The sequence below is a fragment of the Rutilus rutilus genome (assembly GCF_951802725.1).
Source record: "Rutilus rutilus genome assembly, chromosome: 1".
In the NCBI taxonomy this organism is placed as follows: domain Eukaryota; kingdom Metazoa; phylum Chordata; class Actinopteri; order Cypriniformes; family Leuciscidae; genus Rutilus; species Rutilus rutilus.
Genome location: NC_140209.1, coordinates 68035926 through 68108014, shown reverse-complemented (window position 1 = coordinate 68108014; position 72089 = coordinate 68035926). Strand labels below are relative to the sequence as shown.

Below are 72089 nucleotides of genomic sequence, written 5' to 3'. Positions count from 1 at the left end.
TGTCATTTTGACCCCAAACTTTTAAAGAGCGATTGCATAAGGAAAATATACATTTTTTAAATGGAAAACTATATATCATTTTTTTTATTTACTTCTCAACTATACATTTATGCTGTGTTTTTGTGGAAATTTTGAAGTTTTTTACCTATTTACTGCACAATTACATAACTAGGCCATAAATTGGCTCATGAAAAAAGATTTTTTAAAGAAAAAATCACTTAAATGATGATCTTAATTAAATTAAAAGTTGTATGGGTGTGTGGGGGTGTGGGTGGGGGCAAGCTTGTTCCATGTTGCATATGTGACATTTTTCAGATTTATGCCAGTTTAGTTGATTTTATTTGCCAATTTCTATAAAAATGCTCTCTGTTGCAGTGACATACGTGTGTGTTTGTGTGTGTTTGTGTGTGTGTGTATGAGATAAAAAGTTCGTTCCACTTTGGGTTTATGCTCTAGGACCAGACCTTTATTTAAATGTAATTTTTTTTAGATTTATGCCAGTTATGTTTATTTTATTTGCCAATTTCTGTAAAAATGCTCTCTGTTGCAGTCACATACATGTGTGTGTTTGTGTGTGTGTGTGAGTGTGTGTGTATGAGATAGAAAGTTCGTTCTACTTTTTATTTATGCTCTAGGACCAGACCTTGGTTTATTTGTAAAAAATTTCAGATTTATAATGGATTTACTTTTATTTTTTTGACAAACAAAATTTTAAAAAGTCATTTTTTTCATTTTCCCATTCATTTTCAATGTGGGGTCATTTTGACCCCAAACAGCTTAAATGGTACTTTTTTTTTTACACACCTTTAGAACAACCAAATCAAGCCCAGTTTTTTTGTGCATGTTTAGATAGATTATTTAGGAAAAGTCACAGAGTTTCATGTCCCTGAGATGAAGGTAACACTTTTAAAAAATGAAGGAAAAGTCCATTGGGGTCATTTTGACCCCAAACAGCGATTAAGGGCTAGGTTAACCATGTTCATTTGGTTGACCATGTCCCCCATTCACGTTAAAAACGACCAGTGTAAGCTTAGTGCTATGTTACTACTATGTTTTCACTAACTGCAATCAGTGGTGTAGTATAGTTTGTTTTTCCAGGTATGCTGAACATCCCATGTGAAAGGTGAAACACATAAGATAGGTATAGAAGTGTATGTAAATCTGCTAAGTCTAAGTAGGTATTAGGGATGCAACAATACAGTTAGCCCACGGTTCAATACACACCTCGGTTTTTTAACCACGGTTTTCGGTTCGGTTCGGTTCTGATGGCTTGACACATAAGAGTGTTTTTTTGCTATTCTGTGCTTAGGCAATAGGAACAGTAAGAAAAATAAAAATAAAATAAAAACGATTTATTGCAATACTCCTTTATTTTACTTAAAAGCTAAGCAAAGTCCACTAGTTCCTATAGTGTATTGTATAATATACAATTAACACTGACATCTCACAGCTGCTGGTAGCCCATTTTGAAAATAAACATAGGCCTAGCCTACATGTTAGTAAACATAAAGGGGGTCAGTCTAGGACAACTCGAGGTATCACACTGGACGCGCACTTTCTCAGTTTATGGCCAGCAATATTGTTATGTTTAAGGACATTATGAAATTAAGATAATGCCTGTACTATGTTATGATTGTACTGTACAATTTAAATACAATCGTTGCTAAGTCTGCAGTCTCAGCACTTTACCTCAGAGCATAATGAATTGACAATATCACCTGAAAATCCGATAACATCAGCCATTTTCATTCTAGCAGCTGATTCCTGTGAGTGAATGTAAAACTAAATGTATATTGCAGCACAGGGTGAAGTCAGTATATACATTAACGACGATTTGAGACAAATACATTTACATTTAATGTAAAACTATGTAGATGGCGCTCTGTGGCGCGGCAGGATTTTGAACACGGTCCCGAGCCGTTGCTGGGCGCCGCGGACAGACGCCGAAGGGCGCCGATGGTGTGTGTAGCCCCAGCCAACACAGCCATGTGGGGCCCAAATGGGTTTGACCTGGGCTATCTAACTGGGACCCAGTCAGTTTTGTCCTCGGTTTCCATGTAGGCCCCACATGGGTTTGCCCAGATGAAATGAACACTGCTTAGTGTGCACAGTACAGGCTGTTTAATGTAACACTGAATCAGTGTTGGAGGTAATGAGATAATTAAGTGATTGAATAATGATTGTGCATTAATGATGAACACCTGCTGTTAACAAGCATAATCACTGAAGGAAAGAAAAACACAAGAACTACTTCCAGCCACTGCCTTGGATGAAATCAACTGAAGATAAAATACATTAAATCTCTCAAGATCTGATTAAACAACTCCACAAACAGCATTACCAGCTTCACTTATTACTAACCAGACTGACTTTATTTATGTCAGACGTCTTCAGAAATTCTTATTGAGAATTAACAGAGGTTTAGATGTTGATTACTTATTTGAAAGTAATAGTTTGATTTGATGTTACCATTGTGGCGATCAGTGTGTGCTTTAGTCAGGCTCTTGACTTTTTAACATTAGTTTTTCTCTGGCAGCTGTGTCTGTTTGTTATGGCAAGAACAGCAAGAGAAAATGTAATCAGATGCTGTAAGCCGATTGATGATAAGAATATAGGCATTGTTATGTAGTGGTTTAACTCACTGATATTTTGTGTAAGGTTTGTACAGGTAGTATGTCATTCATTTTGTTTTATTGTTGTGATTCTACAGCAAGAGATCCAGCACAGTTTATTCAGAACATCAAATTATTTTTAAAACCCCATTTACACATGTTGGACTACTGAAAGTTGTATTCGCAAACAGACATCAAGAATCAGCATATGAATCTCAACAATGGTGACATGCTTCATGGTGCAATGCATTCTGGGTGCATCATACGAAACTTATCCATAGCTCCCAGAATGCATTGCACCATGAAGCATGTCACCATTGTTGAGATTCATATGCTGATTCTTGATGTCTGTGTGTGAGCAAGATTAGGAGGAGCCTAAAATATGTAAGTGGTGTTAAAAATCATTTGACGTTCTGATTAAATTCTATTATTCTCTTGCTGTAGAATCACAACAATAAAACAAAATGAATATCATACTACCCGTATGAACCTCACACATAATCAATGAGCTAAGCCACTACATGATGATTATATTCTTATCATCAATCAGCTTACAGCATCTGATTACATTTTCTCTTGCTGTTCTCACCATAACAAACAGACACAGCTGCCAGAGAAAAACTAATGTTAAAAAGTCAAGAGCCTGACTAAAGCACACACTGATCGCCACAATGGTAACATCAAATCAAACTATTACTTTCAAATAAGTAATCAACATCTAAACCTCTGTTAATTCTCAATAAGAATTTCTGAAGACGTCTGACATAAATAAAGTCAGTCTGCTTAGTAATAAGTGAAGCTGGTAATGCTGTTTGTGGAGTTGTTTAATCAGATCTTGAGAGATTTAATGTATTTTATCTTCAGTTGATTTCATCCAAGGCAGTGGCTGGAAGTAGTTCTTGTGTTTCTCTTTCCTTCAGTGATTATGCTTGTTAACAGCAGGTGTTCATCATTAATGCACTATCATTATTCAATCACTTAATTATCTCATTACCTCCAACACTGATTCAGTGTTACATTTAACAGCCTGTACTGTGCACACTAAGCAGTGTTCATTTCATCTGGGCAAACCCATGTGGGGCCTACATGGAAACCGAGGACAAAACTGGCTGGGTCCCAGTTAGATAGCCCAGGTCAAACCCATTTGGGCCCCACATGGCTGTGTTGGCTGGGGCGCTACGTACACTCATAGAGAATAATGTGTTCGAATTTAAAATACGTGGCGCTGCGCGTCCGGTGTGCAACCCCTTTAAATTGACCATTTCAAATAAACATATTTGTGCCTTCAGACAGTGATATTGCTGGGTGATGGCGCCGCAGATGTGCAGTCATGTTGGAAGTGTTTCCGTTTGAGTAGGCTACACGTGTAAAACAATGCTTGCACATAGTTATTTTTATTGTTTACCGTTTTTTCTTCCTCGGCACTATACTCAACGGCAAAACCGAAATGTCCCCACACCACGGATTTGAAAGACGCCGGCGCTTCCTCGTACTGTAGCCTCACTTCACCGCCGCTCGCCATGTTAAAGTGTGGAATGATGGTTAAGCGCCCCCTAAATTTAGAGCATAGTGATTGAATATTTACTCGCGGGGAATTTCCTTATCAGCTCGTAGACTTACAGGCACACACAAACAGTCAATTCGGAGAGAAATAAAACGCACATAAATTATTTAAACGTAAAACCGAAAATCGCAATTCACAAGCGCGTATAGAGCTCGGGCGTAGACGTTATGGAATGATGCATTGTGGGTGACGGCGGCCATTTTAGAGGCAACGCAGAAGCGTTCGGAATAAAGTAATAGCGTAGTCGACCGGTCTCCACCGGCACCGAGAAAGAAAGAGAAAAAGTTATGGGCCGTGACAAAAAAAGTTGCCTATACCGTATACTGACCAACTTAATAGGTATCTCACTATAGGCGAATCGAACCCTATGAATAAAGTCTGGAGTAGGCTAATACCAAGCCTCAGTTTCCCTGATATTTTCCTACCTGGTCTGTGGAGTGAGCGCTTACACCCGATCCAGAGCCGGATTTACAATTTCCTGTGCCCTCGGCAAACATTCACACACATTTTAATTGTTTAATAAACAAATGGGTTTTTTTTTTTGTCACAGTCAGCTGCAAAGATGAGGTTGACGATGCTGATTGGCGATCCTCGCTGTAAGTGAACGCGCCAGAGAGAAATGCAAATTGCATACGGATTAACTTACATAAGCAGAGCGCTGTCTGTTTTCTTTCGTTTTGAATTGTTTGTTTAAAAGTAGACACTTTTAGAAAAGTAGAAACTTGTCACTGGAGGCTCACTTGCAGTTCACAAATGGATGAGTGCAAGATCTGCAGATCTACAAAGTAAACGCGGAGAAAACAATCGTTCGCACCGTGAACCAAGCATCAGTGGTGACACACACACACACACACACTTGTCAGATTCTGTGAGCTACGAAGCTTATGCGGGTTTGTTACACTTCAGGAGAAATTTATCATACGTGCAATAATCCACTGTTTTCGTCTGGTTGACGACCAGCGGCGACCCAAGCCATTCGACGAAAATAGGGAAAACTAATATGATTTATGAGGCGTTTGCCCTGTCGATCATGAGATCGATTACAGCAGTTCACAATACAGCAATACTGAACCATTTTCCAAAAAATAACCTAAATTAATGACCAAATGAACAACGTTACCTACTGCCTACTATACGCTACTATACAGTACATCTACTTCCGTACCGTGATTCCCACAATGCATTGCGGCGTGACGCAACGATCCCGAGCTCTATTGAACCGTGGATGTGGTACCGAACGGTTCAATATTATATTGAGAATTGTGGCATCCCTAGTAGGTATACTGCAATCTTGGTACTTTTTAAGTGGGGATTCTGTGTACCTGCAAATCAAATAGACGTGCTCCACTGACCACATAAAAAGAAAAAGATTATTAATCCCTTTGCTAACAGTGTTTACAAGAAAAAAAGTTACGTTTTTACTAGCTATTTTAACTAACAGTGTACAAAATAAATAGTAGCTTACTTGAGTGGTCCATATACATATATGACAAATCAGTTATGCTACTCTTTTTTTTTATATATATTTTTTAACATCTTGTTACAGGTGGGGCTGAAGGACTCAATCCCTGTTGAGCTGGCCCATCACAGCTGTTCATGTGTAGCTGGATCAGTGCTCTGTAACCATTGTGTAGCTCTACTTTTCCAGTCTGCACATTATTCTCAGCTAGACACTCCAGTTGTTCCACCAGTGCTGAGCTGTACGGAGAGTGAACAACAGTGGCACAAGCCAAGAGCCCTGGCAAGTCTTGGAATAATGTAACAATAATTCCAATACTACATCTACACACACACATCACATACGCTCATCGCTGTTTATGGCCTATATTCACAGGGTGTTAAACCAGGTCCTGTCGAGAAGATCTGTGATGTCTGCCAAACCAAAGCAGAGGACCATGGCTGAGGGAGTAAGGTGAGAATTTGGCTAGTAGTTAGTAATCTATTAATTAATTTGTTAGACCTACTTTTCTCAATCAAATCAAGAAAACTGTAGTTTTGTTACTTGTAGTTATGAAGTGATGTATCTTACTGGTGTTTCTCAATTTGTTTCAAATAGGTCCACACTGTACAAAGCCATCAGTGGACAGTTGCTGGACCTGTCCATTCTCAGAGTGTCAGAGATCTACAAAGAGTTCACCCGTTTCTGCACCAACCATTTGTACAATGGGTATCACCTGTGAGGTGCCACTAGTGGACTCTGCACTCGGTTTGGTACAAGCAGGCAGTCCCCTGTCATACCAACAATCCAAGGCAAGAAGTCGCCCTTTTCCTCACCATGACGCTCCACCACGCCCAGATTTGCCATTGGCTGGCTGCAGACTGGAGACATCATGCAGTATGTTCGTTTTCACTGAGCATCAATAGCTGCACTTCAAGTCACTTGAGGTTACCTGGGAGATGGCTAACAAAATAGAGGATGCAACTAGGAGTCAAAGTACATCAGCAGACTGGCATAGACTGAGAAAACCCAGACTCACTTCCTCACATTTTGGGGAAATATGCCATGCTAAACCATGCACCTTAGATAAGATGGCAGACAGGCTGCTCAAAGGGGTCCGTCAGACAGCAGCAATGAAGAGGGGTCTCGAAATGGAAGCTGATGCCATCAAAGAGTACTGCAAGCTCAAGAGGGTGAACTACTACCCTTGTGGCTTCATTATACACCCTGACACTCCATGGCTAGGTACATCCCCAGATGGGGTTGTCTTTGACCCAACAGAAAGTACTGAATTCGGCCTTGTGGAAATAAAATGTCCAAACGTTAAGAGCTATGTGGATTATCCACATCTGATAATGAAAGACGGCAACCTGGAATTGAAGCAGGGTCATGGCTACTACTGGCAGGTGCAGGGTCAGCTGCTCCTAACAGGGATGGAGTGGTGCGATTTTTTGTGGTGTTTGCGGAGGAAGACACCCTGATTCAAAGAATATACCGGGACAGTGGTGTGATGCAAAAAATAAGAGAGAGAGCAGACTTCTTTTTTTTCTACATACCTACATAAATATCTGCTGTAATAAATTGAATTATCAGTAAAAACTTCTATGAACTGTCTTGTTCTTGTTGATATCTCATTATAGTGTGAGGCCTTCAAGTGGGTTGTTTTAAATTTAAGTTAATTTAAATTTGTCAAGTTACTAATCAGAAGATATGTGCTAAACAGAGTTGTAACACTTTTAGGATTGACCACTTGAATTAAAGTGTACACAGCAAAGGTGAACCCATACCAGTGTATTGCTAGATGTTAAACTAATAGTCAATGATTCAGGCACACTTGAGAGGAAATTAAACAACACAAAGGGAAACCAAGTTAATATAGATTTCAAATAAATCATTTATTAATTAAAAAAGTCAGTAAATGTAAGCCTAAACGAAATTGTGGTGTGAATCAGTATATTGTTTGTAAAAAAAAAAAAGGAAAATGAGGAAGAGGAGCAGCCAGCCATGAAGCAAACAGTCAGATTTCTACCTGGCTCTTATGTTCTCTCCAGTCTTTGACCAGAGGTCCATTTTGGTAGTTGCACAAGATACAAGCTACAGTGAAAAGTTGGCTAATGCTCCCTGAAATAGACAAAGGGATTACAGTGTCAAAAAGTTTGTTCTCCTTAACCCGCCTGATTAGCCTTTCAACATGAACTCGCAGCCGCGCGATTGACTGGTTCTCCAGGACGTCCTGTGCTGCCATTTGTTCCTTGTTGGAGCGGAAGGCAGGCCTGTGAAGTTTTCCTGGCACAAGGTTGTCCACCCTAAAGCCCTTGTCCACCATCACAGCCATGTCAGGGGACAGGAGAGGTATGATGCCCGACAATCTGAAGAGCTCACGGTCACTGATAGAGCCCCCATAGAGTGCAGAAACAAATGTCAGAGGACCATGTGGTGCCATGCCAATCATGGCCTTGAAGGTACAGTGTGATTTGTAGTGCGAGTACACCTCACTCTGTAGCACAAGTGAGGATGGAGTTTGACACCGCAGTTCTGTGCAGTCAACAATGACCTGAGTGTCTGCATATTCCTTGAACTCAGGAGGTAGGTTGGCTGTGATTTCTTCAGGTGTCATCCAGATACACACAGCTCCCAGTACACAGTAAAGAAAGTTGGCCCAGGTTGTGATGATCCTGTCGGCTGTTGTCCGATGGATGTTAAATCGGTGGCCAAGCTCTCTCTGTGTGCATCCGGTTGATAGATAATTTAGAAAAAGAAATAACTCATCTATGGGCAGCAACTTAGTTGATCTGTTCGATGTTGTCTTCTCTGCCACAGAGGCCGGTGCTTCTCTTGCCACACTTGTCACACGGATCGTCCTTGATGTTGCTGGTTCGATGAGCCTCCAGAATGCCATCAGGTGGTCATAAGAATGGAAGCTTTTAAACAAAATACACAAAAGTAACATTGTTGTTAGTCACGGTAGTCTAATTTAGTTACACATGATCAATTATCTTAATTTTTAACTTAACTTTAACTTACTACATTTGGTTTACATGAAGAAAAGGCCTTAAAAACAACAAACAGATTTTTTTTTTTTTTACATTTAAACCAAACCAACACTGCTTAACACAAATGTGTCTGAAATAAGGTCTCAAAATTTATTTATTAAATACATATATTTCAACTAGCATGCATGTAGATAAATGATTCTTAATCATTATACTTTACACAGGATGTGCTAACCATCCTCAGTCATGCTTTTATAAATGGTGCTAGCCAGATATAATTTATGGAGTATGCTAAAATTTATATAGAAATAAAGCTTGCATAATCTGTGACTGAATTAATTTTCATGTCAATAAATAAACAAATGAAAAAAAAAACAAAAAAAAAAATTAATTGTGCGGAGAAAAACTTAGAACTCATGGTAGTCTAATTTAGTTACACATGATCAGTTATCATAAATTACATTACTTTTACTTTTGATATTTGATGTACACTTCAATTTGTGAAGTTTTGTATACACAAAATACTCTACCTCTTTTAAGGTGGACTTTTAGTGGAGCAACATTTTACATGTGTAGTGGCCCATCTTTACTTTCACTAAAGTACATGACTTGCGTGATTTTTTGTCCATCGCTGTTAATATGGTTCAAGACATCAGCTTCCTGCAATTTAAAACACCTTAATTATGACTTACCTGGCATAAAATCAGTCCAAAACAACTCCGCAGCTGGAGATCCTGAATTTGTAGTTCGAGCTCCTTTACTTTCAGGCGAAGTGTATCGTTTTCCTCAGCGAACTGATCTGCGACCATTGCTGTTGTAGGAGTAATACAGTAATCGTGATCTGGTGCCAGGGTAGCCACCTCCATCTCTTCTTCTGAGTCGATGTCATGGACAGGAGGAGGGCTATCCGCTCTGGGTCTCCGCTCCCACACGCTCGCCCTCGTTGCCGGTATTTGAAAATTATTCCAAGAAAAAAGAGCAGGAATGGCCCCTTTCTTCAACCTTCTCAATTTCCCCGGGTTGTTAACAAAATCGTCCTTTTGGAAATGCCTGCTGCAAACACGACTCGTCTTGCTTGGGGTGAAGTCGTCCCGCCGTACTCTTACCATCCATTCGGCTCTCACCGACACATCCACTAGAAAGCTATGAAAGCTTATAGTACGGTTGTACCTGGACGAATTCGCACAAAGGGGAACACAACAGTGGAGTGCGGCCTTTTTCACGCGTTAATACACCAACCGCCTCTCTTTTACCTGAAATCCGCTCATATTGAAACTTTGTCTACTCAAAACTAGCGACTCCACAATCTCCACAACAACACGACCTACCGGAAGTTGTCGACCGCACACTCAATACACGGAAGTTAACCGGAAATGATATTGTGCACGACAGCAAAAGATCACACCGGTTTGATTTTACGTGTGAAATTCAGTGTTTCTTCTGCGTATTACTAGACGGAGCCTGCGTACCACACTTCGAGAACCACTGCTATAGAAGATCCTGCAGTGCTGTGATACTCAGATTTTATGAAGTCATTATACAGAAAATGTTTTGACAGGATCATATAGACTCACTCAGACATCAATAATCAGCGTATGAATCGCAACAATGGTGACAATGAAAAAAATTCTGAACTACTATAAAGTCACAAAAAAGCTTTGTTGGCTGTCACCATCGTTGAGATTCATATGTTGATTCTTGATGTCTCTATACAGTATAGAATTATACTGAAAAAAGTATAAAAAGTATACATTTTTAATTATATAGAAAAAAATTATAAAAGCACGTTCATGTTCATCTACTGAAGTGGTATTCTGGAACTGTGAATAAACTGAATAAAACAGCAAAATAACAACAAGAACAATAACAATAACATCTTCATTAAACAAAAAAGAGATTACCTTAGATAAAGTTTGATGTAGTAGGCTACCAGAAAAAAGTCTGGACCCATTACTATTTTTAATGTTTTTGAAAGAAGTTTATTATTATGCTCTACAAGCCTGCATTTATTTTATCAAAAATACAGAAAAAAAAAAAAACAGGAATATTCAGCGAGGATGTGTTAAATATATAAAAGTGATAGTGAAGACTTTTTTAAAACAACTTTTTAATAATCAAAAAATCCTGAAAAAAAGTATCACATGTTATAAAATAAATATTAAGCACCATTTCTAACATTTGATAATAAATCAGAATATTATAAAGTTTGTGACACTAAATTCAGCTTTGCATCACAGAAATATATTTTAAAGTATAGTAAAATAGGAAACCATTATTTTAAATTGTAATAATATTTCACTATATTATTTTTCTGTATTTTTGATCAAATAAATCCAGGCTTGATGAGCATAAGAGACTTCTTTCAAAAACATTAAAAATAGTAATTTGTCCAAACTTATGTACTGTGTAAGTAAAAATATACTAAATTTAAAATTAAATGTTGTATAAATAAAAAGGTTAGGAATCATATTTGTTTCAAGTGTTTTTTATTGGGGGTGGGGGGCCTCCAACATGAATTTTGCCTAGGGCCTCCAAATGTCTAGAACCGGCCCTGTCTATACTACTAAAAAAATGAACCAGTTCAAGTTTTTCTGTATAATATATATATTTTTTATTTATTTCAGATTGTTATAATACTGATGCCACAATATTTCAAGGGTCATGTAACAAATTATGACATTAATCATAGAATTTGTATAAAGCTAAACTCCATCTATATATTGTGTAACCTCAGCTAATATATTCATAGATTTGACTGTCATATCAGTGAATCAGATCATCATATGATGACTATAACATCACTAATGAATGACCAAGATCATCTGATATCTTCTCCTGCATTTATTGCTATAACAAATGTGTCTCAAATACACAGTTAAAGCAGCCAGAGAAACACAAGAGTTAAAAACTCAAGGGTCATGAGCCCAACTAAAGCAGACACTGATCTCAATCATGGTGACATCAAATTTATGTTAAAGTTTTTTACACTTTATTTAAATAAGCATATTTTACTTTAATTTTATGGTGTTTGTTTGGCAGCCGCAGCTGCCAGTCATTTGACCCTTTTTTTACACAATGAAGGTATTTGATCATGATTATTCAGGAAATACCTGTAAAATAACAGTCTTTTTCAGTTTATTTAATTTAGGATGTTTTACAGTTTTTGGGGGGGCTGACAGTCATTTGACCATTTTATCATTTAACTGTTCTGTTGTTACTGTTTAATTACAGATTATATTTGTATATATATACAGTGAGGAAAATAAGTATTTGAACACCCTGCTATTTTGCAAGTTCTCCCACTTGGAAATCATGGAGGGGTCTGAAATTGTCATAGTAGGTGCATGTCCACTGTGAGAGACATAATCTAAAAAAAAAAATCCAGAAATCACAATGTATGATTTTTAACTATTTATTTGTATGATACAGCTGCAAATAAGTATTTGAACACCTGAGAAAATCAATGTTAATATTTGGTACAGTAGCCTTTGTTTGCAATTTCAGAGGTCAAACGTTTCCTGTAGTTTTTCCCCAGGTTTGCACACACTGCAGGAGGGATTTTGGCCCACTCCTCCACACAGATCTTCTCTAGATCAGTCAGGTTTCTGGGCTGTCGCTGAGAAACACGGAGTTTGAGCTCCCTCCAAAGATTCTCTATTAGGTTTAGGTCTGGAGACTGGCTAGGCCACGCCAGAACCTTGATATGCTTCTTACAGAGCCACTCCTTGGTTATCCTGGCTGTGTGCTTCGGGTCATTGTCATGTTGGAAGACCCAGCCTCGACCCATCTTCAATGCTCTAACTGAGGGAAGGAGGTTGTTCCCCAAAATCTCGCAATACATGGCCCCGGTCATTCTCTCCTTAATACAGTGCAGTCGCCCTGTCCCATGTGCAGAAACCCCCCCCCCCCCCCCCAAAGCATGATGCTACCACCCCCATGCTTCACAGTAGGGATGGTGTTCTTGGGATGGTACTCATCATTCTTCTTCCTCCAAACACGTTTAGTGGAATTATGACCAAAAAGTTCTATTTTGGTCTCATCTGACCACATGACTTTCTCCCATGACTCCTCTGGATCATCCAAATGGTCATTGGCAAACTTAAGACGGGCCGTGACATGTGCTGGTTTAAGCAGGGGAACCTTCCGTGCCATGTATGATTTCAAACCATGACGTCTTAGTGTATTACCAACAGTAACCTTGGAAACGGTGGTCCCAGCTCTTTTCAGGTCATTGACCAGCTCCTCCCGTGTAGTTCTGGGCTGATTTCTCACCTTTCTTAGGATCATTGAGACCCCACGAGGTGAGATCTTGCATGGAGCCCCAGTCCGAGGGAGATTGACAGTCATGTTTAGCTTCTTCCATTGTCTAATGATTGCTCCAACAGTGGACCTTTTTTCACCAAGCTGCTTGGCAATTTCCCCGTAGCCCTTTCCAGCCTTGTGGAGGTGTACAATTTTGTCTCTAGTGTCTTTGGACAGCTCTTTGGTCTTGGCCATGTTAGTAGTTGGATTCTTACTGATTGTATGGGGTGGACAGGTGTCTTTATGCAGCTAATGACCTCAAACAGGTGCATCTAATTTAGGATAATAAATGGAGTGGAGGTGGACATTTTAAAGGCAGACTAACGGGTCTTTGAGGGTCAGAATTCTAGCTGATAGACAGGTGTTCAAATACTTATTTGCAGCTGTATCATACAAATAAATAGTTAAAAAATCATATATTGTGATTTCTGGATTTTTTTTTTTAGATTATGTCTCTCACAGTGGACATGCACCTACAATGACAATTTCAGACCCCTCCATGATTTCCAAGTGGGAGAACTTGCAAAATAGCAGGGTGTTCAAATACTTATTTTCCTCACTGTATATACAATATATGTATATTACATTTTACATACATTTTTATGTAATTTAAGAAAACAGAAAAAATACTGTATGAAAAATCTATTTTCTGTATAAAAAATGTGAATTACTGGAATTTGTCATTAATGTCACAATACCGAAAATAACAGCTGAATTTTTATTTTACAGATATTATTTGTAATTTTACAGTGTTTTGAGTACAATTTAAAATTAAAGAAAATGATGGTAAAAAAATCAGTTATTTTCTGTAAAATTAGGATATTTTTTTTACAGTGTGTATTTGTTTTTCTTCGCTTCCCATTGTGCGCAACGCCTTGTCTCTATTTTTTTTTTTTTTTTTTTTTTTTGGTCTATCATGGATTTCCCTGCTGTCATGCTGGAAGAGGATCACCTGGAAGAGTTTCTTGATCTTGTCCATCAGACGAGACATCGGCTCTCCACCCCGTCGACTACGACCCGCTCAGCCTCAGGCATTTTGACCCTGAAGAGGTACAAGCATTTTATTTATTTTATTAATCTATAGTTTTTATTACGAAGATGGAATTTTGTAGGTTTGTTAAGACTGTCAAAATCAGATTTTTTTTTTTAAACAAATGTAAGCAATATTAACCTTTAAAACTGTGGCTTTTGCGTTCGGGTCTGTATTGACCTGAAAGTGAACTGTAGCTTTACACATGAAATTATGCTGATGTTTTTCATCTATTGGTTAGATTTGTCTCAAATTAATTCTGTAAAATACATTTATCCTCTTTCCTACACTGTAAAAAAATATTTTTGCAATTTTGTTATTTTTTATCTTTTATTTGTTATCTTATTTTCAAGTCCCACATTTCCCACAAAAGTCCACATTTCACTTTGCTGCCACTATTGATGAACCATTGCAGCATGAAAAGATTCAAGCTGTTTATCATCTCATTTTTTCAAGTAAAAGTTTATTAATGAAATGTTTACAAACAAAATGTTCATTTTACTGAGAAATATTGATGTTGTTTTGTTGGGAAAAGAATATGTAGGTTTCATAAGTTTAGACTATTTTGAGCAGTCATGAGTTATAAACATCTGCTTCATTTCTCCACACACATCACTCTCATCTTCACTGTTATTGCACAGGGGAAAACAGCGCATTATTAACAATACACACTGATCTTGTAATGGGGCATGTTGACACACTAATCTGGGGAAATGAGAAACTCTTTCCATTGAAAACAACAACAACCGTTCATTTGATGCAACTTTGTACATGTGAAATAAAGCTAATAATTGACATTATGAATCGTAGTGATTGAACCAGTGAGTGTCTGTCAGTGTTACTCTGAAATCAGAATCAAGGACTGGAACTGAGCTTTATTAATATAGATATAATATATACTTGTATACTTTTACAATGCATTTGGATTTAAAACGCTTTTATGGCAAATGCCGCTTTAATGGACATTTCAACACAATAAATAAATATGAGAGAGAGAGAGAGAGAGAGAGATTCATCATATATTCATGTTGTTTCAATCCTGATGTAATAATGACTGTCGGAAAAAATAAACATGAGCAGATAAACAAAAAATAAACAAAAAATAACATGGAGACCATCCCGGAGGTGACTGCCGTTCCTGACGCACCGCCCAGCCGTCTTGCTCTGCCCGCGCCGCCCAGGCGTCTTGCTCTGCCCGCGCCGCCCAGGCGTCTTGCTCTGTCCGCACCGCCCAGGCGTCCTGCTCTGCCGGCCCCGCCCGAGCTGCTCGCCCTGCCGGCGCCACCCCAGCGATCCGTCATGTCTGCCGATCCAGAGACTGTTCACGTCACGTCTGCCGATCCAGAGACTGTTCACGTCACGTCTGCCGATCCAGAGACTGTTCAGGTCACATCTGACGATCCAGAGGCTGTTCAGGTCACGTCTGACGATCCAGTGTCTCCGGACCGCCACCGCCGAGCCTGTGTCCCCGGACAAGATGGTTGCTGCCGAGCCTGTGTCTCCGGACAAGATGGTCGCCGCTGAGCCTGTGTCCCCGAACAAGATGGTCGCCGCCGAGCCTGTGTCTCCGGACAAGATGGTTGCTGCCGAGCCTGTGTCCCCAGACAAGATGGTTGCCGCCGAGCCTGTGTCTCCGGACAAGATGGTCGCCGCCGAGCCTGTGTCTCCGGACAAGATGGTTGCCGCCGAGCCTGTGTCTCCGGACAAGATGGTCGCCGCCGAGCCTGTGTCCCCAAACAAGATGGTTGCCGCCGAGCCTGTGTCTCCGGACAAGATGGTCGCCGCCGAGCCTGTGTCTCCGGACAAGATGGCCGCCGCCGAGCCTGTTCCTGAGCCGGTGCCTGTGTCTGTTCCTGTGCCTGTGTCTGTTCCTGAGCCGGTGCCTGTGTCTGTTCCTGTTCCTGAGCCTGTTCCTGTTCCGTACCATGTTCCATGGCCGCCCGAGGGGTCGTCTCCACCATGGCCGCCTGAGGGGTCGTCTCCACCATGGCCGCCCGAAGTGTCGTCTCCGCCCTGGCCGCCCGATGGACTGTCTGCTCCTCCGCCCTGGCCGCCTGAGTCGAAGTCTCCGCCGTGGCCGCCCGAGGAGTCGTCTCCGCCCTGGCCGCCCGATGGACTGTCTGCTCCGCCCTGGCCGCCTGAAGGATTGTCTCCGCCCTGGCCGCCCGATGAGTCGTCTGTTTTGCCCTGGCCGTCGGCTAAGCCGTCAACCCTTGTCCTTGTTCCCCTTCATGGACCTGGCCCTCCATCCCTCCCCCTGATCCTTCACCATTCCACCTCCCGCCTGGACTCTTGTTTTGTCTGTTGTCACGTCTTGGAGCGTCTGGTAGCCGCTCCGTTGAGGGGGGGGTTATGTCACAGTGTCTGTTTGTGTATCACTGGTGTCCACTAGAGGTCCTCGTCTCCACGGTGTCATCCCATTCATGAACTGCATTCCCCACAATCCTTGTCAGTACCAATCACTGTTCATTGCACTCAGCTGTTCCCTGTCATCATTGTACCCAGCTGTTCCCTGTTATTCATTGTTAGTTCTTGTTATATATACCCTGCCTGTCTAGTGTTTGTCACGGATTCCTTGTCTTATATCACGCCACTTCCGTTCCCTGTATTTCCTGTTTGTGTTCTTGTTTCTTGGATTGATTATTTGGATTTTGACCTCTGCCTGGAAGACTACGATTTTGGATTACCCAAATAAATCTTTACTGCACTTGGATCTTTCCTTTTCCCGTTCCTTTGTTTGTGGATCATGACAAAACTCTCTTTTGATGAAGATTCATAAAGTGATTCAGTCAAAACTGGACATTAAAAAGCAAACGTGTAAAAACAGTGAAACTCTGGGTGACAAACGTTTATCATGAATGAAAATAACAGTCAAAGATCAACAACTGAAGAAACATGTTCAGACTGAAACAGGAACAAGCGTTTATTGACCATAAACTACAATAACATGATTAAACTGTAATAAAACATGTGAATTAACAGTAAAATACTGGAGGTGACAGTAGATTAATGTTCATTTTACAGTTATCTCTATGATTATATAGATGATGTGTTATTCATCTCACATTATTGATTATAATAATCCTTTCAGATCCAGCAGTTTTAATCAGATCATCTGAAGGATTTTAATAACACATTGTGCACAAATAAAGTGTGTGAATATCAATAACGGTGATAATGCAGTAACACACACAATCAGTTACACAACTGGAAAAATGGCATTTTAGTGTGTGTGTGAATATGTGTTTATGTAATTTCATACTTCTGATAAAAATGAGAAATTGTTACAGTGTGTGTGTGTGTGTCAGTCAGTGTGTGTTTGTTGTTTAATGTGACACAGAGACACTGAAGAGTTAACACTATAAACTCCAAATCCAGCACAGAGGGGTTCAGTGAATGTGTGTGTGAATGTGTGTAAGTGTGTGAGTGTGTGTGTGTCAGAGACGCTGTAGAAGGACAGAGTGCCGGCCGACACGTCCACAAACACTCCTGCTCTCTTACAGGATCCTGAACCAGCAGAAACATCAGTGGAGTTACGATTGTGACAGACAGTGAGTCCGTGATCAGTGCGGCTCAGACTCCAGGAGTTCTCATTACATCCAAACACACAGTCACTCGCTCCTTTCCTCTTGATTCCTTTATATGACACTGATATACCAGTATAATCTCCACTCCATTCAGCCTCCCAGTAACAGCGTCCAGTCAGACTCTCTCCACACAGAACCTGATAATAATGCTCAAATCTCTCTGGATGATCAGGATACGACTGACTCTCAGACACAAACGTCACCTTTCTGTTCTCCTCAGACAGAGCGAGATGAGTGTGTGCTGTGTTTGGATCCAGTGTGAGATCAACGGCATCTGAACACAAGAACACACACATTACAACAGCAACATTTACAACAACAACACACTAAACCTGTGTTTGAGGACTTACATCTGTGTAGTCTTGATGTCATCATGAACTCTCCACAGTGATCCACACTAGAAAACACACACACACACACACACACACACACACACACAAATAATGAAACAAAACATTAAAGTACACTTATGAGTCGTATTCAATATTAATAAATTTGAGATTTTCTTGTTTATCAAAGGAAAATAAACTAATTAAAATTCAAACACACACACTCTCCCTCTGTCTCTCACTCATACACTCTCTCTCTCTCTCTCACACACACACACACACACACTCTCTCTCACTCTCACACACTCTCTCTCTCTCACTCTCACACATACACTCTCTCTCTCTCACACACACACACACTCTCACTCTCGCTCTCTCTCTCACTCATACACACACACAAGGGCACACACACTCTCTCTCTCTCACACACACACTCTCTCTCTCTCTCACACACACTCTCTATCACTCTCACACATACACACACACACTCTCTCTCTCTCACACATACACACACACTCTCTCTCTCTCTCACACAAACTCCCTCACTCACTCTCTCTCTCTCTCTCACACACACACACACACACACACACTCCCTCTCCCTCTCCCTCTCCCACATTTCATTTTCATTTCAAATGAGCTTTATTGGCATGACTGTGTAAAATAGCACAATATTGCCAAAGCAATAGACATATACAAACATATACGTACAGGTTGATATATAAAAGTGAACAATAAAAAAAAGCTCCCCCTCTCTCTCTCTGTCTGTCTCAGTGCAGCTCGTCCTCTACGACTCCATCAGTGCAGTGTGAACACAGTCTGGGCTCTCTGGCTCTCTCTCTCTCTCTCTGTCTGTCTCAGTGCAGCTCGTCCTCTACGACTCCATCAGTGCAGTGTGAACACAGTCTGAGCTCTCCCTCTCTCTCTCTCTCTCTGTCTGTCTCAGTGCAGCTCGTCCTCTACGACTCCATCAGTGCAGTGTGAACACAGTCTGAGCTCTCCCTCTCTCTCTCTCTCTGTCTGTCTCAGTGCAGCTCGTCCTCTACGACTCCATCAGTGCAGTGTGAACACAGTCTGAGCTCTCCCTCTCTCTCTCTCTCTGTCTGTCTCAGTGCAGCTCGTCCTCTACGACTCCATCAGTGCAGTGTGAACACAGTCTGAGCTCTCTGGCTCTCTCTCTCTGTCTGTCTCAGTGCAGCTCGTCCTCTACGGCTCCATCAGTGCAGTGTGAACACAGTCTGAGCTCTCTGGCTCTCCGGCTCGGCTTGTGTCGGCCCGTCTCCACACACAGACTCTGGTCACTAATGCGAAACCTCGTCAGGAGCTTTCTCTGACCATACTTACTGATATCGGTCAGGTATGGTGCCAATTTATAATCAGACTTTATTTTGTGGAAGTTTTTTAATTTATTTACTTGTGTGACCTTTATCTGACAATATTGTATGTATTCTTCTTTGGTTATGTTCCCTATTTCTTTTACTTTTGCGTGTCTGAACTGAATTGCTGAATTAAGTTGATGTTTTTCCACTAAATGTGTCATGGGGTCGCTCTCAAGGTGTCCTGCCCTGTATCTGAGAGCGCAGTGATGGTAATTCTCTGTCTGCGCGTCTGATAGATGGAACCAGAACTTTGCGGTTCTCTTCTGGATCTCAGATAGGAGGGGGAATCGGCCTAATTCTGCCCGGCAACCCAGACTCGGAGCATTTCTGTGAGATCCCAGGATGTTTTTGCAGAACTCAAGGTGGAAAGTTTCCACAGGGGTTTTGTCCCAGGAATCGTAATTTAGTTTAAATTTGGGGCCCCAGATTTCACAGCCGTATACGAGCAGAGCCGGATTAACGCAAAGGCAAACTAGGCACGTGCCTAGGGCCCGATTGGCGGGATGGGGCCCAGACAGAGGGACAAAAAAAAAAAAATGTACAAATGTCCTATCTTTATTTCAAAATGTATTAATTAACTAAAAATAGTGACGATGTTTATCTTAACCATAGACTGTTACATTACATCACATTAACGCCAGCCCATGACTGTATATATAGAGGCGCCAGCCAGTTAAGTCCGAGGGGACGTCAGCGGCGGTCAGAGGCGGTCAACGAACGCATCCATCAGGTGCTACGAGTGCGAAGCAAAAGCCTTATAGGCACGCAAAGAAGCACAGCTCGAAATGCAGGTCATCGATTTTGGAGTGATTGCAATGTATTTTAAATATAAACGTGTGGGCTACTGTAGATCAGCGTATTTCTGGAAAAATCATTCACCGCTTTGTTTGTCTAGTCTACGAGTTTAAAAGAGCGCGAGCGTCTAACGTGCCCAGACGCGACGCTTTGAATTTGCGCGTACAACGAATAACATCGCGTTGGGAGCTGACTAGTAAAAAGCTACAAAAAAGTAAAAGACAAGACGTTTGTATTCAAAGTTAAAAAACCAACACACTGCAACATTTTTAAATGTTTCAAATAAAGGATCTCATATCTATGGGTCTATCTTCTATATTCTGATGCTGATGATTAGATAATACCCTGACATCATAGCCTATACGAATATTAGATTAGAATTTTTTTCCTGCTCAGTAGCGATCGTATCTTTCTCTTCCACTTGATTTGTGTATAGCATATTTAAGGTAGCAATGCAATACATAATATCATATTACTGATATATATGACAATATCTGCAGTCAATATTGATTAAATGGGAGGGAAAAATCCTGCCCATAACGCAGCTATGAAAACAATTATAAAAGCAGGTTCATGTTCATCTACTGAAGTGGGATTCTGGAACTGTGAATAAACTGAATAAAACAGCAAAATAACAACAAGAACAATAACATCTTCATTAAACAAAAAAGAGATTACCTTAGATAAAGTTTGATGTAGTAGCTACCATTAAAAAGTCTGGACCCATTACTATCTTTAATGTTTTTGAAAGAAGTTTCTTATTATGCTCTACAAGCCTGCATTTATTTGATCAAAATACAGAAAAAAACAGGAATATTCAGCGAAGATGTGTTAAATATATAAAAGTGATAGTGAAGACTTTTTTTAAACAACTTTTTAATAATCAAAAAATCCTGAAAAAAAGTATCACATGTTATAAAATAAATATTAAGCACCATTTCTAACATTTGATAATAAATCAGAATATTATAAAGTTTTCTAAAGGATCACGTGACACTAAATTCAGCTTTGAATCGCAGAAATATATTTTAAAGTAGGCCTATAGTAAAATAGAAAACCATTATTTTAAATTGTAATAATATTTCACTATATTATTTTTCTGTATTTTTGATCAAATAAATCCAGGCTTGATGAGCATAAGAGACTTCTTTCAAAAACATTAAAAATAGTAATTTGTCCAAACTTATGTACTGTGTAAGTAAAAATATACTAAATTTAAAATTAAATGTTGTATAAATAAAAAGGTTAGGAATCATATTTGTTTCAAGTGTTTTTTATTGGGGGTGGGGGGCCTCCAACATGAATTTTGCCTAGGGCCTCCAAATGTCTAGAACCGGCCCTGTATACGAGGATGGGTTTGATGATGCTGTCAAAGATTTTTAGCCACAGTTTAGTTCAGTTCAGTTTAGTAGAGTTCTCTGACTGAACTGTATTTGTGACAGTGAAGGAGGAAGTGCGTCTCTGTCTCGATCTCTCCTGTCCTACAGTGAACACACACCCTCTGCTCTCGGGGTAACCAGCTCTTCCTGTGTCTGCCCGTCTCGATGGCGAGACTGTGTTCACTCAGCCTGTACTTGCTCAGGATCCGTCTCTGCTTTGTGTCTCTCACACTCTGGAGATATTCTTCGAGTTCATCATTTGATTTCAGATTTCGATAGAATTGTAATTTACTTTGTGTTTTAGTTTCCTGATCCCAATGTTCCAGATATGTATTTTTAGAGTGTTTGATAATTTGGTTTATCCTGATGTGTGTGTGAGAAGCAGTGCTGGTCTGAGACTGGTCAGTGTTAGTAGGGTTAGTCCGGTTAGTGAGTCTCAGAGCCAGCTGACTGAGGAGACTCTTTTCGGGGTTCAGTTCTTGGGTTTGTAGTGCTTTAAAATGTAGCGATTCTGTGGAACTTGATTTTAGATGCATCCAGAATTTGAGGGATCTTTTTTGCATATTGATAATCAATGGGAATCGGCCTAATTCTGCCCTACATGCATTATTGGGTGTTTTCATTTGTAGTTTTAGGATCATTTTGCAGAATTCAGTGTGTAGGGCTTCTGTTGGATGCCTGTCCCATCTAGTGTAGCTCTGATCACTGAGTGGACCCCAAACCTCACTTCCATACAGCGCAATGGGCTGAATTACACTATCGAAGATTTTACACCAGATTGGAATCGGTAATTCAGTGTTTTGGAATTTTTTCTTAATTGCGTATAGAGCTCTTCGAGCTTTATCTTTGAGAGCATTCACTGCCATACTGAAACTCCCCGGTGCAGTGATGACCAGGCCGAGGTAACTGCATCGTGTGCTCTAGGGCGGTGCTGCCTAGACTGAACTGGTGTCTGTGTTCCTGACATCTGGGCTTCTTCTGAAAGACCATAATGTTGGTCTTGGTGAGGTTGACTGCCAGGGCCCAGTTCTGGCAGTAGTTCTCCAGCAGGTCCAGGTGCTGCTGTAGTCCCTGTGCAGTGGGTGACAGCAGCACCAGGTCGTCTGCGTACAGCAAGAGCTTGATGCTCCTGTCTTGTAGAGTGAGTCCAGGGCCTGTAGACTGCTCCAGCTGCACCGCTAGTTCATTAATGTAGATGTTGAACAGCGTTGGACTCAGACTACAGCCCTGCCGCACTCCTCTTTTCTGGGTGAAGTATTCTGTGTGTTTGTTGCCAATTCGTATTGCACATTTGTTGTTTGAATACATTGATTTTATAGTGTCATAAACTTTACCCCCTACACCACTTTGTAAAAGTTTATAATATAATCCGTTGTGCCAAATATAATCAAATGCTTTTTTGAAATCGACAAAGCATGCAAATATTTTTCCGTTTTTGGTCAGTTTTACGTGTTTATTGATTAGGGTGTGTAGGGTGTAAATGTGGTCAGTAGTTCTGTGATTTGGAACGAAGCCAATCTGACTCGAGCTCAGGACATTGTGTTCGTTAAGGAAGCTTACAATTCTATTGTTTAAAATACTGCTAAATAACTTCCCCAGATTACTGCTCACACAAATGCCTCTGAAATTATTAGGGTCCAATTTATCTCCACTCTTATGAATTGGGGTAATAGGTCCTTGGCTCCAGATGTCAGGAAAACAGCCTGAACTAAGTACAGTGTTGAACAGTTTGAGCACCACCGCCTGCAGCTCAGGTGTGCTGTGTTTCAGCATCTCTCCTAGAATGCTGTCAGGACCACAAGATTTCTTTCCTTTTTGGCTTTTGAGTTTGTTTGTCAATTCTTCATGTGTAATTGGGAAGTCAAGTGGATTTTGATTATTTTTAAGTGTCTCTTCAAGAGTTTGTAGATTTTGTTTGATCAGATTATAATTATCATTAAGTTGGTTTGATGGGATTTCTTTATATAAGTTTTCAAAATGATTTGTCCAAATTTCTCCATCTTGTATTGGCAGGTCTTGTGGTTTCGTTGTGCTCAGATTGTTCCACATATCCCAGAACTGATTCTGATTTATTGAATGCTCTAATTCTTCTATACTTTTGGTCAGATGGTGTTGCTTTTTCACTCTAATTGTGTCTTTATATATTTTTAGTTTAGAAAAGTATTCAGTTCTTATCTCAGTTTTGTTTGGTTCTTTGTTTCAGATATGATATGATGTTGTTTTCTTAATGTTTTGCATTCTGAGTCAAACCATTTTTCATCTTTTGGAGTAGTTTTAGTGTATTTTTTTGCCTTTCTTTTTCAATTCACTTTTATGTGCTGCTTTTTTAAATATTTAATTTATTTCGTTTGTAGCCGAATTAACACCATCTTTAGTTGTTTTGAATTTCTTATTAATAAATGTATTTATTCGACTTTTTAGTTCTTTAGAACTGAGGGCTTGCACAAATTTGTCTGCGCTGTCTGGAGCCCATCTGTATCTCTGCTGGACCAGATACATTTGGCAGGTTTCCGGCCTGTTTTGTTCTGGTGTGTGATGTGTTTTGATATGGATGTTAGTTTGGTTATGGTCAGAAAGCGGAGTTTGCTGTTTGACAGTGAATGCATTGAAGGAGGAAGGGTCCATGTCAGTGATGGCATAGTCAACTACACTAGCTCCAAGACCTGAACAACACGTGAACCTCCCTAAAGAGTCCCCTCTGATCCTGCCGTTCAGTATGTACAGGCCTGAGGCTCGGCAGAGCTGCACCAACTCTCTACCGCTTTTATTCACGGTTTGATCAAGGTTGTTTCTCGGTGGAAGTTTTCTTGTGAGACTCGGGGGATTTTGGCCAAACACATATTCATTGCCCTTTGGATCTATGACATCAGGTTCAGATCCAGTTCTGGCATTAAAGTCTCCACACAGCAGCACGTTTCCCTGGGCCTGGAAATGGCTGATTTCTGTGTGGATGTTGTTGAGGTATTCCTCATCATGGTAAGGGGACTCCGCTGGGGGAATGTAGATGGCACAGAGATATGTGTCTGTAGCTGAAATGCCAATTTGGTTTAATTTTAACCAGCAATGAAATTACCCAACTGTAATGGTGGAAATGTGTTTGGCCAGATCCTCCCTGTATCACACCAGGATTCCTCCCGAGTCTCGTCCACGATGGACTGTACTTATCTTGACAGGGCACATTTACTTCATAATAGCCTGAGGGACAGTAGGTGAGCGCATCATTTCGACACCAGGTTTCAGTGAGGATTTCAGTGATATCAACATCTTCTATATTTTTTAGAAATTCAGGGTCTGTGCTTTTAGAACCAAATGTTGAAGAGTGAAGACCCTGAATATTCCAGCAACTTATTTGAAATGAATGCATTTGTATTCTAAAAGAAAAACCTATTTGGTGAGACAGAGAGAAGATAAGGTGAAAACATACATGTGAAACATTTTACATTAGTGCAATTTTTCTTTTTTCTCAGTAGAGCACTGTGTGTGTTCTTATCTGTTCAGGAGCTGGTTGCACAGTGTGTGCAGCATCTCTCGGATCTGGCTCAGCTCGCGGGGGGCTCGGAGGGGGGGCCAGGCTAAAGCTTCAGCGTAGCTCTGTGCTCTCGGATGGAGGGGTTTATCCGGGTGTGGGGGGTTTCTTGGTTTCTTCTTGCTAATGGGGACTTGATGGCCAGCAGGTGGACGTGGGGTTGGTGACTGCAGGTTTACAGGTGTGTAGTGAGCCATAGGTGGGTGTGGATGTGGTGGATGATGTGAGAAGCTCGTCCGGCCGGCGTCTCTTCTCGCCGGGGTCGGGGGGTTGTGTCTCAGCATGAAGCGGTGAATGGGCCGGTAGTGTTCTGGCGTCGGAAGCAGATGTCTCGGTGATGATGGGGTGCGGACCAGGGCTGCATCTTTAAGGGTCCTTGCAAAAATGCGCACTGCATCTCTGTGCAGGTGGAGTCCGTCGTACAGGTGTTGGAGGCCGATGTGGTGGTGGTGGACCAGGTGCACATTTGGCAGTGCAGAGCATCTACGGGAGATTTCAGTGTTGATGTTGTGGATGATGTGTGGTGGTGTGTCATGTCGTGGGAGAAGTGTGGAGATAATGATCCGGGATTCTGGGAACTTTTTGCTGGTGATTTCTGCCATTTTTCTGACCGCATCAGAATAGAATAGAATAGAATAGAATAGAATAGAATAGAATAGAATAGAATAGAATGTGGCATTTATATAGAGCTTTCATATGTACTACTGTACACCCAAAGCGCTTTACAATCATATCAAGGGATCTCTCCTCAACCACCACCAGTGTGCAGCATCCACTTGGATGATGCGACGGCAGCAACAGTACAACGGCGCCAGTGCGCTCACCACACACCAGCTATAGGTGGAGAGAGGAGAGAGAGTGATAGAGCCAATTCAATGTAAGGGGATTATTAGGAGCCCATGATTGGTAAGGACCAATGGGTGGAATGTGGCCAGGACACCGGGGTTACACCCCTACTCTTTGCGAGAAATGCCATGGGATTTTTAATGACCACAGAGAGTCAGGACCTCGGTTTTATGTCTCATCCGAAGGACGGTGCTCTTTGACAATATAGTGTCCCCGTCACTACACTGGGGCGTTAGGACCCACACAGACCACAGGGTGAGCACCCCCTGCTGGCCTCACTAACACCTCTTCCAGCAGCAACCTGGTTTTCTCAGGAGGTCTCCCATCCAGGTACTAACCAGGCTCAGCCCTGCTTAGCTTCAGTGGGCAACCAGTCTTGGGCTACAGGGTGATATGGCAGCTGGCGATATCAGCAGTGTTGTTGCGCAGCGAGTGAAGGTCATTGGTCCCGGTGTGGATTATGACGCACGAGGGGTGTCCTGTGAAGCCTCTGATGATCTGCTGGGCGTGGCCAGTTGTGCTGCATCGTTTTGCAGAGACTTTCTGATGTGGGAAGAGTTTCTGTGGGTCCAAGAACTTCCCATTAGAGTCCATGAGGAGGAGAACATTTGGGTCAGGTTCTGAAGGGTGGGCGGGGGAGGGTTGTGTTTCTGCAGGTTTCTGTGTGTGTGTGGCAGGCTCGCTGTCTGTGTTTGTGTAGTCTGTAGTAGGAGCTGTACTGTGGTGAAGTGTGTTGTCTTCTGTGTTTTTCTGGAATTGCTCTCTCATCTCTTGCAGCTGTCTGGAGAAGTTCTCTTCTTTTCTCTTGTTGTCCTCCTCTAGCTTGCATATATGTGCACGGAGAGTTTGGTTTTCTCCTTGCAGTTCTCTGAGAGCTCTGTGGAGTTCAGTGATGGAGGAGTTGGTGTCTTTCTTCAGCCGCCTGAGCTCATCTTTGAGCTCTTGGATGGAGATGTTCGTGTTGCGTGTGTCTGAGAGTTTGACTTGAGTGTGTTCTCTGAACTCAGTGAAGTCCAGTTCCAGTAAAGCTAAACTGTCTCTCAGTCGACGGTCCGATGGTGAAGGTGAAAGAATCGCTGGGCCTTCCTCCTCAGAGTCTGTGCTGTTTGCGTGAGGCTCGTCTCTCTCCTCCTCTACTCTGGCCTTCAGCAGCAGTTCAGGCTTGCCTCATTGCCTTGCAGAAGGAAGGTGCCTTTGGTATAGTAGGTTATGGTGAGGATTGGGTTGTCTGTGTCCAGCATTTCATCTTTGCATATAGTTAATCTTCCACCTCGACCGATTCCTTCTTTAAAAATGTTCTTGAATTCCTCACAGATGGCTGATTTCCATGCATTTATCAAGGTGGTGTAGAAGATAAGGTTGTTCTTGATTCTTCTCCCATTGAGTTGAATGTAGTCAGCATACAGAAGATCAGGGTTGTCTCTGAGAGTTTTCTCTTTGTGTTTTTTTCTGGCCTGTACACTTCTGCACTTCTCTGGGTAAAGCACCTCCCTGCGCCGGGGTTGCCATGGTGATCGGGCTGGGGGCTGGGCACTGAGCCAAAGCTGCAGCCAACTTAGCTTTTAGCTTGTAATAATGAGAGATTTTACCAGAATAAAGTCAAGATATACAGTTTTTGTTCAAGATTTTTGCCAGATAAAGCTCATCTCTCTGTTTAGTAATTAAAGATCAAAAATTGTGTGAAGTTTTTCAGCTGTAGTTCCTTTAAAAAAGCCTTTCACGTTTTGGAGGGAAAACTCCAGTTAGCTGTTAGAGTGGTGATCCAGTAGCCAGATGCTAATCCACAGGTTCAAGTCTTCTTTCTTTTATTAAAATGTATTTTCTAGTAAAAAAATCTGTATTTACCAGAATCCAAGTTGTTCCTCTGTTGTTTGTTCTTGTTTGTTGTCGTTATCTCACTCTCTGTCTCAATTTTTGGCTCAATCTTTTATAATTTTTCAGGAGCTCATTTTTAGAGTGGCTGATCAGTGGCCTCACCCACACATATCTCCTCACACACTCTCTCTCTCTCACAGACACACACACTCTCTCTCTCTCTCTCTCTCTCTCTCTCTCACACACAGACACACACACTCTCTCTCTCTTACTCTCACACAGACACACTCACTCTCTCTCTCTCACGCAGATACACACACTCTCTCACACACAGTTTAGAGCTCACACACTCCCTCACTCACTCTCTCTCTCACACACACAACACACATACTCCCTCACTCACTCTCACACGCACACACACTCCCTCACTCTCTCTCTCTCACACACACTCTCTCTCTCTCTCTCTCATACACACACACACACACACACACACACAACACAAACTCACTCACTCTCTGTCTCTCTCAGACACACACACACACACTCTCTCTCTCACGCACACACTCTCTCTCTCACACACAGACACTCTCTCTCTCACGCAGACACACACTCTCTCACACACACAGTTTAGAGCTCACACACTCCCTCACTCACTCTCTCTCTCTCACACACACACACACACACACACACACACACACACACACACACACTCTCTCTCTCATGCACACACTCCCTCACTCTCGCTCACACTCTCTCTCTCTCTCTCTCTCTCACACATCGGATGTACACTCGAATTCAGAGAGGATTGTGGGTAAAAGTAGTGAACGAATGTAGGGAATGATGTCGTTCACTCAGAATTCGGACACCGCTACAAAATGGCTGACACCCTAAATAGTGCACTATATAGTGGATAGGGAGCGATTTCAGACACAGCTCAAGCATTTGTGGAAAGGAGAAAGCGGTACGAACTGCGAAATTGATACCGAGAAGCATGAATTTTCACTGGTATTGGTACCGAATACTGAAATTTTATAGTGAAAAAAACAAACATTTGATTGATATCATTATTTTTGTATCGTATATGTGTGTGCACTCTGTGGTAACTAAGATCTTTTTAAATATGAAAATTAAAATTAGAGATTAGAACATGTTCAACTAAATGTTCCTTATTTAATTCACTTCTCTTTCTCTCTCTTAGGAGTCAGTGATGATGTTGTCCATGAAGTTCTGTCTATGTGGTTCACGTCATGAACAATTGTGTTTTAGTGTGTGTTCAAGTTCAGTTGTTATATATTATTTTGTAAAATATACACAATCTTAAATCTACGCCCAGTCATCCTTGTCTTCCCTCTGTACTTGAAAATGTGGTCGATCTAGTGACTGAAAAGACTATAACATGATTCCTTGTTTTTTTACTTGAGTTATTTTATTATGCTAGCCTGACTTCGTCATACTCATATTCTAGTCAGAATGTGAGTCTGATACTGCTTCATAGGGCTTTGATTATGGGGCGTCTCTCAACCGAATCAGAAAACAAAACAAACTCTGCACTCAATTGGATAGACCTACAACCAATCAGAGCAACGGAGTAAATGACGCATGTTCTTCATTCATATTTTCAACCAACAAAATGTTGCGGCTCTCTGTTCCTCTTTTAAAAATGAATGCGCTGTGGATATCTTCTATAACAGACGCGATGGCGGAATCTACACATGATGTTTCATAAAGTTCGGGAGGAGCACGTACAAATAATCAATCCAATATCAACTTGTCATCAAACAATACCATGTCTAACGTTACCCTATCTATCAGCATGAGGAAGCATATTCACTCTGTGAACTTACCTAACACTCCTTGACAGTTTTTCAGCATCCCTCCACCACCCCGAATCCTCACTCTTGTCTTGGCTTGTTCTCTCACAACCAGGAATACGAGGGGAGTATGGCTACCGAGCCCACAGCCCTCTCCTTGGACAGCACGTCATATACGCATTTATTCTATCTGACTTATTTGTGTGAACTCGTTAAATCTCATATACGCATTTATTCTACCTGACTTATTTGTAAGTGTGAACTTGTGAAATTTCAATTCTCCAGCGGCAGTCATCTTTGTTGTAAACTAATTCAACCCAACCGCTCTTTGATGACGTGGGTGATTTCGTAACCGCAGATCATCTGTCCATCATCGATTAAATCCCGCCCTGGCAATTTGATTGGCTCGGCCTTCTGGGAGCCGAGCATAATTACTCCTCAATGGATCGAGTCCAGACCGAACTTCCCGACCAAAAAATGTTGTGGGCAGGGTTCGGACTGGCACCCAGGCTAATATTATGCTACTTAGACCCAATAATTTCTCAAAATTCCTAGGAACCAGGTTTAATTGCAATAAAGAAAGTAGTATTTGGGTGTAATAAAACTTTTTTCGGTCCTCCAAAACTAGGGTCCTGGAAATGCGGTCCTAGAATTGGGGTCCTGGGACTGCGGCCTCCGGGACTGCAAACAGATAATATTGGGCTCTGGCACTGACCACAGCTTACACTCACTCTGCCTCGCTCTTTCAGTGATAATTTAAAAACTATATAACTTTATACAGTTCATATATTTTCTTATTTTTTTGAAAAATGTAATGTATACATTTAATATACCTTGCGTTATTCTGCCCTGACATAAAATGTCTAAATAAATAAATAAAGTAACAGTAACTGGTGTTTCTAATAGCGCTGCCGAGGGAGTGACAGTAAATTTGACGTTCCCTTTCGAAGAAAACATTTAGGAAGTGTGTTTTCCCGTGCGAGAGGTGTCTTGCACCTGGTGATTCACACGACCTGTGTGTTTGGTGTCTGGGTGAAGAGCACGCGCGCTCTGCTCTCGAGGGGGCGGAGTGCGTTCATTGCGAGCGTCTTCCCTTGAGGACGCTTCGTTCTCGTCTGTCCCTCTTCTCGAGGGAAGAGTCTTCTTTGCCCCGCGGATCGGGTCCCTGGCAGCGCGCAAGGGAGGAAGCTGCTCCCTTGGCTCCCTTCCTCTCTGGCCACACCCCATCAATTCCTGGGAGCCTTCCATTCCTTCCTGACCTCCATTCTCAGGTTGTGAAGGCATGGAAGAAACCATACTCCTCGCGCATTCATCGCTTCCAGCGTTTGAGCTATGCAAACGTGGAGGCGATGCAGCAGCATGGTTACGCGTCGATGCCTCCCATTGAAGGTTCCTTCGCCAGCTATTTGGCGGGGGAGGGGGTGTCGACGCTGAGGACTCCCACCCTGCCATCCAAACCCCTTCAGACCACATCTCGGTTGAATGGCAGGGCATACGCGGCAGCAGGCCAGGCTGGTGGGGCACTGCACACGATGGCTGTGTTGCAGGTGTACCAGGCTGACCTGCTGAAGGACCTGGACCAGGGTCAGGGCTTATCACCTGATGCGGTGACCGAGCTGCGCCGCACCACAGACCTGGCTCTCCGGGCCACTAAGCAGACGGCGGCGGCCATCGGTCGTTCGATGGCTGCCATGGTGGTTACGGAGAGGCACCTGTGGGTGAACCTGGCTGGCATCGGGGAGAAAGAAAGGACTTTTCTCCTCGATGCCCCGGTTTCGCCCTCTGAGCTTTTCGGGACCTCCGTCGAGGCGGTGGTCGGAAAGTTCAGAGAGGCGAAGGCGCGCTCGGCAGCATATAGGTCGTGCATACCGCTCCGGTCCAGGTCCACACCCAGACGCCCCTGGGGTCCTGGTCCGTCTCGCTTCGAGGAGCGTAGGCAGGACCAGCGGGACTCGGTGGCCGCTCGTGCCCCTCCTCTTACCCGGAGCAAGGCTATGAGAAGGCGCGAGTCCAGGAGGAGAAGGCGGGGTGTAAGGAGAGAGGACTTCCGGACTAGGCGTGAGGAGGATCGGCCTGGAAGGGGTAGATAGTCCTTTTCCTCCTCCTGTACGCCCGCCTTCCCTCTTTCCCCGTTTTTAGAGTAACATCAGGCCCAGCTGACCTATGATGATGTTTTATTAATCTGACGGTCTGCAGCAGGCTTGGTGTATAGATGGATGAGTAGCTTTGTAAAAAAAAAAACAATAATAATGTTTTCTTAGCTTAGGTGCTTTTAATAAGCTAGCTTTTAACAGTTTATGTAGTAGGCTTCCTCTCCATATGAGAGTGGTACTGCTGAGGCCTCCATATACATATTGCATGTTTCAGGCTTCCTCTATTTTTAGAGTCATCCTGCTGAGGCCTTCATGCAAATAGCAAGCTAATTTTTTGTCAGTATATGTAGTAGGCTTCCTCTCCATATGAGAGTCGTACTGCTGAGGCCTCCATATACATATTGCATGTTTCAGGCTTCCTCTATTTTTAGAGTCATCCTGCTGAGGCCTGCATGCAAATAACAAGCTAGTTTTTTGTTAGTATATGTAGTAGGCTTCCTCTCCATTTGAGAGTCGTACTGCTGAGGCCTCCATGTACTTATTTTATTGCATATGTTTATTGTTGGTATATGTGTGAGGCTTCCTCTCCATTTGAGAGTCGTACTGCTGAGGCCTCCATATACTTACTGTATTGCGTATGTTTATTGCTAGATATATGTGTTAGGCTTCCTCTCCATGTGAGAGTCGTACTGCTGAGGCCTCCATATTTATTCTGCATGTTTCAGGCTTCCTCTACTGTCAGAGTCATCCTGCAGAGGCCTTCATGCAAATAGCAAGCTGGTTTTTTGTCAGTATATGTAGTAGGTTTCCTCTCCATATGAGGGTCGAACTGCTGAGGCCTCCATATACTTATTGCATGTTTCAGGCTTCCTCTACTTTCAGAGTCATCCTGCAGAGGCCTTCATGCAAATAGCGAGCTAGCTTTTATGTTAGTTTATATAGTAGGCTTCCTCTCCATATGAGAGTCGTACTGCTGAGGCCTCCATATACTTACTGTATTGCTTATGTTTATTGCTAGAGATATGTATTAGGCTTCCTCTCCATGTGAGAGTCGTACTGCTGAGGCCTCCATATTCATTCTGCATGTTTCAGGCTTCCTCTACTGTCAGAGTCATCCTGCAGAGGCCTTCATGCAAATAGCAAGCTGGTTTTTTGTCAAGTATATGTAGTAGGTTTCCTCTCCATATGAGAGTCGTACTGCTGAGGCCTCCATATACATATTGCATGTTTCAGGCTTTCTCTACTTTCAGAGTCTTCCTGCTGAGGCCTTCATGCAAGTAGCAAGCTAGCTTTTGTGTTAGTATATGTAGTAGGCTTCCTCTCCATACGAGGGTCGTATTGTTGAGGCCTCCGTATACTTATTGTATTGCTGATATATGTACTAGGCTTCCTCTCCATATGAGAGTCATACTGCTGAGGCCTCCATATACATATTGCATGGTTCAGGCTTCCTCTACTTTCAGAGTCATCTTGCAGAGGCCTTCATGCAAATAGAAAGCCAGTTTTTAGTGTAGTATATGTAGTAGGCTTCCTCTCAATATGAGGGTCGTATTGCTGAGGCTTCCATATACTTTTTGGTGTCCAGACCTTGAGCTAAGCTCGGTGTTGGCCTTAGTGCTACAGTTAGCCTGACGTGTAGGCTGTAGGGGTTGTTACCTGGATTTATTGTAGTGGTCAGGCATCCCCTTAGCATGGTGGCGTTGGTATAGCGTTCCCCATAACATCGAATGACGTATTGTCGAGGTTCCCTTCGAAAGGGAACGTCTCAGGTTACAAACGTAACCTTTGTTCCCTGAGAACAGGGAACGAGACAATACGTCTCCCTGCCTCTCTTAAATATATATATAAAATAACCTCTCTCACACACGCAACGTGGTTCACATACATGTTCGAGAAGGTTATCTGTTTGGGTGATCGGTGTAAGATGGAGGTCTCTTAAAGAGTATGTTGGGAAATGAAGGAGGGAGTTCCAGTTCTATGTCTTTGTGAGGTTTCTACAACTTCTATAGTATCAGAGTCTATATATTGTTTTCTCAACACATTCTCACTAACAACTCGTCTGGATGCTTTGTCAGGACTGCTTGGTGTCACTTTTTAACACACTGGGACTAGGCTTGGGCGGTATTCGAATTTTGAAACCGTCAAACCGCCTCCCTATACGGTATTACCGTGACTAATTAAAAATTATGACATAATGGGCTCAGACGGCGTCACCAAACTGTTGGCTTGTGCCTACACCATTCAGAAACTGAATGCCAGATCGGGCAAAAAAACAACAACAAAAAAAAAATCAAGCCCAACCCCTGCACGTTGTGTCTGAGTCAGGCCGACGGCATTAACTGTTATTATGAGCCGGAGCCCACCATTATTCAACATAATATCTGTGTGCGTGCAACAAGCAATAAGTGCCTTTGTAATCCGGTGACGCATGTCCATTGATTTTTATTAATAAAACTTTTCTGCAAAGATGGAAGTTGACGATCGCCATCTCTGTAGTGAACGAGAGAAATGCACATCATTACACAATCAGAGAGTGGCCTTTTTCTTTTCGTTTTGAATTGTTTAGTTTAAAGAAATTGACCATCGGCATCTGAACGCTATAGAGAGACATGCACATCATGGATTACAGAGAGTAGGCTAGTCTATTTATTTTCGTTTTGAATGGTTTCGTTTACTGAAATTGACGATCGCATCTCCATATGAACGCGCCTAGACAGAAATGCACATCGTGGATTACTTAGCCTAATCAGTGAGTAGCCTATTTCTTTCGTTTTGAATTGTTTCGTTTAAAGAAACTGACGATCGCCATCTCCGTATGAACGCGCCTAGAGAGAAATGCACACCATTGATTAATCAGACTATATTTCTTTTCGTTTTGAATGGTTTCGTTTACTGACATTGACGATCGCATCTCCGTATGAACGCGCCTAGAGAGAAATGCACATCGTGGATTACTTGGCCTAATCAGTGAGTAGCCTATTTCTTTCGTTTTGAATTGTTTCGTTTAAATTGACGATAGCCATCTCTGTAGTGAACGCTATAGAGAGAAATGCACATCATTGATTAATCAGACTATATTTCTTTTCGTTTTGAATTGTTTCGTTTAATGAAATTGACGATCGCATCTCTGTATGAACGAGAGAAATGCACATAATTTTATTACTTAGCCTAATCAGTGAGTTGCCTATTTCTTTCGTTTTTAATTGTTTCGTTTAACCCTCTAGCCGCCACAGTCGAGTTTACTCGACAAGATGCGGCACTGAATAAAACGGCCGATTTTGTCAAACAGGGTGTCAAATTTCATTCGACCTCCCCTCCACTAGTTAGCATACATGTCATACTTCATCCCCGACTCAAAAAATGTCATGTTTCTATACAAAATCTTCGAGCTAGAGCGCGTTGAATCAGTGCGAACAAAAGCGGAGCTAGTGATGCGAGTGAGCCATTTTATTAGATCAATATTGTCAACGTCAGCGAGTATTTGCATTAGATTATTATTATTATCATCATCTAATGGCATCAATAAAGCTTACCCGCAATGAAGTGTTGGGTGTTCTATTCGCGGACCCTGATTCTGAAGGGGAATAACGTTATCTGCCTTCAGAAAATGACGGTGATTCTGAAAGTGAAAGTATAGCCCTACACCAAGCACAAACGGTGAATCCTTTGCCCAATATATATGGTCCTTTGCCCAATGTCAGTGGTGGGAACAATGTTTCCCGGGGTCGGAGTGTTCATTGCGAAGTTAGCAGGCGTGTTAGTGTTGTGGGGAACGAGGCGGGAGATGTTTACCGCGCTCGCCATGGTGACCGTGTGCCTCTCCGCAATCGCGGCGACAGTATTGTAGTGGAGGCTTTGTCTAATGCCACTGGGTATGTTAGACGAGGTCGAAGTATTCATAGGACAGTTAGAAGGCAACGTGAAGGCAGGGTGGGGAGTCGCAATGACAAAGACAGTAGTCCGAGCTGTGCACACTCGGCGCGCGCGCGAGACAGATCTGGCCGCGCCCGCGCTGCTCGTAGCAGGAGCAGAGGCGGTGTGACACGGAGCAGAGGGGCTATTAGTCTATCGCAAGACCACACCATGAAACACTACAAGAAATGTCACCTGGATGGATAGGGAGTCATTATCTCTACAGCAAAAGCTCTGCAACATGATTCTTTTTTTTTTTTGTCTGCCATTTATTAGTAATGATTTACACTGTTGATTTACTATCTATTTCCCTGACCATTTTAGTGTACAATATGTGTTCTTTTTTGTGTGTTCATGTCCTTATGATGTGTGCGGCTATGTCAGCTAAAAAAACAACAACCAAAAAAAAAAAACACACACACACAAAAAAAACTAACATTGTCTCTCGTCTTGTCTCGTCATCTCACTCATGATCTGTGGCATTCCATGGCGAGTGAGCTTTTGAACTAAACAGGTCTTGTCTACTTGTGTTTGTGTGTCATATGAATAATATGTGCACCATACATGGAATCAGAGTGCCTACTGTATGTAGTAAATGGAAAATCTCTACAGCAAAAGGCCAATCGCTACATGCATTCAGTTTGTTTCTATTATTAGTAATGATTTACACAGTTTGTTCACTACTTACTATTTACCTGAGCATTCAGTATTGTGCAATATAGCATACAGAAGGTGAGGGACATTTTTGGGGGAAAGAAGTGCTGCATTTTATCTTTTAAACATGTGTCTTTTCATGAAAATTCTATAATCCAAGATGGCCGCCACTATATGACGTCATGATATGCAAATTAGATGGGAAAATGTAATTCCTACATAAACTTTGGGTCATCCTTAATATTTCTCTAATTTACAGAAAGTCTCTATCTTTTATCACTTTTAATATATAGCCTTTTGAAATTAAGATGTCAAAATCGAACGTTTTAGGAAAAAACCTCTGGCGCCTAAAGGGTTAAAGAAATTTCAAGCTTTATTTATTTGTCATGTCTGTGAGGCATAGCCTTTCTTATGAGATTTCAATGCAAGTGACAGCGGCATGCCATCATGTCATGATTATATTAAATCCAGGTTGATGAAAATTTTATAAAAATTTAGATACAATTTATACAAAACGAAATTCGTTTAAAGAGGCCTTTTACAAAACTACATTTATTGAAGTGGTCAAATCGTCTGACTCCCGATGCATCCCATCTTATTTGTGCTGTTCACTTTTCATAATCAACAAAGACGGAAAAAATAACATTATAATATTTTAACAAATAGGAAACTTAATGCGCTTATGTATCGTGGCAGCAGTGAGTGGGCGGTTGTTTCGGAGATGCGACGTTAGAGGTGTTTACATCTCTCGCGGTTAACTTTTTTTATTGCACAATTTACAATGCCTCGTCAGTATTTACCGCCTCTCCCTTCTCATTCGGTTGGAACCAGAAATATTGCCAAACTGCAACCACACATAAGCATTTTTTAGGCAATAAATAAATTATATATTATTATAGGCTATATAAGTGCCGGTAATGACGGTATTGAAACTGATACCGGTGCTATTTTAAGATCCCGCGGTATCCGATATTACCGTAATACCGCCCAACCCTAACTGGGACCCCTTCAGTGTTCAAAAACTATTAAAAACTCTCAGTCTGTCTCACATGCACACCAGCCAGGATGATTCTTACTGATCCACTTACTTGAGTTTGTCCAGTGTGCAGTCTGGATGCTTCATTGCATCAGAGAGCAGCTTCACTCCTGATTCTCCTGGGTGATTGTAGCTCAGATCCAGCTCTCTCAGGTGTGAAGGGTTTGAACTCAGAGCTGAAGCCAGAGCAGCACAACCTTCTTCTGTCACCATACAGTGAGATAATCTACAACAACAGTAAGTGTTCATGTCAGTGTGCTTCATTTTTAGAGAATATACACTACAATAAACAACACGGCTCTTCAACACATCAATTATCTTTACAAGGACCTCTGATTGATTGCAATTAGTGATGTTGAGATTACCCAATTTTAAAATTGACCGTGATTACAATGGTCACATTATTAAACAGTAAGAATTTGGAAGCTATGGTTAAAAAAAAGAAAACATTAAAATTAGTCTTTCAGACTTGTGTGTGGCGTGCCCTCTGTCTGGATACTCTGTGAGACCGTTACTATAGTAGCTGAGTTCACTAGGTGATTGTCTAGGTAAGGCATGCAAAGCATGAACTTTCAGCACATGTGAAACTCTCGAATTGAAATCATGGTGGAACAATGAAATCTCCTGGACTTGTACTTGCTGAAGAAGCAAATTAAATAAGCTATTGGGGCATTTTGGCATTCAGATGAAAAGTGTCAGCAAAAGCAGAGAACACATCTAATATGTACAGCACCTGTGGGATCATCACCATCCACACCCAGATGAAGGTAATCATTTTACAAACATAATAAATAGCCTGTTAATTACTCCTATCCAAGAATCGCAATAAGCTAAGTGCTTTGTTATTTTGATAAGAACAAGGTCTCAAATTCAAATTAAAACAATAAATACCATTTTGACACTCTTTAATGCATGTGACAGATGGATCGCTATAGCCACATATCTGTTTAAGCGGAAACATGGAGCGCACCTGAACTGATCATCTCTGTATCTGTGCATCTCTGCACCTGAACTGATGATCTCTGTATCTGTGCATCTCTGCACCTGAACTCATCATCTCTGCATCTCTGCACCTGAACTGATTATCTCTGCATCTGTGCATCTCTGCACCTGAACTGATGATCTCTGCATCTGTGCATCTCTGCACCTGAATTGATTTGATCATCTCTGTATCTGTGCATCTCTGCACCTGAACTGATCATCTCTGCATCTGTGCATCTCTGCACCTGAACTGATGATCTCTGCATCTGTGCATCTCTGCACCTGAACTGATCATCTGTGTATCTGTGCATCTCTGCACCTGAACTGATCATCTCTGCATCTGTGCATCTCTGCATCTGAACTGATCATCTCTGCACCTGAACTGATCATCTCTGCACCTGAACTGATCATCTCTGCACCTGAACTGATCATCTGTGTATCTGTGCATCTCTGCACCTGAACTGATCATCTCTGCATCTGTGCATCTCTGCACCTGAACTGATCATCTCTGTATTTGTGCATCTCTGCACCTGAACTGATCATCTCTGTATCTGTGCATCTCTGCACCTGAACTGATCATCTCTGCATCTGTGCATCTCTGCACCTGAACTGATCATCTCTGTATCTGTGCATCTCTGCACCTGAACTGATCATCTCTGTATCTGTGCATCTCTGCACCTGAACTGATCATCTCTGTATCTGTGCATCTCTGCACCTGAACTGATCATCTCTGTATCTGTGCATCTCTGCACCTGAACTGATCATCTCTGTATCTGTGCATCTCTGCACCTGAACTGATCACTGTACTACTAGTTTGTCATGAACACTTCCTCTGAAAATCCTCCTGTCTGCCACCGGAGGTCTCCCTCATCTGAGTATTAGCTGTTGGACTACAAATCTCAGAACTTGCATACCTGGACTGATTGCACAAACATTTGTTCTCTAATCCACTTTACCAAACAAAATTCCCCATGGATGACACTTGACCCATGCAGATAGGATGAACACATCTGTCCACAAAGGAGCAAGAATGCAGCATCAGAGAACATCTGTGTCTGTATTGTGGTCAAGCAGGACATCTAAGAGCTAACTACCCAACTCCACCAACACAACAGTATTCTCCGAATGGTGACTACCTCCATTCATCCTGGTCATCCTACTTCATGCATAGAAGTACCTATAAAGATAATGTTCTCTACTAGTACCATCATTACTACAGCACTACTTGACTCTGGTGCAGTAGGCAGTTTTATTGATGAGGATTTAGCTTGACAATATGAGATCCCACTCATCCCCTGTGAATCTCCCTTGGCAGTGGCAGCGCTAAGATGGACACCCTCTGGGAACAAATAATGTGGATCCTTAAACTTGTTAGATTTATGAACCGAACACACATGCATATGCATAGGTAAATATACATTAAGTATAAATTTAACAGATTGATCACACTTATAAACTAACAAACATTTGAATTAGGCGGAAATGTGTCACAATGGCATTAACAGGTTCACATAAGACGATTCCGAATATACATATTCAGTTTAAAACGCTTATGTTTACATGAATCTATGTATATAGATGCTTGTGTGGAGCCGCGGATCTTCCTCGCATCTGTTTATCTTACATATAAACAACTCAGCGACTAATCGTAATCAGCAGCAACTGCAATATAAACAAGATGAATAAACACTTGCTTTTAGTCATTGACGCACACAACTCTGGAAGGAATTAGGAAAAACAACACATGAACCATCTCTCTGTGATACAGCGAAAACTAAACTAAAAAGTTCTGCACCAATGCTGCGGTTTGATTGGCTGTCTGTTCGCGTGATTGGAGCATGATCACTACATTGGCTTGTTTTGTATATTTGTTGGATGTATAATACTGGTGTCCAGCAGATGGCGCTGCTGACCTCCTCTTCTACAATCATACTTGCACACAGCGAAATCTTCTAGACATCCCCCTTCTACAGCCACAATCCATTCCTCAACAACCTTGGTCACACATTGCTATTGATTTTGTCACTGATCTCCAGGCCTCCCAGGGTAACACCAATATACTAAAGTCAGGCCATCCTGTCACCCCCCTTTTTGAGAATGGACATTAAAATGCACTATTCAAGCTTAAATGGTTGTAATTCAAGAATGCTTTGGAGTATAGACCCAAGTTTGATCTTGTTTTAAAGGGAAAAAATAGCAGATTATTACTGAAGTGAAATCACTTCAAAAAATTAAAGTATGAAAAAGTTATGGAAGTTTAAATTTACATTAAATCAAATATAATTTATTTAATATTTTTCTTTTATATAAAATATATATTTTACAAAATATGTTTTACAAAAAAATTACTATAAAATCAAAGCCATATATCTAACCAAGTTGTGTTCCAAATTTGAAGTTGATATCACAAAAATTGAAGTTCCCATGAGATTTTGTTTAGGCGTATTACCAAAAATAGCCACCGGGTGCCATTGAATTCCATTGAATTTAACTGTATGCATTCTACCATAAAAAATTAATACATTTCTGTCCAAATATCACTTATGTCACAAAATATGGAACCTTGAGACTCAGACCTTTCTGACAATATGTGTTTTGTCAAGATTAGAAAATATTTAGATCATAAATTATGAAACATGACGACGCCCAAAAGGGGAGGAGCCTGATAAAATAATTTAGAGTACCGTTTCTATGGTAACACAATGTCCAATTTCAAAACAGTTTTCACAGGATGAATTCTGAGATCATAAGCTTTCAAATGATACCTAATTTATGATAACTACTAAAATATGTGATGTAATAAAAAAGGAAATAAAAAAGATAATATTATATTTTAGAGGATAATATGTATATTATACTTTTTAGAGGATAATATTATTTTATATATTTTTTTTAGTGACAAATACTAGATTAAATGTTTTATTATGAACTTTTAGCATGAAAACCAAAGTTTCAATTATTAAAAGTGTGTGCGTTGACTTTTTGTGACAAACGCCAGAAACGCCAGAAACGTTATGATGTAGATTTTTTGAGGTGCGCTCTTGTCATAAATTCATCTATTTCTGTTCCTGCATAAATTGTAACAAAAAACAGTGCTGAAATATCTATTAAGGAGTCTTAGACCTTTCCAACAATATATAGTTTGTCATGATTAAATTAGGATTTAATTGTAATATAGTGAAGTAAATTTAGGTTGCCCGTATACGGGCAGGTGACAGTTAAGGGGTTAAACATATTTTTGTTTGCCGTAACCCGACCAACCCTGTCAATTTAGGATGGACCCAATTCATTTTTTTTTTTTTTTTAGTCCGACCGCCTTGCCGGTTGTAAACTCGCGTTAAGACCTACCGATTTTTTTTTTTACTCTTCAAACAACTAATACAAATGCAATAAAATGATATTAATTATATTTTAGTAAGTAGGCTATTGTGAATATAAATTGCCCATACTCCTACATACAAACGTAGGCTATACGCTCTTTCTTTTAAATAAAAACCCGTGGTGTCATCTATGATTATAAGGGCTGTAGGCTATATGCGAAATGAAACCGAAATCTCGACCCTCAGGGCCACGAACCTGTGTCGCGGTGCGCCCGCGCGTTTTGCTCGTTTTTTTTTTTTAGCAATGAAAATAAACACTAAATGCTCTGTTAATTTTGATCTTTCATTTTCGTGTAATACATCAATCGATCCTGTTCAGTTTCTATTTTTTTTCTGTATACTCACAATAAAAAAAAGTGTTTTACTTTTTGACAAATAAAGAAAAATTAACATGATGCGATTTCTGCCTTCTCTCTGTCAGTAAACTCCCATTTGAAACGCGTTCGAAAATGATCTATAACTCCGCGAAAATTCAGAATCGCATCTTTTAAATGAAGTAATTTATATATATATAAAAAAAAAAATATTCTCAGCTTCTATAATCTGTATAAAAAGAGAGCGACTCCAGTCGAGCTCATTACGAGCCATTCAAAAGTAATTTGACCACTCCCCGGAGAGCGCGTGCTATTCAAATGCAAATTCTGAGAACCATTTCAGTCTGTGAAACGCCCCCACATCAGCTGTAAACAAAGCACGTCGCAATCGAGTGAGGCATAATAGCCTACCTTATGGAGAAAAGTTTCCTCAGAACAGTGCTGATATAAGGGGCAATATCTCCTGATATGAGGAGCAGATCCCGCTGAGGAGTGAGGTAGGCTGTTTTCTTTTCTCAAGTGTTGATGTGGAATAACGTTATGGAATAACGTTAGTGTAGGCCTATGCAAACTGCAAAAAGATGAATCGCATTTCTATAATATGACTCGCCTTTCTGTGAGATGAATGAAGGGTACATATTTGTAAAGACTGTTTAGCCTAAATATGAATCGCGCATCTGTGTGTGAAAGAATAAACTGCTTTGCTATAGCCTACTGAGATGAGTAAAAATCAACTGAAATATGTTGAAATAAAATTAGCATTTATATGCCCTAATATTTCATAAAAACAACGTTACAGTCAGTCACTTGTTGACTAGATTTGGGTACAGTTTTTAGGCTACTGTAGAATATACTGCCACATCAAATAAGCTTTTTAAATGAATAAGCTGTTTAGCAATTTCTACTCATATCTAACGTTATATATATATATATATATATATATATATATATATATATATATATATATATATATATATATATAAATATAAAACTATATTATTTATATATATTATATATATATTTGCTATATTCAAACTAATGAATACATATGATAAAATGTAGGCCTATAATCTTTTTTCTTTTTTACACTTGAAATATTGTTGAAATTGTAATTATTGTTGTAATTGTAACATTTTTAATAAAATAGCAAAACATATTTACAAGATAGATGTAAGCGAAATCTTAAATGGTCAAGTCTTCTTCTAAATACATCTTTTGTCCTTGCATTGTGGCTCAGTCAGTGTCATACCTGAATGAATGGCTAATTATGCAGAGTCATTATGCAGAGTGGGTGGGACATTGTAATCTAAGGTGTAAACTACTCCTCCCCCTCGCATATTGGCTTTCCAAGCAAAACCTGTTTTACACCATTTAAATCAATGTATTTTTTTTTTGTGAACGATAAAGCAAGACTATTTTCACATAATTTTAAAGCTAGAACTCAAAGGGACAACATCAATTAGTCAAAAGTCTTGTGGACACATATTTAATATGTGTTTTGTGGTCTTAATTCAGCAACTTTCATTTAAATTTTTTCCAATAACCACGCATAAACATTATTCTCTTAAAAATACAAACATCTACATACACGTTGCTCGCATATTATGGTAGCCCTGTTTGTGCTATATAGAGTGAATTTACACCTTTGCCATTAACATGTTTATAAATAACTGAAAAAAGCACAAATGTCAAGGCATGTCAGAACATCTCAAGGACCCCAAAAACAGCTTGGTCCCCAGAGGGTTAATAATCATTACTTTTCCTAGTTCTTTGTGACAGCTTTTAGGTGCATCATTGGCAGCGCCCTTACACATGAACGCGTCCCCACCGCTCAATAGTAAATATTATTCTTTGGTGTTCAGTTTAAACAGGTTTTCTAATTGTCATTTAATATATAAATGTATTTTTTTTTTCATCAAAATGTCTCTTTTTTTTCGCTCGACACCTCTTTAACTTGGCACGAAATTCTGTCAGTGAAGTCCCAATATGCAAATGTGTTTAAATTCGTACCTACGTAATCACCATGACCAAAATTGTACTTTTTTTTTTTTTTTTTTACATTGAATCTTGAAAAAATAAATATAGTCCGACCTACCGATCCTTTTTTTTTTTTTTGGCTGTTACGGCAAACCAAATTATTTTTAAGGATGGCCTCATTGAATGTTTTTCTAAGGCATGTTGATTAACACCTAAACAGTAGAACATTTCATCCACTACATGTATCGCTATCATGTACTACCTGAAGACATTGTCTTAGACCAGGGATCACAGTTCACATCTCGGGTCTGGACGGCCTTCAATTTAATTTAAATATAAGCCTCACCTCGGGATATCACTCACAATCGAACGGTCAGAGCGAAAGCCTAAACCCAAAAACTCACAAGGTTTCTTATAATGTACTGTCAGCAAAATCAGTCGGACTGGAGCAGCTTCTCACGCTGGGCTGAATATGCTCAAAACTCCCTTCAGAAACCCTCCACTGGCATTACCCCTTTCCAATGTGTCCTGGGATTTCAAACACCTCTATTTCCCTGGTCAAGGGAACCCTCTGAGGTTCTGGCCATTATTGACTGGCTCCGATGGAGCAAGACAGTGTGGAACCAAACATGTCCAGCTTCAACATGCAGCAAATAGAAGAAACAAGCTTATCATCACCGTCGTTCCAACCCCAATTATGCACCAGGACAATGGGTCTGGCTTTCTACTATGGATCTTTGTGTATGTCTGCCCTGCAAGAAGCTCAGCTCCAGGTATGTGGGTCCTTGCAGAATCTCAAGACAAATAACTCCCATAACATATTGTCTCCAACTGACTAATAATTATGGCATTTCTCAAGGTTCATGAGTTTGTCACGTTTTTTAAAATAATCTTTATTTCTCACATATCTGCTTTTTTGGGCGAGTCGGAGTGAACGGCTGCACTAATCGAGTCTAATGAATATAGTCATACTTTTGTTATGTAACAAAATAAATGTTGGTTTGTTTTTCACCAAATACTGTCATATACCCCCCAGAACACTTGGAATATATGACACGTGTCGTGTGGGACCATTCTGTGATACTTTTGCCTATTTTTTTAGCTTGATGCTGTTTGCTATTCACTCCCACTGTAAAAAAAAAAATCTCCTTCTATGGTTCAAAAAAAGAAGGGCATACTTCATTAGAACAACAGCAGGATGAGTAAATGATCAATTCGTTTTTGGATGAAATAATCTTTTAAGTCAGTTGCATAGAATATTAGAATATAACACATTAACAAATATATATACATACATGACAGCTTACTGTTATTTTGCACAGACAAGTTGAAATCCCCTTAAAGGGTTAGTTCACCCAAAAATGAAAATTCTGTCAGTAATTACTCACCCTCATGTTGTTCAAACCGCGTAAGACCTTCGTTCATCTTCGGAACACAAATTAAGATATTTTTGATGAAATCTGAGTGCTGGATCACTTCTCCATAGGCTGCTAGGTGGCCGAAACTTGCTGGCCCAGAAAAGTTATTAAAGAGATCGTTAATATAGTCCAAGTGACTACAGTGGCTCAATCTTAAGTATATCAAGCGACGAGAATACTTTTTGTGCGCAAAAACAAACAAAAATAACGACTTTATTCCACTATTCATTTCCTTCTCTCTGGACCTCTAGTTGGTTCACGTAGTGTTTTTGCGCTGCGTGTCTGTGTTATACGTCATCACGCATCACACACATGACCAGCGTCAGCCAATAGTGAGCCTACGTGGTGACGTGTAACACAGACGCGCTGCGCAAAAACACTAATTGAACCAACTAGAGGTCCAGAGAGAAGGAAATGAATAGTGGAATAAAGTCGTTATTTTTGTTTGTTTTTGTACACAAAAAGTATTCTCGTCGCTTGATATACTTAAGATTGAGCCACTGTAGTCACTTGGACTATATTAACGATCTCTTTAATAACTTTTCTGAGCCAGCAAGTTTCGGCCACCTAGCAGCCTATGGAGAAGTGATCCAGCACTCAGATTTCATCAAAAATATCTTAATTTGTGTTCCGAAGATGAACGAAGGTCTTATGCGGTTGGAACAACATGAGGGTGAGTAATTACTGACAGAATTTTCATTTTTGGGTGACTGACCCTTTAAATACCTCAATTTGATGAGTTGACAGTTTGGACTCTTAAGTCCAATAGAGAGTAGCTTCACTCCTGAATCCTGCAGGTCATTGTTACTCATGTCCAGCTCTCTCAGGGAGGAGTTTGATGATTGTAGAACTGAAGCCACAACTTCACAGTGCTGATCACTGAGATTACAGTCTGTTAATCTGAAAAAAGAGAGGACACTGATTAAAAGACATGCTGGTGTTCCCACCAGATTGCACAACTTCCATGGTTAACTAACTTCAACATAAAAGATCATGCTGATTGACATTCTGGTCTTTTTTTAAGGAAGATTCACCAATTTAAATCGACATGACTTCATATTTCATGAAGATTATGTGTATAATGTTTTATTTCTTTGTTTATATAATACTTTATAGTGAAAAAAAGTCTTGTTAGCTGAATAGTGTCATTAGAAAGGTTTTTATTTTATTTATTTTTTACTTTTTGCCTTATTTATTGATAGTACTGTGACACAAACATGGGAGAGAAAGGAACAGGAATAAAGAAGTGTGAAGTCCGCACACTGACGTTAACTGCTTCCAAATGGATTTATTTAACTTTAACAAGGCAACGTTTCGACCCTCAGGTCTTCATCAGGCACAATATCAATGTGAAGTAAAAACAACCTTAAATAGACACAGGTGATCACCCTAATTGGGCACACACACACAAAAACATGTAACAAGTACAGATCATGTGACAAGTACAGATCATGTGACAAGTACAGATCATGTTAAAGAAAAAAAAAAAAAAAAAAAAAAAAAATTAGGGGTGTGCAAAGCAGCCGGTATTTGTATCTGTATTTGTATTTGTTGAGAGGGGAAAAGTATTTGTATTTGTATTTGTATTCGAGTAAATTTCAAAATAGGTGTAAAAATCCATTTTTTTTGCTTTACACTTCTAATTTACGTTATAGTGTAAGTATTCTTTAATTATATCCATTATAATAATTATGGATATGCAATATTGGTTGATGTTTTTCCATAAATCCAGCAATGAACATGTAACAAGGAACGTCATTGAAAAGAAAATAACATAACAGCCATTACCTACGTTAATGTTACTCTGTCAACAGCCTATTGTCTAAATTACCAAGCTAACAGAGCTACTAGTGTTGTCACGGTGCCAAAATTTCAGTATTCGGTACCAATACCTGTGAAAATCCACGGTTCTCGGTAACAATTTCGGTAAAGCTTAATTTAGATTAAATTTACATATATTAAAGTTTATATCACGGTTACAAAGATGGAAACTGTAGTATTAAAAACACTACATTAATATTACATTTGTTAGATAACAATAGATAAAATGACCTAACAATAAACAATAGTTAGGCTATATACTGTCGCAATTATTCTCCTTGGGGTTCATTTAAAAATACATTTTTAAAATCAAAAGTTAACATTATTTATGTTAACATTATTTAATGCACAATGAATGAAGTGAACAAACATGACCAATCAAGTGTTTGTATTAAATAACATTCACAAACATTAATTAATGTTGTAAAAATATATTGTTCACTCAATGTGTTGATGTTAGATGCGCATTAAGTAATGTTAATGAATGGTATCTTATTGTAGTGTTACCAAACAGGAGATAAAACATGTTTTATTTGACTTGACTGTACTTATATTTAATCCAAAACTGCATTCATATTTAATTTTAAAAGAGCTTTTTAAACCTGCTAAGAGTTATCCAGCCAAGAATAAGCCTAGAACTGCTTTTCTGACGGACTGATATTAATGACAAAATGACGGTTTTTTTATTTCATTTCTCATCTCCATAAATATATCTAAAGCTAATGCAAGGGCTAGAAATCAATTAATTCTTTGCTGATACTTCGTAATCATGAAGAGCGCAATTCGCACGCTTTCTCCTTTCCACAAGCGCTTGCCCTCCCGTGGCGTCTGTCGTTGCTATGCAGCGCGCCGCTCGCTTCTATTATAAGCGCGCTTGCCGCGCGCCTACATTTGAATTCTGCACGCGCAAAAAACACGCTATGTGAACTACCCCTTATGACAACGTGACATTAGCCTAATCCAAAATATTTCAGCCACCACATCAGCAGCACCGCCGGTCGCCATGTCTCATGAGGAAACGCAGCTTTTTGATATAAAGTTTTTCTTGTTCCCGAATACAAATATTTTTAAAAGTATTTGTTCGAAATAAGTATTCGTAAAAAACACATTATTTGTGCTTTCCGAATACCGTATTCGGGTTCGGCTCCACCCCTAATATATATATATATATATATATATATATATATATATATATATATATATAATAAAATATAATAATAATTAAGTCTATTCACTAAAGAAATAGTAAGAAAAAAAAAAATATATATATATAAAAAAAAAAATAATAATAATAATAATAATAATAATAATTAATAATAAACTATAATAATAATTAAGTCTATTCACTAAAGAAATAGTGAAAAAAAAAACAAAAAAAACAAGGGGGAAAATTAGTGTCAACAGATAAAATAAGTCACTATAAAAAAGGCTTAATATCAAAATCCTCATTCAATCCTGAAGGTGACAAAGTATTTAAGGTGTAGATCCAAAAACATTCCCTTTGTAATAATTTCTTCTCATAATCTCCTCCTCTTGAGGGTTTTATGACCTTTTCGATACCGATATATTGCAAGACGCTGACATTATGACCTACTTGTCTAAAATGAGATGCTATAGGACTACGCATATCTCCAGTCCTAATGTTGCTACGATGTTCACTAATGCGAGTACGCAATTGTCTGGACGTTTTACCCACGTATGCAAGACCACAAGGACAACGGATTAAATAAATCACATGAGTGGAAGCACAGGTAATAGTACCCCGTATCGGAATATTACGACCAGTGCGTGGATGACTAAAAGATTTACATTTGTGTGTAAAAGCACACTGGGCGCAATTACCACACCTGTAATTACCTGGAGGAAGAGTAGGAATGCATTGTTTTATACGTGAAGGATATTCAGATTTTACAAGCAAGTCACGAAGATTGTTTTGACGTTTAAAAACTAGTTTCGGACCATTTTTAAAGACACCTGATAATTTAGGATCACTTGAAAGGAACAGGATCAGGAAGGGACCTTGAATCAGCCTGAATCTCTGTTATTTATTTTTCAATTTTATTTTTATTCCAATTTTCATAATACACATTGCTGCAATTAACCTCTGATTATAGTGGTTCTAAACCCTGCTTTTAACCCTGGGTAAAGGAACGTTTCACATTTGTAAGTTAGAAGTGGGATTAGCACCACTTCTTACACAGAGTAGTGAAACCCTGGTCCGGAGTAGGATTAGAGTCGCTTTTGTGCTGTTAATCCCGCATTGCGGTGCCAAACTTGCACAGTAAGAAACGATACAGTGTTAGAGTTTTGCGGCTAGATGCTTAGCAACGGACAGCCAATCAAGTGCCTCATGTTAACATGCGTTGGACAGTCACAGAAATTGTATAAACAGTTGTTTCAGCGTTTGATGGGAAACATTTCAAACGGCAACAGAAAACTCACCAATTGGCAGAGGTGGGACAAAGTCATTGTTATGCAAGTCACAAGTAAGTCTCAAGTCTTTGCCCTCGAGTCCCGAGTCAAGTCGAGTCAAAGATGAGGCAAGTCCCGAGTCGAGTCAAAAGTCAAAGCCAACAAGTCTCAAGTCGAGTCCAAAGTCCTACCATTTTAGTTTTGAGTCATTTCAAGTCCTCTTACCACAGAAATAAAATTTATACAAATCATGTACGTCTGTAAGATTTGTATTTATTTAAACCTCTTTTTATACTTTGATTTATAATCAAATACAGTAAAAAACAGAAAATTTAATTTTCACAAAAAATGCTTGTATTTCAACAGCATATTGCACTAGAACAATGCACAGCATGCAGCTTCAGTCCTGTATTGTATTAACCTCATATTGCAAAACAGTTTAACTTTCAAATAGACATGGGTCGTTTTAGCCTAAACCTTTTTAAACATGTCATCAATAAAATCCTCACTCCTCAAAATGATCACTTCTGAAAAACTGGACCAACCTGATAATTAGTGGTGTCAACAATAATCGATTCGGCGATGCGAATTTTATGCGGGGCATGCACGATTCAGCATCGATGCGGCAAAGTGCCATAATCGATTATGTCACTGTTTTAGGGGTGTAACGGTATGAGTATTCTTACTAAACCGTTCGGTACAAGGCACGCATTTTCAAACCGAACGGTTATTTCAAATGTAAGCGCGTCGCGAGCGCGCTCATAATGTAGACGCTGGCGCGACCACAACATCAAATGGCAAACGCAAAGTAAGCGGAACGAAACTGAGCTACTCGTGACGGACTGTTTATCAGTTTGGACCAACGCAGCGCGAGCCGATCTTGTACTACACAACGCTAAGAGATCCAGTAAAGAAAGCATTTGAACTCGCCACTAAAGTAATAACATCGCTGCGAGATCTAGTTAGAAACATTCACATTTCTCCGTTATTAACGGATCAAACAGCGCTGACGTGGAAACCAGGAAGAAACATTGTGACATGAATGAACTATCCAGTGTCCACCAGATCTGCAATATTCACCATGGATTTACTGTAGTAACACTAACTGCAACTTTGGAAGTTTGGCAGGAATAGTAGGCTATAATGCTTTCAAGTAACGTTATGTCGGATTTATTTCGACATTATGAATAACATTGCTGCCCTCAAATGTTAATCTGAACTAAAATAAACATTTGTTTATAAGCACAAAATATTACATTTAATTTTTTCCAAGGAGCTGTTTTGTTTTATATGCTCATAAGAAGAGTCAATTATAGCTCCATCATTGCTCAAAGAAAAAAAAAAAGTCATACTTTATGATGTTAGTTCTAATAAAAAAAGAATTAAAAAAAAGAATAATCAAGGAAATTTCTCTGGCATTTCTTTCTTTTTGCTGTATCGAAAACGTACCGAACCGTGACACAAGTGTATCGTATTGAACCGAACCATGAATTTTGTGAACCGTTACACCCTACACTGTTTATTTTCTGGCCTTGAGTTGGACAATAAAGTTGAAATTTAATTTCAAATGGTTCTCAAGCAGAGAGAAGAGAAGCATTTCTCATTCAAAGCACTGAAAGCAGTGATTTATGCTTTCTTTTTCAGGTTTGAAAATGCCATATCCAATGTAGGATTTACCATTCAATTTTATTTTATTTAATGACATTTATGTCAAAGATACAGGAGAGTGATAATATACACATAGCAGCCAATAAAATCTGTTGTTCAATATCTGACTGCTTGTATTGCCTCATGACTGATGAAAATTTTGCCTTGTTGTGTGCAGTAGAATTTTGATGCATCGCAATGCATCGTAGAATCGAATTGAATCGAATCATTACCTGGTGAATCGTAATCGAATCGAATCGTGAGGGCAGTGCCAATGCACACCCCTACTGATAATATAATTGGAATGCGTGTTGCAGTGCGTATGCGGTGCAAGACCAGCACGCGCAATAGTGCTTTCACATATGCTGCGTTTGCAGTGCGTGATCCGCGGCTGTACCACAAATACATACTCACTATTTGTATTTCAAATCCAGAAGTTATTAGCATCTTTTATTTAAAAAAAAAAAATTTGTCAGCATTGCGATTCTCTTTGTACAAATGTATGCACTCTTTAATAGACGTATTCACATTTAAATACAATTTAAACAACGTATTATTTAATGCATTACTCTTATATAATTATATATTAAGTTGCTCAAACAAGTGGTAAAATATTTAACCATGTAGGCTACTTATATTAAAATCGCATAGCCTACATTTTAAATTAAAACTTAAAATTGACAAAAACAGCAGATTCATACTCTTTCTTTTGCATAATTTAAATCTTTATACAATAAATCTCGCATGTCACAAAGAACTTGTTTTTCCACCTCCACGAATGAGACGAGTGTTATGTTGCCTTGTTAAAATATGTATTTTCCCTTGATTTAGGCTACCCCGGTCTTACGTCTCAGCATTGCGATTCTCTTTGTACACATATACACTCTTTAATAGACGTATGCACGTTTAAACACAATTTAAACAACGTAGGCCTATTATTCAATGCATTACTTCTACTTATATTAAGTTCCTAAAGCAATTGGTCAAATATTTAACCATGTAGCCTAGGCTACTTATATAAAAAAACAGCCGACTCTCATGCCTTTTATTTTATATTTAAACTAATACAATAAATCTTGCATGTCACAAGGAACATGTTTTTCCACCTCCACGAATGAGACGAGATTTGTTCATTATGTCGCCTTGTTGAGGTAAATTGTAGTTTTCCTTGCTTTACCCTGGTCTTAAAGTGAAAATAGTATTTAATTAAATACATTTATGGTGAGATTACTACATTTTATTTAATTAATCGCATTTATGGTGAAATTACTAAATTTTTAGGTCAATCTGTGTTCATGTTGACCACGAAACATGCGCTGTCACTTTAATTCAGCGCGTGCAGCACATGTGCAGCACAGCAGAAATAGACTCGGTGCGGAAACGATCGCGGCACTGCTGTATACGCACCGCACCTGGAACGGATCGACGGACTGCAACCGCGTGCAGTGTGAAAGCTCTAACCTGTTAACATGGGTACGGAAAAAAATACGCACCCGCTGGCGCATACGCACTGCAAACGTGAAATGGGTAGATGCTGTCGAATCAAAACAACGTGGGACTACAGTGATTGGATGTCGTGCAGGCAGCGCGCGCGCTCGCTTCATGCATACAGGTGGTGCACATTTTTTTCACAGATGCAGATAAACAGAGCGGCGCGGCCATGTGGACATTTTTTCCCCCAGTTTTCATGGGAAGTAGCAAGTCTTCTCGAGTCAAAAGGCGCAAGTCCAAGTGAAGTCACGAGTCATTGATGTTAAAGTCCAAGTCGAGTTGCAAGTCTTTGTACATTTTGTCGAGTCGAGTCTGAAGTCATCAAATTCATGACTCGAGTCTGACTCGAGTCCAAGTCACATGACTCGAGTCCACACCTCTGCCAATTGGAGTGAAGAAGAGACGTTTTCATTCTTACCTTTACAGTCCAAAAAGACCATATAAAAAAACCTACATAAGACAGCCACAACCCATTCCTCAACAACCTTGATTACACATTGCTATTGATTTTGTCACTGATCTCCTGGCCTCCCAGAGGAACACCAATATACTACAGTCATTGAATGTTTTTCTAAGGCTTTCTAAGGAATTGCTATAGTGTGATTATTATAATTCCTTTCTATGTAAATCTTTTGAATAACTATTTGAATTTTCCTTGCTTTTATTTTGTGATTATTTATATTCCACTGTATGTAAAGCAGTTTGAATTGCCAAAGTGTATGAAATGTGCTATATAAATAAACTTGCCTTGCCTTGCCTTGCCATCACATCACTTATCACTCACAATCGAACGGTCAAAGCGAAAGCCTAAACCCAGAACTCACAAGGTTTCTTAGATTGTACTGTCAGCAGAATCAGTCGGAATGGAGCAGCTTCTTACGCTGGGCTGAATATGCTCAAAATTCCCTTCAGAAACCCTCCACTGGCATTACCCCTTTCCAATGTGTCCTGGGATTTCAAACACCTCTTTTTCCCTGGTCAAGGGAACCCTCTGAGGTACTGGCCATTAATGACTGGCTCTGACAGAGCAAGACAGTGTGGAACCAAACACACGTCCAGCTTCAACGTGCAGCAAATAGAAGAAACAAGCTTATCATCACTGTCGTTCCAACCCCAATTATGTTTTTTTATTTTTTTATAATCTTGATTTCTCACTTGTCTGCTTTTTTGGGCAAGTCGGAGTGAACGGCAGCACTAATTGAGTCTCATGAATGCAGTCACACTTTTGTTAAGTAACAAATTAAATTTTGGGTTGTTTTTCACCAAATACTGTCATATACCCCCAAGAACACTTTAAATATATGACACGTGTTGCATGGGAACATTCTGTGATACTTGTGTCTCTTTTTTTTTTTTGCTTTATGCTGGTCGCTATTCACTCCCTTAAAGGGATACTCCACTTTAAAATGAAAATTCTGTCATCATATACTCACCCTCATGTTGTTTCAAACCTGTATGAATTTCTTTCTTCTGCTGAACAGGAAGGAAGATATTTAGAAGATTGTCAGTAACCAGACAGTTTTTGGTACCATTGACTACCATTTCCTCGAAGGAAAAAAAAATATACTATGGATGTCAATGGTACCAAAAAGTGTCTGGTTATTGACATTCTTCTAAATATCTTCCTCTTTGTTCAGCAGAAGAAAGAAATTCATACAGGTTTGAAACAACATGAGGGTGAGTAAATGATGACAGAATTTTAATTTTAAAGTGTAGTATCCTTTTAATGTGAATGGGTGTGTGCACATTTTTTAATTTTTTTATTCTCCTTCTATGGTCATTAGTGCATTTACCAGAAGAAAATCTATAATTATGGGGGTATTATGTTCATATTTCAAATCAGTTGATATGTTCATATTTTCACACTCACAGAGCTTTTCTGCAGTTCCTCAGAGCAGGTAACAGTCTGCTTCGACCCTCTTGTGATGATATGATCTTGTACTTTTTAAGGTCAAACTTATCCATCACCTCCTCTGACATCAGGATCATGTTTGCCAAAGTTGAACATTGTGCAAGAGAAAGACGTTTGTCATGTGTTCCAGATTTTAAAAAAACCTGCATTTCTTCAACAATAGAATTATTCTTCATCTCAATCAAGCAATGCGACAGATTCATCCATCTTTCAGGGCTAACATTGTTTTTTTGACCTCGTTTGAGGTTTTGGATTATTTTCTTGATGCTCTCTGGGTTGGTCTCTGTGTGAATCAGCAGATCCTGTAAGAGCCTCTGATTGTACTCCAGCGAGATGCCATGAAGGAATCGAAGTAGAAGATCCAGGTGTCCATTTTTACTCTTCAAGGCTTTATTCATTGCTCCCTTCAGAAACACATCCAGAGGAACATTTCCACACTCAGTTTTGGACTTTCCTGTGAGGAACATTTTCAGAACTTCGCTATTTTTGTGTAAATAGCAGAGAAACACATACAGTGCTGCAAAAAACTCCTGAAAGCTCAGATGTAAAAAGCTGTAAACCTTCCTGTGATAAATCACAGATTCCTCCCTAAAGATCTCAGTGCAAATACCAGAATACACTGAGGCGTCAGTGACGTCTATGCCACTCTCAATCAGGTCCTCCTCATAAAACATCACATTGCCCTTCATCAACTGATTGAAAGCCAGTTCAGCAAGTTTCACAATCACTTCTCTGTTGGGCTGCAGGAGTTTCTCTGGATCTCTCTCTTCATACTTCTGGTTCCTCATGCTAGTTTGAATGAGGAGGAAGTGTATGTACATTTCAGTCAGGGTTTGAGGGATTTCTGCACTGAGATCTTGTTTCAGGATGTTTTGAAGCACAGTGGCTGAGATCCAGCAGAAGACGGGTATGTGGCACATGATGTGGAGGCTTCTTGCTCTTCTGATGTGTGAGATGATTTTGTTGGCTTGATCCTCATCACTGATTCTCTTCCTGAAATATTCCTCCTTCTGAGGGTCATTGAATCCCTGAATTTCTGTCACACGGTTGATGTATTTGGAGGGTATCTGATTGGCTGCTGCTGGTCTGGTGGTGATCCAGATGAGAGCAGAGGGAAGCAGATCTCCTTTCATGAGGTTTGACATCAACACACCCACTGATGAAGACTCAGTCACATCAGAAACTTTCTCACTGTCTGAAAACATCAGTGTAATTCTGCTTTCATCCAGACCATCAAAGATGAACACAACTGTACATTCATCATAAATCTTTGAGTCCAGATCTTGAAGTTCAGGATGAAAGTCCAGCAGAAGTCTGTGAAGACTGTACTGATGATCTTTAATCAAGTTCAGCTCTCTAAATGGAAGCACAAATATGAAATCTACACCCTGATTGGCTTTTCCCTCAGCCCAGTCCAGAATGAACTTCTGCACAGAGACGGTTTTTCCAATTCCAGCGATGCCTTTAGTAAGAACAGTCTTGATTTTGTCTTTCTTCTCTCTTCTCTTCTCCTCATATCCTAGTTCAGGAGAAGGATCAAAGATGCCATTGCAGTTGATTGGAGTGTCTTGGAGGGTCTTGTAACTTTTCTCCATCTGTAGCACCTCATGTTCTTCATTCACCCCTTCACTCTCTCCCTCTATGATGTACAGCTGTGTGTAAATCCTGTTCAGGAGGGTCTGATTCTCTTGTAGTTTGATTCCCTCAAATAAGCTCTCATACTTGTTCTTCATGCTGGTTTTGTGCTGGTCTTTGACTCTCTGCAGATCATCATGCACTGGCTGGTGAGAATCGAGCTGCAGGGCTGCTTCTGTGTCATGATGACTGATGTGTTTCTGACAGGAGGAGGATGTGCTGGTCTGACAGGACACATCTCTGATCTGGTCAGCTCTCCCACCACTGAAAACACATTAAGAAGAACAGAGACACAAAAACAAACAGAAAATATATTTGTGAACAAAGAACAATTATTTTAATATGTTTAATATGAAAATCATACAACATGTAGAAACAAGTGTTTGCCCTCTTAGACAAATTTCTATCTATTGTGGTGTGATATGATTTCATGAAATTAATTTACATGTAAATGGCGACAGATGACAGAGACTGTAAACACTGCATTTCCTAGTTGCACATTAAAGTCCCCTTTGCCACAAGTCAGGCATGTGAAAAGTCAAAGAATATTTTATATCTAAAGAACCTGCCACCTTTCCTTTAGAAATAGAAAATCACAGATTTTATACTGATCACAGATTTCCTTTTATCTTGATTCCTGATTTTTAAAAGTGTCAGGAAATTATTATTTGCTGATTTATGGCAGATCGATCAGATTTTCCTTACAAAACATACATTTATATATTGATATAAAAAAAATTCTGGCACCCTTAGCCATTCGTCACAATAACCAGATTGGGATCCACTGATTTTATTTATTCCTAGCCAGAATTTTCTTGTTTCAGTTTTTTTCAAGATTGATCATTTCAGTGCATCACTAATTTAAAAGATAACTGTCAATTAGGGGTGGGAATTGGCAAAAATGTGACGATTCGATAGTATCGCGATGTTTGGGCCATGATTCAATATTATTGCGATTCTTAACATACTGCGATACAGCAAGTATTGCGATTTGATTCTGCGATGTATTGCGATTCGATTCTGCGATGTATTGCGATTCATGTCCCCCATCTTATTTAAAGGCATTACAAAAAATGAGGAAAATAAGACTGCTCAACTCACTTCAAATGTCACATTTAATTCTGTGAACATTATCTTCTACACATTAATAGAAGTGCAAAAACTTAGAAGGGTTGTGCAAAAACCTTGTCCTTGAACATTCAGGAAAGACCTTATTCTTGTATGTGAATGCTGTTTTACATGAATATTATGACACGAGTGAAGCACAAAGCTTTGTTTACAAAAGAAAAAAATAGGTTAGCAATTAAATGTTGCATCGCAGCCATGGAAACGTTTGGATTCATGACGAATGAGAGAGTTGTGCGTGAGCCCATAAATTTAAGCTTGTCGGCTTTGAATTCTGGTTTGCGATCTGGTCACCCAATTATCAGCGAATTTAACAATATTCCATTAGTTATTCCATATAGAAAGCTTGAATTGTCTACTTTTAAACTAAACAATTCAAAACGAAAAGAAACCGACTAGCCTACTCTATGCTTAGGCCTATGTAGGCTATTCCGTATGAAGTGTTAATTTCTCTCTATAGGCGCGTTCACTGCAAAGATGACGAGTCAGCATCGTCAACTTCATCTTTGCAGCCGACACTGACACAGAAAACACTAGTTTTTTTAATAAACAATTAAAATGTCTCCTTGCTATATTTGACACATTCATAATCATTACTTTTGCCGGTTCTTTGTGACAGCTGTTGTGTGCGTTATTGGCAGCGTCACACACCGGTTACATGAACGCGTCACCACCGCATCAGCACTGAAAACATGGAGATTTTATTTTAGAGAATAATCGCACAACCTATTTGATATTCTATAATTAAATAAACTACTAGAATATAAAAAAATCGTGACTCATCCCTGCATGGAATCTCAATTATTTCTTTTCCCAAATCTTCACTCAAGTCTCACCCATTTTCGAAGAGGATTATAAACGTTTCTTCCTTGGTTCGCTTTTATTTAGGCCTATTATTTTCATATGCTTTACTGTGAAGTATAAAGGATACTATATATAGGACAGATAGCCTACATTTTTTCTTGTACGGCAAATTCTTTTTAACACAGTTTGTGCTTGTTATTAGACATGTGGTGTGTCAAGTTTATTTGTAAAGAGCGTTTCACACACGCGGGTGATTTAGTTTGGCTTTCTCTTGCAGCGCAATATCAAACATAACCTAAATGTCTTGCCCTTGTGGAAGATAAAATTCACTCTTCACACCTTTTACAACAAGTAGCCTAGAAAATATGAAGATATCAGAAAAGAGATTAATGGTCTCTTTCCTGCTCGTGTCCCACATCCCTCTCAAAGTGCAGAGCGGTAGGCTGTATCACGCGTCTTTTTTAAATTATTTTTTTTATAGATTTAACTTTTTTATATGATTTAATTTGCCAATATTTACTGATATTTATTTCAATGCTTTACTCTTTAGTGTGTTTTATCTTTGACGGAATTGCTCAAAAAAACACTTTTTGCTCAACACTACATTTTTTTATTTCAAAACCCCCCAACCACGCACCAACGCGGTGGTAAAAAACTCCCACCGTCACAGCCCTATTCACCTTATTCTGGAAGTAGCACTGGGTGGCGCCATCCGCGTAATCTCACTTCCTGGTTTAGCTACTTAGCGCTTTGTTTGCCCTGGTCCAATCTGTTATCTGTCTTGATATAAGTAGTAGATAGACTATAATATTATAGCCAAATGCGTTGGCCTATGGTTATTAACCCTCTGGGGACCAAAAACGCGCCCGCGCGTTTTGCTCGTTTTTTTTTTTAGCAATGAAAATAAACACTAAATGCTCTGTTAATTTTGATCTTTCATTTTCGTGTAATACATCAATCGATCCTGTTCAGTTTCTATTTTTTTTCTGTATACTCACAATAAAAATAAAGTGTTTTGCTTTTTGACAAATAAAGAAATATTAACATGATGCGATTTCTGCCTTCTCTCTGTCAGTAAACTCCCATTTGAAACGCGTTCGAAAATGATCTATAACTCCGCGAAAATTCAGTCAAACAGGCAAACAGACCCACGGGCATAAAGCTTGAGATCGCAGCTTTTAAATGAAGTAATTTATATAAAAAACAAATATTCTCAGCTTCTGTAATCTGTACAAAAAGAGAGCGACTCCAGTCGAGCTCATTACGAGCCATTCAAAAGTAATTTGACCACTCCCCGGAGAGCGCGTGCTATTCAAATGCAAATTCTGAGAACCATTTCAGTCTGTGAAACGCCCCCACATCAGCTGTAAACAAAGCGCGTCGCAATCGAGTGAGGCATAATAGCCTACCTTATGGAGAAAAGTTTATGGAGAAAAGTTTCCTCTGATATGAGGAGCAGATCCCGCTGAGGAGTGAGGTAGGCTGTTTTCTTTTCTCAAGTGTGGAATAACGTTATGGAATAACGTTAGAGGCCTATGCAAACCGCAAAAAGATGAATCGCATTTCTAGAATATGACTCGCCTTTCTGTGAGATGAATGAAGGGTACATATTTGTAAAGACTGTTTAGCCTAAATATGAATCGCGCGTCTGTGTGTGAAAGAATAAACTGCTTTGCTATAGCCTACTGAGATGAGTAAAAATCGACTGGAATATGTTGAAATAAAATGTATTTGTATAAGCAACGTATTAAACTGCAAATTAGCATTTATATGCCCTAATATTTCATAAAAACAACGTTACAGTCAGTCACTTGTTGACTAGATTTGGGTACAGTTTTTAGGCTACTGTAGAATATACTGCCACATCAAAGCATATATATATATATATATATATATATATATATATATATATATATATATATATATATATATATATATATATATATATATAACTATATATAACTATATATAACTATATTATTTATATATATTATATATATTTATATATATTATATATATATATATATATATATTTGCTATATTCAAACTAATAAATACATATGATAAAATGTAGGCCTATAATCTTTTTTCTTTTTCTTTTTTACAAAGAAAGAGTACACTTGAAATATTGTTGAAATTGTAATTATTGTTGTAATTGTAACATTTTTAATAAAATAGCAAAACATATTTACAAGATAGATGTAAGCGAAATCTTAAATGGTCAATATAAGTCTTCTTCTAAATACATATTTTGTCCTTGCATTGTGGCTCAGTCAGTGTCACACCTGAATGAATGGCTAATTATGCAGAGTCATTATGCAGAGTGGGTGGGACCTTGTAATTTAAGGTGTAAACTACTCCTCCCCCTCGCATATTGGCTTTCCAAGCAAAACCTGTTTTACACCATTTAAATCAATGTATTTTTTTTTTTGTGAACGATAAAGCAAGACTATTTTCACATAATTTTGAAGCTAGAACTCAAAGGGACAACATCAATTAGTCAAAAGTCTTGTGGACACATATTTAATATGTGTTTTGTGGTCTTAATTCAGCAACTTTCATTTAAATTTTTTCCAATAACCACGCATAAACATTATTCTCTTAAAAATACAAACATCTACATACACGTTGCTCGCATATTATGGTAGCCCTGTTTGTGCTATATAGAGTGAATTTACACCTTTGCCATTAACATGTTTATAAATAACTGAAAAAAGCACAAATGTCAGAGCATGTCAGAACATCTCAAGGACCCCAAAAACAGCTTGGTCCCCAGAGGGTTAACAACTGCTGCAACGTACTAAAGTACATTTCACTTGAAGCTTTTGAAACAATGCCACAATCAAATTATTTAATAGCTGTGTCTTTCTAATAGCTATTACTTAGTTATGAAGATGTGCACAAACTACATGTAAAGTTTGAAACATTATTACACCACAGTTTGTTTGCTTAATCACCAGATACATTTGCAGTGTATAGCCAACAGATGAGAAAAAAATAGCCACGAACTGGTGTAGAAAGAAAGTAGAGCCTCAACTAGATGAACAAGAGGGTAACGTTAGCTTAGCTAACTGCTAGCTGCAATTTCTTATGCTTTGATCTCTAACACAAGTAATGGCTGTAAAATAAATCCAGCGACTGAATTCTAGAGGACCATAGCTTTCAAACAAGGTATAGCATGTGTATGTGTCCTGTAGTGAGACCATTACAACATTAGATGTTTGTGGCTAATGTAGGCTAAACACTACACATCGGCCGGGCTGCTATCAGACAGGCAGACGGGTCATATAAACACCTAAAAGTCGTTTAAAAATTACCCCGAGAAACAGTGCATTGCTGTGCTGTTGGTACACACGTACATAGCACATTTGGCACAAATTAGCTTATCTTATGTGACATTTTATCAGTGAGACTTCTCTGCAGTTCTCCTCGAAATTGAATGAGGGTCCGCTAAACCGGAAGTTGGTTTAAAACGGAAGTACTGGACAGAAGTAAAAGTGGGCGAGGCGGAATAAGGTGAATAGCCCGAAAGTAAAACAGATAATATTATAATTAAATATTGCAATACTTTGCACTACAGTATCGATATAATTGCGTGCGCAAAATTATATTCCCCCTTATATTATATTATATTAATATTATATTAAATTTTTCCCCCACCACTACTGTCAATATAACACTGATGCAACACATTCCAGTGTAAATGTAGATCTAACAAAGAAATGACAGACAGAAGCGTAAGAAAACACTATTTAAGACACTTTAACAAAGTGAAAGGATTCCTTTCTTTGCATCTTGAATTCCACTTGTTACTTGTTATACATGTTAAAGTTCTGAACCTTTGTGCATTCTGTGTCCATGTGTCTCTCACTCTACATGATGATACTCACACAGGGTCAAAGGTCACTGCTTCATCACTGAATTTTGGGGGCTCTTGCCTCTTCATGGACTCACAGTTGGATTCTGAAGAAGCAGCTCTCTTTTTCTTCCTGTTGTTGATACTGAGAAAAAAAAACAGAAATATTTTAAATTGTTTCTTTGCAGATTTTTTGGCCAACAATACTGTAGTTTATAGAGCAGTATGTGTATTATGCATAGTTTTAGAGAGAAAACATGTTTTATTAATGGTCGGGTAAATGGGGTTAAAAGCACACCGGGGTATAATGTGCGTTTTTGATAATTTTCACAAAGATATCATGGCCCACCGAATATGTTGTTGTATGAATAACAAACTGATGCAATATATCATAAGAAAGAACAGACCATTTGCTTTTCAGTTAGTTTGTATGAGTCATTGTTAGTAGTGTAGTTTACCTGGGGTTTTCGTATGTTCCTGGTTTATAACATGCCTTGATCTCGGGTCTGGATTGTTTATGTTTTGCCTTTTGTTATTAAATCTGCTTAAGCATTTAGATTTGCCCTGGCCTTATCCTTGTGCACCCGTTACAGTGGGTAAATTTCATGAAGCAAGCAACATTCTGAGCAAAAAGCTGAGAAAGTGACTAGCAGCCTTGTCACCTGACCTGAATACTGTGCGCTAAAACGACTTATCGGGTTGTGTTCACAACTTATCGGGTTGTGTTCACAAACAACAAGAGTGCTTGTCGGTTTCTGCTGTAAACTTGCGATGCCTTGAGAATGGACAATACCGGCTTTTGTGACAAAACGCGTTTAGGGCTCAGAATGTGCTATATGTGGAGGATAACACACAGCAGTCAGTTCATTATTATTAAACATGCCGTTTTATCAGTTTTTGCAAATAAACTCTTCATTTATTAAAGGTGAATTAGTCAATTAATTGTAATAAGTTGACTTTCAATGTCGATGCCTTTTGTCAGTCATAGTTTTTTATTTATTTATGTCTACTTTTTAAAACATATTTAAACATATTTCATATTTTGAGGAGCTACTTTAGAATATTTTAACTGGGACAGAGCACTAGTGGAAACTTTTTCATTTTATTTACATTTAATGTAATTCAGTGTAAAACTTTTTTACTTCTGTTGTTGCTTGCTTTCACTTCAGCAATAAAATCATGTGTCTTTTATCAAAAGAGGCCAGTAGTCCAAAGCATTCATGAAATTAAATCCCTTCAAGTTTTTAAATCACCAAATGGAGTTTGAATGTCACATAGCGGCCATATTGGCTACTGCACCTAAAACTCCCAGAGCATACTGATAGTTTGGGATGTGATGGATTTGGTTTGCTTTACCAATTGAACCAATCATATTGATTGAAGATGACGTTAGTTAAGTCATGAGTTAGTCACTTGATCTTATTTGTTGTGTCTGTCTTTAGCCTATAAAACCTGATGTATTCCATTTGCTGGTGGGATTCTCTCTGAAATTTGTCTGAGATCCTCCGCCCATGATGTATTCTTCTTCTTGGGGGAGATTCTCTGGAGAACTGCTCTGAGAACTCTCCCGGCCGTGATTAAAGCATTTAAAGGACATTTGCTGAAGTCTGTTGGTTTATTATTTCTGTGCAGCAATTCAGATAGGGGAGCAAGTTATAGTAAAGGAACCAAGTTAGTTAGGGGAACAAGTAAGAGATAGGGGATGTCGATTGTAGATGAGACCCAGGTACGTAGTTAGGTTTGGGGGAAAATCTACCACAGGGACAAATTTGAAAGAACACTTGGTTGGATTTACTGCTTTGAATTGCAGTTTTAGGTGCCCAGGCACAGGTTTTATATTAATAGAAAATAAAAATCAATGTGAAGCAGCACATTAAGGTCAGCAACCACTTAAGTCTGGATATGTAATTTTCCAGTCTATGTTTAAGAATAGGGTCGCCAGGTAAGAGGCGAATGAGGTTAATGAGACTAACTAGTTATCTGGATTCCAAGACTATCATCTATAAATATTAGGGCCGGGACTCGATTAAAAAAATTTATCTAATTAATTAGAGGCTTTGTAATTAATTAATAGAAATTAATCGCATTTTAATTGCATATAAATTAGGGCTGTCAATCAATTAAAAATAATTGTGTTGAACATGTTATTGAAATAATGTTCAAATGTTCAAAGGGTGAGCATTGAAATAATTGTGCCTAGCAAATAATCAATACAATACAATTGAACATTATTAAATTATTGAACATTATTAAATTATACATTTAATATTAAACATTAAATTATAAACATTATTTACACTTGCTTTACAGGTTTTTAACATTACTTCGAAAATGCTGCAATTTAAAGTTTGAGATGTTTTTCATCTGTTTTAGAAAGTATTTTTAGACTTTTGTTTTTTCAGAATAAAACTTTTACAATCTTGAGCATGTGTTATATTTGTATTAAATGTGTTTAATTAAGCCATTGCTGCAAGTAATTTGACAGTTAACAATATTTTACTGTACACTGTACAGTTAATCACAAATTCAGTCAGCATTGTCATGACTCATGTTCCAACTGCAAACTAGGTTGTAATTTAATGTACAAGTATTATCCCATGATGAAAGGTAAGACGGTGAAACAATGTCACGATATCAACGTTGATTCAATTTGCAAAACCGAAGCATAATTCAACATTGGTTCAACGTCGACATACAATCTTTATTCAAAGAAGAGACGGTGAAACAACGTCACGAAATCAACAATGAAACAACGTCACGACATCAACGGTGAAACAACGTCACGATTTCAACGTTGATTCGTTTTGCACAATCGAAACCTAATCCAACATTGATTCGACCTTGGTCCCTTACGTTCACCGGTGAATCAACGTTGAAATGCGGGCTGTTTTTTTATAAGTAAATGTTCAATGATCCAGGCAGCGCCAGCGCGTCTCCCTCCTTCATTTTGCAGATTTTGCAGTCGCTAGAACAGCTCCAGGTTCAGAGGTCAATACGGAATGGATTAATCTGCGTTATTTTTTTTAATGTCACAGCCCTAATAAATATGTTCAATTTGGATACATATTTTATATAGCCTTTTTACCCTTTATTTTAACAACTATTTGTGCATACACACACTTGTGTTTATGTGTGTTATTGCCGGTGTTGTAGTTTTTAGGGGCGATGAATATAATATAATATCTCGTCTAGGGCGCCAACAGAATCTGGACCAGCCCTGAACTTCATGATACTCACACAGGGTCAGAGGTCACAGCAGGTCCATCACTGAGATAAGGGGGAATACCCATGGAGTTGTTACTCTTCATAGACACACAACTGTATCCTGGAGATTGTCCATCACTGAGATAAGGGGGAATACCCATGGAGTTGTTACTCTTCATAGACACACAACTGTATCCTGGAGATTGTCCATCACTGAGATAAGGGGGAATACCCATGGAGTGGTTACTCTTCATAGACACACAACTGTATCCTGGAGATTGTCCATCACTGAGATAAGGGGGAATACCCATGGAGTTGTTACTCTTCATAGACACACAACTGTATCCTGGAGATTGTCCATCACTGAGATAAGGGGGAATACCCATGGAGTTGTTACTCTTCATAGACACACAACTGTATCCTGGAGATTGTCCATCACTGAGATAAGGGGGAATACCCATGGAGTTGTTACTCTTCATAGACACACAACTGTATCCTGGAGATTGTCCATCACTGAGATAAGGGGGAATACCCATGGAGTTGTTACTCTTCATAGACACACAACTGTATCCTGGAGATTGTCCATCACTGAGATAAGGGGGAATACCCATGGAGTTGTTATTCTTCATAGACACACAACTGAATCCTGGAGATTGTCCATCACTGAGATAAGGGGGAATACCCATGGAGTGGTTACTCTTCATAGACACACAACTGTATCCTGGAGATTGTCCATCACTGAGATAAGGGGGAATACCCATGGAGTGGTTACTCTTCATAGACACACAACTGAATCCTGGAGATTGTCCATCATTGAGATAAGGGGGAATACCCATGGAGTGGTTACTCTTCATAGACACACAACTGAATCCTGGAGATTGTCCATCATTGAGATAAGGGGGAATACCCATGGAGTGGTTACTCTTCATAGACACACAGCTGGATACTGGAGATGCTGCTCTCTGAGTGTGAACAGAAGCCTCCTCCTCGCTCTCCTCACACACACTCATTTTAAAGGTATGGTTCTCCTCCTCTCTCTTGTCAAACATACTCATTTTACAGGAAGTTTGCTCCTTCTCTTCCTCCTTGATGAGAGACTTTTCAGACCTGTATGTGGACACAGAAAACATGCACAAAACACAACTGAATTGTCACATTTTATTTAAATGGAATTTATTTCCCTTTAACTTAACGTCAACAGTCTTTCTCCAGTTTTGTCGCCACTTTCAAACACAGCATCCTCGTTTAAACACTGGATTTACCTTCAGTTTAATGACACTGCTGAACTCTAGCAAGTGTTTTTCACAATCCGTTTTTCGTCTCGCATTAAGTAAATATGATGTTATTGTTACGCGTTTATGTGATTATCCTGCGACTACACTTCCTTTCCCCAGTCATCATCACTAAACACACATTACAATATAGATTATTTAAATAATTATATTATATCCTGTTAAATAAAGTAAGTGTAAGTTTAACCATGTTCGGCCATTTAATGAGTGTTACAGTCGACGTGTAGTATTACGAAAGTAACTTTCCACTTTATCATGTATTTCAGTTTGAGTTTGTCATAATGTCTGTTTAGACGCACATATTTGATCGATATTACAGATATGAAAAGTTTAACGCACTTACTGTCACATGTGAAGAGATTGCTGATTTTCTATCCTCCGAAATGGCGTCTTTACAGTCATCGACTGCTTTCGTTTTCACTGTGTCAGTGTATGTTTCCAAAATTGCACACATTAATGTACTTTAAATATTTGTATTATCTTAATGGGCCATGATGAAGCATGTGATAAACAAATATAGCCTAATGTATAATATTAAACTGGTCAAGTTGTGAAATGAGCAAATCTGCAGTACATTCTCAAGGACATGTTTTAGTTCTATTCTACAGGCTTTCCATAACAATTAAAATGTTCACATTTTAATGACATTTATTTAGTGGATAAAATAATAGACCATGTAGTAATTTGCACATTTACTGTAAATATCAAAGATAAAAGTAAATCATGAGAGTAGTTTAATTTTTAATAATAATTTAAAAAAAGAGCAACTGATTCTGTGTTGACACTCGGATCCATAAGTTAGGCACGTCGTGACCTTCCAGGTAGCAGATTTGGGTTGCTGGGTGCCAGCATGTCTCGAACAACAACTCAACACCTTTCTCAAACACAAAACATGTCCCTAATTCATTTCTGGAAGCCGTTTTGTGTTTGAGAAAGGTCTTCAACGTTTTAAAACATTTAGCCTAGGGGTCATTGAAGTCTATAGTTTAAGGGACCATTTCTCAGTTTAAGCCTATATTTTCCATAAGACTAAAGTTTCCTATCATGAGAGAAAGAACGCATTATCTTGATGTTTTGAGACGAGACTCCTGTTTAGGGCTGAACGATTAATTGCATTTGCGATAATATCGAGATATGATGAAATGCGATTTTTTTAACCGCAAAGCTGCGATTATAGTCTGGTCACGTGACACGCGAGAGTAAACCAGTCTGTATTGCAGATGAAGCATCAACTTGGCAAGCGACACATATAGACCTGGCTACAGGAAATAACAGTTTATGTTTAATTTATACGATATTGTGTTATAGATTCTCTCCACCGATTCTGTATCGATTAACATAGGCTAATTTCAGATTCATGTCTGAGCTTAGTTTTAAACACAGATACGTGACGACGCGCGTGCTTTATAATCAACCGTATTCTGCTTGCTTCTGTCACACACACACACACACACACACACACACACGACACCACTCAAACCTTACGAGAAATAATCTTTAATAAAGTTCGGAAAAGTTGAAGCGAAATCCAAGAACATTCGCGGGCTTCATTGCACAAGATATGAGATACGAGCATCTGCGTGTTACTTTTGTAGTGCGCGGTCTAGCCCACCGGTATTTTACTTACAAATGAAGGCATCATGTCTTGGAATGCAGTTGGCTTATATATTAAAAATATGAAAATCACCGACAGAAGCTGCTTTCAATTTCAAATACTCACGTGCGCTTTGCGAAGAGCGTTTGAGCATGCGGCTGTGAGCGACTCTGTCTACGTGGTTAAATGTACTTGCATCGCAAAATGCTTTTATGACGCGAAATTAATGTGACACAGTCAGTTATTAAACAGACAGGACAAACACATCTTATAATTTCAAGAGATGAAAACGTTCAGACAGCCTACTCTTAAATACTGAAAGCACTCTTTGTTTATTGCTTGTAATATTTTTTTCCCTCTTTGTTATTTGTTTTGAAGCTATATTTGTTAAAATTATTAACATGTAATTGTATTAATTTAGTTTTTTAATGTGTAATTATTATAAGTAGGCTTACTTATAATTATGTAATTAAATATTTTAAGTTTTATTAATAAGATCAATTAAAGAAAAAAAATGTATCGGCTCATGAGGTGCCTAAAGATTCCCTTCCCTATTTTACAATGATTTATTGCTTGTTTTTGTTGAATAATAGAAAAGATAAAGAGCTTAAAAAATAATCGCATATTAAATCGCAATCGCAATATTGGTAAAAAAAAAATCGCAATTAGATTATTTTCCAAAATCGTCCAGCCCTACTCCTGTTTATAGTTAGAGCCTGGCCAAATCCAACCTTGGAAAAGATGTGTGTCGGTGTGCGTTAGTCTTCTTGCTTACAGGTTAAGGAACCACTGGCATTATTGGAGATTGACTGAGTTGTTGTTAGGGACATGCTGGCATCCAGCAACCCAAATCTGCAACCTGGAAGGTCACGACGTGCCGAACTTCAGGGTCCGAGTGTCAGCTGCATAATCTATGGAGATATGCTTCAGTCTATCTGTATGTGTGGAAAATGACTATGTTTATCAATTTCTTGGCCAATGAGAATCATTCAACCTGTAAGCAATGACATAGCTTAGACCTTGAAAATGGTATAACTGCTGAGATCTTTGTAACCGTAAGCGGGGCGGCCTACGAACTCCTGTGTAAGTCTTGAAGCTGACTTCTGCTGATGAAACTGCAAACTATCTTCAGTAAAACTTTTCTTCAATTTTTTATAATTCTGACTCCGGGTCTTCTTTCAAACATCTCGTCCTTGGGACCTAAACTGTTAAAACCTAACAATATATTGGATTAAAAGGCTATATTCTAATGTTCCAAATATAATTGTGTTCTACTAATTCAGCAATAAACAATCAATATTTGACTACAACTTGTCTATTAATACCTGCTTGCGTGAACTTTAACTTAGAAATTGTTAGACTGGTGCCCCGCCTCTTATTCTCAACCCTCTTACTTTATGCCGTATGGTATCGTGCTGGGAAAACAGGAAAGAACATTGTGCTTTGTGAGTTACCCATCGCTTGTTGGTGAATGGCGTGTTGCACAGTTTGATTTCCGATTGCTAGACATGAATGGCAAACGGTTTGGTCACTGAACACACATTATAATATAAAAAAAATTAAATACATTAAATTCAACCGAAAATTTCAACATTAAACTGATATTCTCCTGTGTAAGTGTAAGTTCAACCATTTTGTGAGTGTTACAGTCAACGTATACTTTTTCCTTTAACAGGAGAATATTATTATCAGAAGTTTACTTCATAGTTTGTCGATTATTGCATTAGTGTGCACTACTACTACTACTGGCTTTGTTCCTTTTTAAACTGAAATGACAAATTATCCACAGGTATTAGGCTACTTTTACCATGACCCAAATATGCCATGGTCTGGTAGTTTTAGTAAAGTTTTACTCCAGTGGGACCACGGACTCTGACAAATTTGACAAGGCACAGCAAATAACTCCAATCTTATCAATCAATGTCAGTGACTCGCCTGTTTTTTGTTGACATGTGTTTGATGGGCATCGGCCCTACTTTGCAAAATCTGATATTTCCTTCTAACCAATCCAATAAGCCTTTCCATATGAATACGCACATTAGCTATTTTTCTAGTTTCTTCCACCTCGTATGCTGACAGCTGTCTTTTCCCCTTTGTGAATGCAGGTATCTGTAGTGAAGCAGTAGAATCCTAATATTATTTTTATAATCTAGATGTGTTCAGTGGCGCAGTGAGACTGGGGAAAGGAAGTGTAGTCGCAGGATTTAATCACATAAAAAATAGAAGTGTCACTTTCAAACACAGCGTTTAAACACTGGATTCACCTTCACTTTAATGACACTGCTGAACTCTTGCAGGTGTTTTTCACAATCCGTTTTTCGTCTCGCATTAAGCAGATATGATGTTATTTTTACGCGTTTATGAGATTATCCTGCTACTAGGCCTACACTTTCTTTCCCCAGTCTTACTGCGTCACTGAACACATCTAGATTATAAAAATAATTAAGTTGTTTAAAGTCAAAGATTTCAACATTAAACTTATATTCTCCTATTAAAGGAAAAATTAGGTGCAAGTTTAACCATTTTCAGCCATTTTATTAGTGTTACAGTTGACGTGTCGTGAAGTAGGCCTAGATAACGAAAGTAACTTTCAACTTTATCATGTGTTTGAGTTTGAGTTCGTCATAAGGTCTGTTGAGACGCAAATACTCTTATGATATTACAGTTATGAAAAGTTTAACGAACTTACTGTCACATGTGAAGCGATTGCTGATTTTCTATCTTCCGAAATGGCGTCTTTACAGTCATCGACTGCTTTCGGTTTCACTGTGAGACGAGTAAACATCCAGCAGCTCCTCCTTCTTCTTCGATTTTATGGCGGGTAGCACAACATTAAGGTGCATTATCGCCACCTACTGTATTGGAGTATAGACCAGAATTTGCCCATTTCATAAAAATAAATAAATAAAAAACTCTAAATTCTCTTAATCAGCTCTGTTCTCTTGAGATAAAGAAATAAACTCTCTAGTCCATATGTAATTACATTGTTAAGCTTTAATTCATCCATTCCCATCTTTCTAAGTTTTTCATTATTTCTCGTTCATTAGTATACTTTTGACAAACACAAATAACATGTTCTACTGATTCCTCTACTCCACAATGCTCACATAATCCTGTTGGATGTTTATTTATTATTTTTAAGGTTTTATTCAGCATAGTATGTCCAACCCTTAATCTTGTTACAAATATTTTCCTTTTTGGTGCTTCTTTTAGTTATCCTCACTACTCCTACTTCTCGTTGTATTTCATAAAGATGACGTCCTGTATTTACTGTATCCCATTTATGTTGCCACTCTTTCGTGGTATATGCTTTAATTACTGCTTTTGCTTCATATTTACTAAGTGAAATATTCATGACCTCCTCATTTTCCAAAGCGTGATTTGCTAAACTATCAACCTTTTCATTATCTTTTATCCCTCTATGAGCCGGTAATGGTATCCACATAAATATTATCATGATGTTCATATTCTTAAATCTATACAGATTTTCATATATCTCATTTACTATAGCCTGTGAGATGTGAATGATTTCAATGACTTTAATGCCGAACATGAATCTGTACAGTACAACCTTTTTGATTTGAGTCTCTTCTATCCACTGTAGTGCTGTTGCTATTGCCATCATCTCTACTGTGTGTACTGATAAATGATCTGATGTTCTCCTATTAACAGAAATGTTTAAGGATGAAATACTGAAAGCAAAACCTGTTCTTCCCGTATTAGGATCTTTAGATCCATCCGTATATACTGGGACAAATGCTTGATATACAGTTTGTAGTCTATCTTCAACAACAGCTACAATGTTTCCAGATTCTTTCATTAAAGCTATAGTAGGTAATCCTGTTCAGAAACACTTTTTTTTTATACTGGGTGAAATGGTCCTTCCATCCTGAGAGTAGTCAATACATTATGTGTTCAGAAAAAGGAATGAAAACAATCAGACCTCTGTAGCAGCTGCAGGACAGTAAAAACTCTGACCAATCTGCCACTCGGTGCGAATGTAAAGAACCAATCAGATGCCTTCATGTCTCGTGCCCGAGCCCCACTGCGTGCGCTGCCCTGCGTGCACTCATCACATGTCACCGTTCCCGGATATATTCAGCTCACTACACCGAGTAAGCAGGAGTT

At 39.3% G+C, this 72089-nt stretch overlaps 1 protein-coding gene across 2 annotated transcripts; it reads right to left on the bottom strand.

Moving 5' to 3' along the window:
- Positions 1-13817: 13817 nt before the first annotated feature.
- LOC311295121 (uncharacterized protein) lies at positions 13818-70763 on the bottom strand. 2 transcript variants are annotated; one of them, XM_084416332.1, is made up of 8 exons: positions 70651-70763; positions 65109-66182; positions 61906-62016; positions 54410-56350; positions 45895-46068; positions 37151-37324; positions 17877-17923; positions 16827-17800 (listed from the first exon to the last, which is right to left on the bottom strand). In XM_084416332.1, exons 2-8 carry the CDS (start codon positions 66128-66130, stop codon positions 17244-17246), a joined length of 4026 nt encoding a protein of 1341 aa, XP_084272458.1. In that variant the 5' UTR covers positions 66131-66182; positions 70651-70763; the 3' UTR covers positions 16827-17243. The 2 variants fall into 2 exon arrangements, with proteins under 2 accessions (XP_084272459.1, XP_084272458.1); XM_084416333.1 differs by lacking the exons at positions 16827-17800; positions 17877-17923 and adding an exon at positions 13818-13951.
- Positions 70764-72089: the final 1326 nt, after the last annotated feature.

Excerpts from the sequence above, each read along its gene's own strand:
- LOC311295121 (XM_084416332.1), bottom strand. The coding sequence starts at position 66,130 with ATGAGTATGTTTGACAAGAGAGAGGAGGAGAACCATACCTTTAAAATG. Across the intron at positions 56,351-61,905 it reads GCAGTGACCTTTGACCCTGT|TGGTGGGAGAGCTGACCAGA; the intron begins GTGAGTATCATC and ends ATGTGTTTTCAG. Across the intron at positions 17,801-17,876 it reads GACATCAAGACTACACAGAT|ATGCCGTTGATCTCACACTG; the intron begins GTAAGTCCTCAA and ends TCTTGTGTTCAG.